This window comes from Panulirus ornatus, chromosome 57, assembly GCF_036320965.1.
Source record: "Panulirus ornatus isolate Po-2019 chromosome 57, ASM3632096v1, whole genome shotgun sequence".
In the NCBI taxonomy this organism is placed as follows: Eukaryota; Metazoa; Arthropoda; class Malacostraca; order Decapoda; family Palinuridae; genus Panulirus; species Panulirus ornatus.
The window spans coordinates 30,039,037-30,099,984 of NC_092280.1; the positions used below are offsets into that span (position 1 = coordinate 30,039,037).

Here is a 60,948-nt window from a genome sequence, read left to right on the forward strand (position 1 = left end):
GACCTGCAACACAACCAGACCCGCAACACAACCGGACCTGCAACACAGCCGGACCTGCAACACAGCCGGACCCGCAACACAGCCAGACAACGAAACGTTTTATAAATGGTTCAACTTTTTCGGGTAAAATGTTGCCGTCTCTTCATCAGGCTGCATTGAAAAAAAAAATAGATTACTTTTCAATTTCCTTTTAGCGAGGTGTTGCCTCTTGGCGACCTGACCTGACCTGACCAGTATGTGTGCACCAGGCAGGGGGTCATGTTGTCATCATACAAGGGGTCAAGATATGACAGGTCACGCTATCAGATGGATTAGCAATAACATGGCAGTGGCAGCATGACCTGTTACTGGTCTTGTGACCTGTTGCTGTCTGACCTGGTAGGTCCAGACCTGTGGTGGGGTCACACCCCCGCCTCCGTCTCACACTGTCATCACACAATAACTTCAATTCTCTTGATGTCATGTGAAATTCCTAGAAAGTCAACAATTTGTATTTTCTTCGTCATTTTTGTTTACTGGAAAGCAACGATAGTATTATGATCCACAACAACAACGACAACAACGACAACAACGAAGGAAAATAATGACGGTTAACGTAGTGTTGGTGTCCGCGTGACGTCACACATCATCTTTCCAGCTGACCCACAACATCGGCGCGTCCCTCCACTACTGACGCGCCGCGTTCCAGGTAGTCCAGCACGCCCGCGCGTCCAGCACGTCCGCACGTCCAGCACGTCCGCACGTCCAGCACGCCCACGCGTCCAGCACGCCCGCACGTCCAGCACGCCCGCACGTCCAGCACGCCCGCACGTCCAGCACGCCCACGCGTCCAGCACGCCCGCACGTCCAGCACGCCCGCACGTCCAGCACGCCCGCACGTCCAGCACGCCCGCGCGTCACTGGACAAACAGCTAATTAAAAACATGTCTGGCAGATGATCCCAGCCCCCCCCCCCCCCCCCCCCCCCGGCGGTGTAGTGAGGACATAATGATGATACAGACGACAGCGCCGGCTAACCTGCTGCTCCTCCTGCTGGCGGACCACCTGCTGCTCCTCCTGCTGGCGGACCACCTGCTGCTGTCACTTTCTCTGTAAAGAAATAATAGACATTATGTTGTAGATCAGCCATACCAGGGAAGCTACATGTGTGTGTGTGTGTGTGTATGTGTGTGATAATTTCTGTCATCAGTCTCAACACCACATCATCTTTACGCACATGCCTCTACCTGGCTACATCCAGCCCCCACAGCCACAGCAGGGTGTAGCCCCCACAGCCACAGCAGGCTGTAGCCCCCACAGCCACAGCAGGCTGTAGCCCCCACAGCCACAGCAGGCTGTAGCCCCCACAGCCACAGCAGGCTGTAGCCACCACAGCCACAGCAGGGTGTAGCCACCACAGCCACAGCAGGCTGTAGCCCCACAGCCACAGCAGGCTGTAGCCCCCACGTGTTCTGACGTGGTTCTGTTTTTAAATCAAAGACAAAAGTCTTGCCTGACTCTGAGTTAAGCCTTGACTGGTGGCGATGTTCTCCTCAGAATATATATCAATTTTGTGTTCACATTTATATTATTTTACACCAGAAACATGACAAGCTTTCACCCAGGCAGATGCCTGCCTCTCTCTCTCTCTCTCTCTCTCTCTCTCTCTCTCTCTCTCTCTCTCTCTCTCTCTCTCTCTCTCTCTCTCTCTCTCTCTCTCTCTCTCTCTCGTCTGACACTTGTGTTCAGTCTCCCACAATAGTCGCACTATCTTACCCCGGTACTCCCTTCCTGCTGCACCATGGTCGGTCAACACACAGCCTTCCTCCAGCTGTCGGTCCTTCTCAGCTTTCCATCGTCGTCTCTCAACTGTTTCACTCCATATGTTCGTTGTCAGTGGACGCACCCCCTCACTCTCCTCCTGCTGAGGATCTCACAGAGTTATCGCTCTTATTTCCCCCGTCGCTACGTGTCATATATATCTTTTTCCTCCTTTCTTCCCGGGTCATATTAAGTGTCTGGCTGGGCTGTTGACCAGCCGGAGATAAACCTCTCCTTACTGCAGACGCAGGAGCCACTCCGCCATGATGGAGGTCACAATCTTCTCTTCTGGAAGCTTTTTTTTTTGTGTGGGTCGACGCTGGAATGATGCAGGAGTCACCCCCACGACCCACCATGGGCTGGGAGGGGGTTGTGACGTGGTCTGAGTGGGTCGTGACGTATCTGGGGAGGGTTGTGACGCGCCCCCCCCCCCCCTGGTGGATAGCGACGCACACGGGGGTTTTGACGCACTGTGTGAGGGTCGTGACGCAACATGGGTCGTTGCGACGCACAAAAGGAAGGGTCGTGACGCATCGGGGGGGGAGGGTTATGGTGCCGCCGAGGTGGATCGTGACGCACCAGGGGGTCGTAACGCCCCAGCGGAGGGTCGTAACGCGAGCACTCACGGTGGAGGGTTGATGCTGCGGGCCTGGTCACACTTGCCAGCCTTCACTGTTGTACCTCAGGAGGGGAGGCAGATGCACCAGGACCCTGGCAGCCACGACCTCCCGGCCACTTCCAAATGATTCACATTTTCTTTCCATTTCTCTCATCCCATCTTCTCTTCATCAGTTGCAGCTCCTGCATGGTGAGGTGTTTGCCACACCTGTGCCTGCATGGTGAGGTGTTTGCCACACCTGTGTCTGCATGGTGAGGTGTTTGCCACACCTGTGTCTGCATGGTGAGGTGTTTGCCACACCTGTGTCTGCATGGTGAGGTGTTTGCCACACCTGTGTCTGCATGGTGAGGTGTTTGCCACACCTGTGTCTGCATGGTGAGGTGTTTGCCACACCTGTGCCTGCATGGTGAGGTGTTTGCCACACCTGTGGTCAGTGTGTTGTTATGACAACTTTATCAAGTGTTCTTATTTTGTGATGATCTGCCAGAGTAAGAGGCCACCAGCACCAGCAGCAGGAGCAGGAATGATTAAGCTGGCCAGTTGTTAGGTCATAGGTCAGGTTGGGTCACTCGAGGTCATCTGGAAAGGTTAAACTCTTCCCCAACTTTTCTATCCCATTCATTAACAACATAAGTGATTATCTCTTTATTTCTGACAATGATTCATTAAGGTCTTTCCTGGGGTAATTAAGATGGATTTTCAGATCATTTCTGAGGATTTTCCTCTCTGTAAACCTCGAAGTTGAATGTAAGAAGGAGTTTGCTGGTTATAATGGCTGCTGAGACCTTAGTTTATGTGGAGCATATCATCATGTCCCACTGACACGCTCCAGGCCCAGCCCCGGGACCCACGCTCCACCTGGGACCCGGGCGGACCTGGGGAGGGAAGGGTCTATGTGGAGGGTACCCAGCTAGCCTCTGTGCCCCCCCCCCCCCTCACCCCCCGACCCTTCAGCTTAAAAGGAGGTCTGTAACAGACACGAGCAACTATACCCAGTGACACACTAACCCTGAGGTTGTCTGTGAGGCTTACACACGTCCACACATGAACAGACGACCCACCATGCACATCTAGTGCTCTGGCTGACACACACACACACACACACACACACACACACACACACACACACACACACACACACATACACACACACATACACACACACACACACACACACACTCACAGTAACATAAGTCGTTCAGTCACTTGCCTGACTGTTCAATAGATTCCTGAAGATGTTCCATTTTGTTTGTTCATTTCTGTTCACTACGTCATTGTTCATCTGTCTCTACACGTCGCCAGGAAGACGTTCCTGTTCTCGTGAGGAACTCGTCACTACTATATGTTCATCGTCCGATATTTTGTCATTTGTTCATATGTTCAAAAAGGTCTACATCTTCTTGATAGTGTTCACCAAGGTCTATATCTTGTTCTTAATGGTGTTCACCAAGTTCTTGACGGAATATTTCGTTTATTCATGATTTCAGCTCCTGATCTATGGTCAAGACATGTTCTTATGTGTTTACACTTGTGTATTACAACCCTCACCCCCCCCCCCTCTCTCTCTCTCTCTCTCTCTCTCTCTCTCTCTCTCTCTCTCTCTCTCTCTCTCTCTCTCTCTCTCTCTCTCTCTCTCTCCCCAGATTACACTTGCTCATCCGGACGTGTAAACACTGGTGCAGATATCCGGGCCAATTACCGGATATATTCACGGTGATTAACCAAAAGTTCCCGGGAGTTTCAGACGGTCACCAAACTGGGCAGTAATGACCCAGGGATTCTCATTAGGCGGGTAATTATCAGCCTTTAATGCACTAACGAGGATAATAACATAACTTAGAGTGGTAGTTATGGCCAAGGTTAATTGTTGGCAGTGGTCGGGGGGGGGGGGGGGGGGCATAGTTTTGTGGTACAGAGCCAAGTTGTGGTCTGGTCCACAGCTGAGGTATTGTTTGGGACTGGGGGCAGGTGTGGAGGGGCAGGTGTGGGGGTGCAGGGTTGTGTAGTTGTGATGGGAGGCGTCGGTAAATGTTCCGGGTTGTGACCGGGTGACCTGTGGCTTGTGGCCAGTCACATGCCTACATAACACAGTTGTGAGGTACCGTGTGTTGCGAGGAGGAGGTTGTCATCCCAGGTTGTGTAACGATGAAAAAACTTGTGATAAAAGGTAGGGTTGTGGTTCATGTTGTGGTGAGGGGTGTTACATCCGTGTTGTGATGTGAGTCAGGGGGTAAGTCATCATTACGTAGTGGTGTGAGGTTGTGAGTTATGAGTTATAACGTAAAGATCCAACCTCATCTCTCTCTCTCTCTCTCTCTCTCTCTCTCTCCTTTCAAAAATCATACAATAGCAAGTGTGTAAGATAATTATGAGGATCCACTGTAAAAATACACCACCACCACCACCACCACCACCACAGTGGGCTCAAGCAGCTTTACAATTGAATTATGAGGTTGTCAGGTGCAGGGGCGGCTGCTGAGGCCCCGGCAGGAGCCGTCAGGCACACGCCCACCACGCCCACCCTCCACACTCTGCGGAACGGATCGAATCCCTCCCCAGCCCTCCTCCTGTGTCTGCTGCAGCACAATACCAGCTGAGGAGCAGAGTTTGTGAGGCATAACTCCTGGAACGTAAGGTGAAGACAGGAGCAACCTGGCTGTGTGGCGAGGACCCTGTCTGGGGTGTGGTGATGACCCTGTCTGGGGTGTGGTGATGACCCTGTCTGGGGTGTGGTGAGGACCCTGTCTGGGGTGTGGTGATGACCCTGTCTGGGGTGTGGTGAGGACCCTGTCTGGGGTGTGGTGATGACCCTGTCTGGGGTGTGGTGATGACCCTGTCTGGGGTGTGGTGAGGACCCTGTCTGGGGTGTGGTGATGACCCTGTCTGGGGTGTGGTGGTGGTGGTGTGTGGCTGGATGTGGAGGAGTGTAGGTAGGGGGGTGGACGGGCTGTTAATGAAGGTCTAATTATAGAGTGTCATGTAAAGCTTGGCTGTGTAGCCAGACCCACACTGTACAGTGCAACTGGTAACGAAAGAATTCCGTCCCACTGAACCATAAACCAACCTGTGCTGTAATAATCAGCTCAGTTTTCGTAATTACTTTATTAATGAAGATAAGATCGAGGTGTTGACTACGGTCAGGGAGGAGGACAGTAAAGTTCATAATCCTGAGAATTAGATCATTATACAACCGACGTTATCCTGTGTGGCTTAGCACTGTCATCATTCGAGTAACCTCACATGGACAGTGTTGTTGTGGTTGAGGGGTTGTGATGTGTCCCTGGTGGCGGGGTTGTGGCCACACAGAGAGATGACTAAATATCAGTAGAGGAAAATGAGGGAGAAAGATGACCTTCTCATCTTCTCCAACTTCATAAGTAACCACAAGAAAAATAATCATAAGTAACGACAGATATATTGTGAAGGCTCACATATTTAATGCCAACACCACACACACACACACACACACACACACACACACACACACACACACACACACACACAGGACAGTGGAGAGCCACTCAGCAGCCAACTGTCAGCTGGCTCTCAAGGCGTAAAAAAAAAAGATGGTCAGAGATCGTTGGGTTCGAGCCCGGGTGCCGTGTTTGCTGGGCCACTCGTGGTAATTGGCCAGGCGTCAGGGATGATGTGAACGTTGAGACTCCTGCACCAGCTGGTGCTGCTCCTGCCAGGTGGTGAGGAGCAGGCTAGCTGGCGGGCCCCAGGTGAGGCAGGAGGCCAGCTGGCGGGCCCCAGGTGAGGCAGGAGGCCAGCTGGCGGGCCCCAGGTGAGACAGGAGGCCAGCTAGCGGGCCGCAGGTGAGGCACGAGGCCAGCTTGCGGGCCCCAGGTGAGGCAGGAGGCCAGCTGGCGGGCCCCAGGTGAAGCAGGAGGCCAGCTGGCGGGCCCCAGGTGAGGCAGGAGGCCAGCTGGCGGGCCCCAGGTGAGACAGGAGGCCAGCTGGCGGGCCCCAGGTGAGGCACGAGGCCAGCTAGCGGGCCCCAGGTGAGGCAGGAGGCCAGCTGGCGGGCCCCAGGTGAAGCAGGAGGCCAGCTGGCGGGCCCCAGGTGAGGCAGGAGGCCAGCTGGCGGTCCCAGGTGAGGCAGGACCTGGGTCCACCTGAGCTCTGGTGACACACTCTGCTGCTCTCATGAAGTCTTCAGTGTAGTCCCCCGCCCCGCCCCGCCCCATGGTTGACCTCCCCTACCTCGCCCCATGGTTGACCTCCCCCGCCCCGCCCCATGGTTGACCTCCCCCGCCCCGCCCCATGGTTGACCTCCCCGCCCCGCCTCGCCCCGCTTTGGAAGCCACGTTCCTGAAACAAGAGAAAGTTACCACCAGTGAACAACAGCTCACCCGCCACCAGCAGCAGGAGAGAAAACTGTGTGAACACGACCCACGCCCCAGCACACACACACACACACACACACACACACACACACACACACCTGGTGTCGCCCGCCCTTCACACGACCACCACGAGCGGACAAGAGCACGTCTGTGTCCTGAGTCCCTCTGTGCCAGCTGTAGCTTTCTGTGTCCCCTCCCCTGCCACCTGAGGTCCCTCTGCACCAGCTGTGACCTTGGATCGTACACGCTTCACATGGAAATACCTTGTCCCTGCACCCATCTGGCCTCTCCCTTGCACCAGCTGTGGCCTCTGCCTTAACTGGGGGAATCTCTCTCGAGCAACCGACCATCTGAGGAGTGCCTGCACCAGCTGTGACCTCTGCCCCATTCCTTCCCTCAGTTATCCTAATTCACGACGTAACCATCTGGTTCACCACACCAACATCTCCCCCACCTGCCTGCGACAGCCTCCTCAAAATAAATGATACTAAATAAAGCCGCGCTCACTAAGATAACCATAAGGGTCATGGAAAGTAAATGCAAAAGGCTTTGGGTGAATTCAGTTCAATCCAAATGACATAAAAAAATGCTATAGGTTGTTGTTGTGTGTGTGTGTGTGTGTGTGTGTGTGTGTGTGTGTGTATGTGTGTGTCTTAACACTAGTCTGTAGCCCTCCTCGGGCACTGGGGGATATATGTCGAGCACTTCGTCAAATGTTGGATTTGTGAAGTTCTTTCACACACACACACACACACACACACACACACACGTAAATTCATTTACAGAGAGAGAGAGAGAGAGAGAGATCAGACCAGTACATCATTTCACTCAAAATAAGTACCGTACATACTTCTCTATCAGTCTACTCGTGTATGAGTCGACCCTTGATTTTTGGCCAAGAAATCATGAACTTATGATACGCCTCGTGTATAGGTCGACCCAAGTTTCTGAGGGTAATGAAACAACACATTGAGGTACTAAAGCACAATATTTTATGGCATATAAAACTCGTCTCAGAAAATCCTCAATGAAAACTGAGGTTCGCTGAGCCTCGAGTGCCGAGCGCCAAAGGGGAATTGTTTACCATTTATTATTATTGTTTACCATTTATTATTACGGCACTTTACGCTGAGACGCGGGGAGTGTCTGCAAAAATATTGTATATTTCCATTCAAGTATTTATTCAAGTCAATTAGGGTAGAATATTACAGTATAACAATTGTGTTTTAACGGAAAATCGTTCGAAAAACGATTACGTTACTATATTTTGAACAATGAAAGCGATAGTCGATTGTTTTCGTCATGATTTTATCCCATTTTCCACTGTAATACGGATGTCATGTCAGCAAGAATATTACATTTTCGTGAATATATTATATCAAGCTCAGTATGAATAGAATATCATTGTGATATAACAGTATTTCAACCGAAAACTATAAAAAACTATTACCATCTTTTGAACATGGGAAGGTTAGATAAAGTCTGTTTTCGTTATGTATTTTATCCTGTATTGCATTGACGTATAACACGTCTCAGCAAAACTACCTTTCATTTCTGAGAATGTATTTATTCAAGCACAGTTAAGGTAGAATGTACTTGTGATGTAACAGTTTTTTCACTGAAAACGATTCGAAAGACACTTACTGGCTCGCTGATATGGCAGAGCCCTGGTCGTGGAGGCTTTGCCTTTGCATCGGCCCTTCCTAAGCAGCCTTTAATATTACAGTACGTTGAAACTGTTTATACCTTTATTGTCTTGCTTCATATTTTCCAGAAATATGACCAGTTTGTATATGATACAATGTTACGTTACTTTTGATTACTAATTGGTACATATTGACGATTCTATTGTTTACTATCCGTGCGTGGTAAATATTTTTCATGTCTGAAACTAAACGTTGCCCATATCCTTACCCATCATGCAGGGATTTTAACCTAACGAAGCTATTATCCATGTATAGGTCGACCCCCTATTTTTTTGTCTAAAGATTTGGTATTAAGCATTAGAACTATACACGAGTATATATGGCAGTAATGATGTTAACGAAGATATCGTGTCCTTGTTGCAGGATGGAAACAGACTAGCATAGAGGAATAGTGTGTTCTCTGCTTATTATTGTTTCGTTATACATTCATTAGAATATCCTCGCGTTGTTCAGTAATCAACAAAACACACAACTCCAGTTGCAAACATGACACAAACATTTATTTAGCAGTTGACTGTATTTGTAAATGACAATTGTTTTTCACCTGTGACTTAATTAGGAATAATGAACGCCAGTAGCGATAATATAATCTGGGCAAATGATTAATTACACATTGAACGATCTGTTACAAACTGGTTATATCTGATGGTAGAGTGTGGCGTAACACCTGGTATATTCCTGATATATCTGGTGTACTGGTGGAGGTATCTCAGTTCCTGGTATATCCCTGGGTTGCTTGGTGTATCCCTGGGACGCCTGGTATGTTCCTGGAATACTTGGTATATCTCTGGAATGCCTGGTATATTGTTGATAAAACATTTCATACAGTGGTATAATTTTGTTTATGATTTTACAGGGAATGGTAAGGTTGTATACCCTGCTGTATCATGCTGTATATACTGATATATAAGGTGGTATATCCTACTGTACCATGTTGTATATACTGGTATATAAAGGTTAGAATGATACACCAAGCTGTATGTTGTCAGTGTCTGGTATGTACCGTGAGTGTGGTCAGTATCTGGTATGTACCGTCAGTATCTGGTATGTACCGTGAGTGTGGTCAGTATCTGGTATGTACCGTCAGTATCTGGTATGTACCGTGAGTGTGGTCAGTATCTGGTATGTACCGTGAGTGTGGTCAGTATCTAGTATGTACCGTGAGTGTGGTCAGTATCTGGTATGTACCGTCAGTATCTGGTATGTACCGTGAGTGTGGTCAGTGTCTGGTATGTACCGTGAGTGTGGTCAGTATCTGGTATGTACCGTGAGTGTGGTCAGTGTCTGGTATGTACCGTGAGTGTGGTCAGTATCTGGTATGTACCGTGAGTGTGGTCAGTGTCTGGTATGTACCGTGAGTGTGGTCAGTGTCTGGTATGTACCGTGAGTGTGGTCAGTATCTGGTATGTACCGTCAGTATCTGGTATGTACCGTGAGTGTGGTCAGTATCTGGTATGTACCGTGAGTGTGGTCAGTAAAGGTTGACTTCACTGCGATGTTTGGTGCTGCCGCTATTGCCCATCATTAACGCTTCACATGCCAGACCCTTGACTCCACGCTGGTGAAAGATGGCAATGATGTTTACATTCACTAATTGGCTAATTTCCTCGTGCTCAAGAGTCCGGACGAACCAGCCTCATTTACACGATATTACTCTTGTACCCGGAAAGTGAATGGGGAGGGGGACTGAGGGATGGGGGGTACAGACTACCTTGTCTTTGTCTGTCTGTGGGTCTGTGAGGCACAGACTAATGAAGAAACAGACGGAAGGTAGTGGATATGTTCTCAGCCTCCGGGAGAATACCGTCCTCATACTTAGTAAGGGCGAGACTACCTCACCCTCTGTCGAGTTAAGTCGTCAGTGTGGTTACTTATGATGTGTGTGTGTGTGTGTGTGTGTGTGTGTGTGTTCTGTGACAGTGACGTTAGTAAATCGAACTAGAATTCAGAATCCAATACCATGCGTGTCTGCTCACAAATCCTGTTCATGAAACACACAATGATCTCATGAAGTGTCTGCAGGAGTGACGTGCTGTAACTGATGCGTCGCTGACATTATAAACTTTTTACCTGAACTGTACAACGACATAAATGCAAACTCGTGTGTTTTATTCACGCGCGCTCAACAAGAACTTACGTTTGCCAGTATGGCTGAAGGTTGAAGGACGTGGCATTCTTACCCCCCACCAGGGCAGGGAGCGTAAAAGAACACAGACTGTCACTCACACATGTCTTTCTTTAGCAGAGAGAGAGAGAGAGAGAGAGAGAGAGAGAGAGAGAGAGAGAGAGAGAGAGAGAGAGGATGTAAGAAAGATAACGTGGGATGTGACACAGGCAGGAAGGTTGAGGGAGGCGTGGCATCAGAGTGCAAGAGAAGAAGCAACAGTTGTAAACAACCTGGCCAGACCTGAGGACGCCCACCAGAGCCCTGAGGCCAGACCTGAGGACGCCCACCAGAGCCCTGAGGCCAGACCTGAGGACGCCCACCAGAGCCCTGAGGCCAGACCTGAGGTGCTGTGTACCGCTTCAGGATTAAGGTGCTGGACTCCTGAGGTTTGCTCAAGCGCTGCCTTCATGAGTCGTGAGGTAATGATACGTTATCTTGAACCTGTGATGGTCTTCCCTGGAACATGTATGTGACGTAATTGTAGGGTTGTATTGTGACCAGTGTTGTGCCTTGTATACACACATGGTGTTGTCCCCACCTACGGAGCGCTAAACCTTTCCCATGTTTTGAGATGACGTGTGATAATGACCTCTCTTTGACCCTGTTAGTGTAACCCAGCGCGTCCGTAACCCAGTGTGTCCGTAACCCAGTGTGTCCGTAACCCAGTGTGTCCGTAACCCAGTGTGTCCGTAACCCAGTGTGTCCGTAACCCAGCGCGTCCAGTTGGGTTTCTTGAGCGTCAGACGTTTGTGTTTGTGGTGTCGGATCCGCGGCTGGCAGAGCGTCATCATCATCTGGAACGTGAGGAAATTTTCCAAGTGTTGGTGTGAAGCCACGACGTGTGGTGGTGTGCCGCCTTGACGGTGAATGTTGGTGTAAACAGATAATCAGGCTTGCTTGTGTCTGGTCAGTGGCACACGATAATCAGGAGAGCGACCAGCAGCGCCCGTCTGTATCGTATGTCATCTTAACAAAACAGTGTAAGAAAAGTTGTTTGGACAGACTTTATTATTCTGGGAATTTATAGGCAAGTGACACTTCCACTGTGAAAGGATAAGAACAGAAGAGATCCAAGTCTTAGTACGAGGAGAGTTGGATCATATGTGTACACAGCGGAGAGCAACACACCTGGGTGTTGTTGTGGGTCGTATGTGGTCACATGTGTGTAAGAGTCAAACACTGCTGTTGTGCAGGGCTCAGTGTGGGGACCACTGCTGTTCATTACTGATTACATTCTCCCTCCTGTGCACTCACCCACACCTCTCCCAGGCCCTCTCCTCTCCCAGGTCCTCACCTCTCACTGCCTCCCTCGTGACCACTACCAGACACCACCAGATACATCAACCTGGATTATAATTTACTGTCGCCATTATCCATAATTTGCATTTAGCCGAACCATAACTCAGCGCCACTAATGTAGCAGGTGCAATTATGGTGCTTAATATGTTGACGACTTGTTACTATGACGACGTCAGGGACAACCTCCACCAGGGAGAGGACACCCTCCATCATGGCCACCAGGGAGAGGACACTTTCCACCAAGGAGAGGACACCCTCCATCATGGCCAGCAGGGAGAGGACAACCTCCATCATGGCCACCAGGGAGAGGACACCCTCCATCATGGCCACCAGGGAGAGGACACTTTCCACCAAGGAGAGGACACCCTCCATCATGGCTACCAGGGAGAGGACACCTTCCATCATGGCCCAACGTTATCTCGTATCTTGCTGTCGAAGTCTCTTGATATTGTTTATATGTAAGATTAAGAAGTGAGATATTATCTGAGAAAGTTAGAACACAAAATGGCTTTACTACACTGTTATCCTGATCTGAGACGAGGCTATGGAAACTCAGTGAACCCAAGTGAAAACTGCTGAAGTTTGGCAATGAAAGGAAAGATGTAGAGACAAGATGTCATTGAAGATGAAGAGTAAAATACTGATGTTAGTGAAGATGAAGAGTAAATTAGTGATGATAATGAAGATGGAGAGTAAGATAATGATAGTGAAGATGAAGAAAGATATAGTGATGATAGTGAAGATGAAGAATAAAATAGTGATGATAATGAAGTTAGAGCTGAAGAATGGTACAAGAACATAGAGCGAGGCTGAACGCCTCCACCAGACTTGTTTGTGTTAAAGTAGAGAGTCTGGTGTTGGAGGAAGACGAGGCAGGGTTGGTGACTACACCAGCCTTACATCCGGGGGTACCCACTCTCCCCAGGATCAGGGAGGCCCCCCTACCCCCCACCCGCCCAGGGGCCAGTTCTCAGAAGGAGGCACCAAAAATGACTCATAATAAATCATTTACTTAATCCCCGCAATGAATCGTCCCAGTATCATGAGACTTTCACCTCTACGCCATCGTGTCATACGGTCGTGTTTGCATTCTCCAGTCGCTGTTAACGCTAAACTCTTGGAATGTAAACAAGACAAAAAACATCAGAATAACTTCGTACATCCTGGGAAAAAATGATTGTATTTTCCAGGATGAAGTGAGTGTCTTGAGGTGCAGGAGGCTGTAGACATTCGTTAAGATGGTCCAGAATTATACTGTTGAACCTTCGTTATTATTGGTTACTGTTGTGGAGGTGGAGATGACAGTGCTACACTAACGCAGAGGGTCTGGGGGTTGAGGGAGAGAGAAAGAGAGAGAGAGAGAGAGAGAGAGAGAGAGAGAGAGAGAGAGAGAGAGAGAGAGAGAGAGAGAGAGAGAGTGAGTGAGTGTGTGTTCGTGATTAGTGAGGGAAGACTGAAGGAAGGATCTTCTCTGACCAGTGTTGGCAGCAGCAGTCACGGTGGTTTGCTGTCCGGTGAAGCAAGTGATGACAGCCACAGCGGCGCCATGGCTGCTATGGCAGGTCATGAAGCGCCACATGACCTCCCACCACACACGACCCTGCCTCCCAGGCGGAAAATGTCGCTTCATTACTGGTTAAAGTTGAGAGTTGGCCGAGTTGAGGCTTGGCTGACCTGTGCTCCTCCAGTCACCCTCCCTGCCTCTTTCTCCTTCTTATCATTATCATGATTACTGTTATCATTATCAGTAGTCCCAGCCCACCCTTCCTGCTCTTACGTGGGTTCCTGCAGCTTCGAGCCTGCGCTCCACACAGGAGCAAGGTAAAATGTGCTCCTTTTGTGCCAGATGGCCTATTGGGTGAGGATACATCCCTTTCCCTCAGCCACCAGCGGCGATGCGTCGTTCTGCCTCCCGCCTTGCCACTCTCAAGCGGAGTTCATCAGCCGCTGGAGCGCCGGGCTACGCTCAAGCACCATCCAGGTTGGTCGTAGACTACGCTTGAGTGACAGCTTCCCTGGTAGACGTGAGGTCCTCTTCTCACAGTCATATAACCTGGACCACCCCAATGTCTTCACAAGCACCAGTAACACTGGTATATATATATATATATATATATATATATATATATATATATATATATATATATATATAGGGTAATATCTGCACGCCGAGTTGTCAACAAGGCAATTTTCGACAATAAGTTGAGGAAATTTAAAACTTTAGGGAAAGTTTGTGACAAGATAATGTTAAACTGCCGCGTGCGGCGGGACCTGAAACCTGGGATGGGACTGGCGTATCCCCTGGGACACAATCTACCGGATGTGGTAGGACGTGGGACCTGGGATGGGACTGGGAGACCACCGCTGGGATGTTTATCGCATGCATCATTCATCATCGTCCCACACTTGCTGGTGCATCACTTCTGTCACCTGGGTGTTCTCCGGGCCCACTGTGTCCTGGGACTTGGAGTCTACTTGACGTCGATGGACAAAAGACAGAACGACTTTAGCACGACCATTAAGCACGACGGTACGACCCTTGAGCACGACGGTACGATCCTTCGGTATATTGACGTGCCGTTTGACCTGATGTGACAGGATATTTCCACCTGTTGCTGACGCTTATCATAACAACCACAACACATTTTTCTGATGTTCTTATGTTCTGTCAACACGAATAAGACGAGCGCTTGTGGTCCACTCAACAGCCGGGTTGTTGGCGTAGTCAGGCGAGCAACTATCCTCTGGCAATATATATATATATATAGACCAATACATAATGCATTGTATTTCTGTTGTGATCCCTGACAGAACTCTGACATTTACTGACTGACGGAATGATTTTATATGTTATGGTCTGGGTCGCTGGAAGGACCCTGGATGGTCTGGTCAACGGGAAGTTCTGGATCGCTTTAGAGCTCTGGCGGGTCTAGTCCACAAGAAGAGCCTTGGAAAGCCTGATCCACTGGAAGGCCTGGGTCGCTGGAGGAGTCCTGGAAAGTCTAGGTCGTCTAAGAATTCTGGAAATTCAGTCCTCAGTATGAGACGTGGAAGGTCTAGTCCACAGGAAGGACTGGGTCGCTGGAAGACTCCTGGAAGGCCTGAACACTTGAAAAGACTGGGTTGCAGAAAGATTCCTGGATGATCTGGTCCCCAGGAAGAGCCGGGTCGCTGAAGAGGTCTTGGAGGTCTGGCTTGTTGGAGAAATCCTGGAAGGGTTGAGTCGCAGGAAGAGCCAATAATGTATGGAAATCATAATTTTTTTTCTTATGTTATCCAAAGTTGGAAGACAGGTCTGGTCCATACCCTGCCGCAGGTGATGGGGGTCGCTGGCTTCCAGGGAACTGGAAAACTAATTTTCCACAATTGGGTTTTGAAATTACTAGAAAAATACAAAAAATGAAATACATTTTGGGGCGACATTGTAAAGATTGTAATCCTCAGAAAAGCCTGGAATTATGTTCAGACCAGAGGGAGCAGAACCCAGGCAGACTTGACCAGTCTGTACCGTATGTACCGTCTCTGGCCTGGCCCAGGTCACTGGTGTACCGTCTCTGGCCTGGTTCAGGTGGTTGGTGTACCGTCTCTGGCTTGCTGGAAGGGTCGGTACAGCTTATCTAGAGGAAAGGTTGATGGCCTTGGGTCCTGGACTGCCGCTGGGGGGATGAGATGATGACTTGCTGGAGCCTGACAAGTTATCCGTTATCTGGAATATGAGTTTCCAGACCATCAGTAACATAGATCTACGATGCCCAGTTCATACTACCTCACCCTTACCGTCCAGTGTCATCATCCAGCCAAACAAACAGAATACAGACCTTCTGTAAGAAGTACAAACATCCGCCTGGAAAATGTCCTCACAACTCCCTTGCATCGCCCAACATTTTCTGGCTCGAAGCTTCCCGCCACCAACGACCAGCATAGCGTTCCAACACAGCCAGCTGGCCAGGCCCAGTTATAGCTAGCTACCTCAACTGTGATGACACGTACGAACGTGACTGTTAACTTGTGCTGGAGGTGTACTATGCTGGGATCAGGACTGCTGACTGGAAGTAACTGGAGGTTAAAGTTACACTGCAAAATATTTGCAGTTGCGATGCGTCTCGGTGGACCACGTAAACAAGTTTCCACAGTGTGTGTGTCATGTGTGTAGTGATGCGCGCTGTTTTGCTCCAGCGGAGAAGCCAAAGTTTTGATCAAGTCTCATAATGGACTATGACAGTGGACCCACCAAGTGGATCTGTAAGACAACACAAGGAAGAAGAAAAACTTCATTTTACAATACCTTCCGTCATGGACACGGACGAAAATATGTTCTTGAATATACACCCGCTGATATGATCCTACCTGGGTGCCAGTGGCGTCATTGCCTCCACCAGTTGTGTGTGTGTGTGTGTGTGTGTGTGTGTGTGTGTGTGTCTGTGTGTGTGTGTGTCTGTGTGTGTGTGTGTGTGTGTGTGTGTGTGTGTGTCCAGGACCGAGGCTGGTGACGTACCACACCTGAACATTAACGAGACAGCCAGTTGCTTCTGGCGAGCCCTGGGGGCCTCTGGCCTATGCTCAGTTATTTATCCTCAGTCTTGCCCCAGTACCTGTCCGCCCCCCCCCCCCAGCCTCCCTGGTCCTCCTCAAGACCCCCCGCCCCCCAACCTTCCCCAGGCCCCCCCAGAGCACACAGAGTGTGCGAGAAATCATTTGACTGTGTGATGTGTTGTGGCTGTCTGCAGTATTGAAGGTCGGGCTCGGGAATGACCTCAGTGATGACCTCAGGTCACAGAACCATTGTTTGCCACACCCACACAGATACATTGTTTGCCACTCCCACACAGAACCATTGTTTACATGCGGGTCTCAGACCGCCATGCTCCGCTAATCACTAGTTCATTATGATTTCCTCTCTGAATCAAATGGTTCAACTGAAAACTATCTAAATGTTGTTTATAGAACTTGTGTTTGTTTGTTTGTGCCCAAATTTATTTAAGCTTTTTCTTGCAGTTTTCAAGCTACGTTTGAAGCTGACAACAAAAGATAAGTGTTGCCATTGCGAGGGCCTTTCTTTTTTCTCTTTCTCTCAGAGTTTTTATTTGTATAATACTTTCCCTGCGACCGAGCCACGGACGAGGCCGACCCAACCTAGCCACGGACGAGGCCGACCCAGCCTAGCCACGGACAGTATTTCAAGTTCATGTTATTGCTGTGATAAGTAAGGTTTTCCAGTATGATACACATCGCTGGTGTTTACATTTGTTCAGGGAAGGAGTTGAAGTTTACAACTTACATGATGGTGTAGCAGGAAGTGGTAGTTGTCGTACACCATGATACGGTGAGGCTTGTGGATGGCTTGGGGGGGGGGGGGGGGGTGTATGGGGACAGTAAACAAAAGTTTATGAAGACGTTCCATAATGGTCAGGTGATGACCAGTGTAGGACTCCCTCCCGTGTGGTGGAGACAGGTCATCGCCCACACTGTAGGACGCGCCAGCAACCAAAGGCGACATCATCACCTTTCTGCCACTCGAGCCAGGAACCCTGGCAGCCACGTCAGGAGCAGCCCCTGACCTCAGCTGAGCGCCTGACCTCAGCTGAGCGCCTGACCTCAGCTGAGCCCCTGACCTTACTCATCAGTTGTGAAGGTTTGAGTGCGTGTCAGTGAGTCAGTTGGCTGCGTCAGTGGGTGAGTGTGGCGGAGTGCACTAACCACTGGAATCCCCCCCCCCCCCTTCCCGAGGACTGCAAGCTGAGGCGCACAGGTACGTAGGACGTGCCCGGGACGTGCCCGGGACGTGCCCGGGACGTGCCCGGGACGTGTCCGGGACGTGCCCAGGACGTGCCCGGGACGTGTCCGGGACGTGCCCGGGACGTGTCCGGGACGTGCCCGGGACGTGCCCGGGACGTGTCCGGGACGTGCCCGGGACGTGCCCAGGACGTGCCCTGGACGTGCCCGGGACGTGTCCGGGACGTGCCTTGGACGTGCCCTGGACGTGTCCGGGACGTGCCCGGGACGTGGTAGCGCCAGTGATCACCAGGATGTGGGAGGTGTACGAGAGGTGGAGGCTGTTGTAGTAACATGAACTGTTCCACTGCTGGCAGACTCCAAGCTGAATAATTAAGTTCCTCCTGAAATATTCTCTCAGTAGCAGAGGTTAAGGAGAGTTCCTCACTTTCCAAGGTCCTTCCCTCCGCCAAGGATGGAGGGAAGCCCCTCCCTCCACCGGGGAGGGTACCTGTGTGTCGCAAGCCTCGACACAGACGCATCAACCACCACAGTACAGGCTCTCCCCCCCCCCCCCCCCCACACCTGTGGGTACAGCCCCCAGCCACGCCACCACACGCACACCCACGCTCACTCCTCGCTCTTAATGGTCGTACCGTCGCACTGCCCTGTGGTCGTACCGTCGTGCTGGTCTGTGGTCGTACCGTCGTACTGCCCTGTGGTCGTACCGTCGTACTGCCCTGTGGTCGTACCGTCGCACTGCCCTGTGGTCGTACCGTCGTGCTGGTCTGTGGTCGTACCGTCGTACTGCCCTGTGGTCGTACCGTCGCACTGCCCTGTGGTCGTACCGTCGTGCTGGTCTGTGGTCGTACCGTCGTACTGCCCTGTGGTCGTACCGTCGTGCTGCTCTGTGGTCGTACCGTCGTACTGCCCTGTGGTCGTACCGTCGTACTGCCCTGTGGTCGTACCAGCTTCCCCGTCATTAAGAAGTAATAATTACGTCACGCTGGTCTGGGTCTGTCCTCGACATTATTAATTACTTTCTTCATTAGTACTGGACGTGGGAGTAATTGGGCGTGTCATCTCCCACATTAGGTATCATTAACCCATAAGTGCTGAGCTTATATAGTAATGGCAGGAGTTCATTAGCGTTACGTTGATTAGCTTATTAGTTATATGTGGTATGATTAAGAGAGGCCCCATCGTTACGTGCGTGACTGACGTAACCACGTCACTGTTGTTAGAGTTCTCGCATGTTACATAATGATACAAACTTATTGTAACAACTTAACCATCATGACTTACAATGTATCACTGTTAAGTTGAATATATCACTGTTACAAAGTTAGAACATATCACTGTTAAGTTAGAATGTATCACTGTTAAGTTAGAATGTATCACTGTTAAGTTAGAATATTTCGCTGTTGATTTAGACTATATCTTTTGAGAGGGAATATATCGGTTTTAAGTTAAAATACTTCGCCATTAACGTAGACTACATCACTGATAAGTTAGAATATGTCGCTTTCAAGTTAGAATATATCGTTGTCAAGTTAGAATACAGCGTTGTCAAGTTGAAATATATCGTTTTGGCTGAGAATCTATTACATTTATCAGAATATATCGCTCGTGAGATACAACCATGTTCAGTTCCATATCGACATGTAGGTGTGGTTCAGAACACATCGTTCATCAGCTGAAGTTTATGGCTAATGAAGTTGTTCAACGCTGCCTGATGTCTGGCTACATAATAAGTTATGTTACTGTAACTCAGTAATTAACATATATATTATCTTGTAGGTTGCTGTCTGCCCAGTACAGACGCCAAGTTGTTAGGTTGGAGTCATTATGATAATTATTAACCAGGATGGTTGGAGACCATCACCAACACATCCACCAACACTCTCTACCACCACCACCACTACCACCACTCTCCTCCACCACCACTACCACCACTCTCCTCCACCACCACTACCACTACTGTGGCTAAACATTTCCTGCAGAAAGTTTCCTCCTTCATATTACCGTTGACGTTGGCCTGACATGGTCTTCATGGTCGGGAGGTGACCACCTGACACACCAGCTGGCACCACCTGCTCTGCCTCTCCCGTCCCCAACAGCTGCGTCCTTCCCCCCAGATGGTGGAGTGCGCCAGCTATGTCCCAGACAACGTGTCTTCATGTAGTGCGTTGTCAGTGTAATGAGCCAGGCAGTTCTACTGATATATCCTCATACTTCAAGTGATAACATACCTCACTCTTCATGTTAAAGACTTGACTCACCAGGAAATGATGAGTTCACGATTTGACAAATTATCAATAACTATAAATCTATTATCATTATTATTATTATTATTATTATTATTATTATTATTATTATATTATTATCATTATTATTATAATTATTTCTATTATGGTGTCAATATGTATACAACAGTTAAGAAAGCATCATTATTTTCTTACTGGGTTTTCTTGTAATTTTTCCTTCCCACTCAAGATGGCCATGACTGAGGCATGACTTACCAGGACCGTGACTGAGGCATGACTTACCAGGACCGTGACTGAGGCATGACTTACCAGGACCATGACTGAGGCATGACTTACCAGGACCGTGACTGAGGCATGACTTACCAGGACTGTGACTGAGGCATGACTTACCAGGACCATGACTGAGGCATGACTTGCCAGGACCATGACTGAGGCATGACTTACCAGGACCGTGACTGAGGCATGACTTACCAGGACCATGACTGAGGCATGACTTACCAGGACCATGACTGAGGCATGACTTGCCAGGACCATGACTGAAGCATGACTTACCAGGACCATGACTGAGGCATGACTTACCAGGACCATGACTGAGGCATGACTTACCAGGACCGTGACTGAAGCATGACTTACTTCCTACGTTCGTTGGCCACAACCAAAGAAGAACACAGAGAGAATGGAGAAGGTCCAGAGGAGGACAACAAAGATGGAACCTCCATCAAGACAGCAGAGTGATAGGCCTTGACTTTGTCCACCATGGAAGAAAGAAGAGTAAGAGATGGCTTGATCACAATCTTCATGTTTCTAAACCAGTCTGACGTCAACAGTGACAAACTCTGCAACAGACGCAGAGAACATGATATGAAAATAAAACCGAAAACTTGTTAGAAAAGATGTGGAGGCGTGCTCTTATCACTGTGTGTGTAGTGGATGAATGGTATACACCGAGCAATGTAGCGAGCAAACAGTTGGTGAAAATGTTGCATGATGTTAGAAGAGATGGTGGCCTCACGCTTGTAGACCTCCCTCACAGTGATGTTAGAAGAGATGGTGGCCTCACGCTTGTAGAACTCCCTCACAGTGATGTTAGAAGAGATGGTGGCCTCACGCTTGTAGAACTCCCTCACAGTATTGTAAACATAGGTAGCTACAACCACACCATGTTTGGAAAATGATCAGAGAACCACACCATGCAGGAAACATTGATTTTATCATTATTTGATAAATTCAATAAATGATTAATTGATAACAACTGCTCCTTGCCCGCTCCAGGCTCATTGATTAATGACTTGTGTATATATATCTAGTACTGTCCTCGTGCCAGTAGATATATCTAGTACTGTCCTCGTGCCAGTAGATATATCTAGTACTGTCCTCGTGCCAGTAGTGGGAGGCAGAGCTAAGGCCTGACCTAGATTTCCTCCAGCGCTACACATGAGATACGCCTCACTCACCTCCCCCCCCTCCCTCATAAACACCGATACGGTCGGTGTTTTTGGCTTAGATAGGCGATGGTGGGAGGCGAGCGGTGTATTAGCATAAGCCTTCCTTACATCTACTCTCTGGCCTGGCCACGGACGTAGATGTCCCGGGACTGTGGATTCTATTGCCTTCAGCGTCATAACGAGGGTTAGAAAGTGCTGTGTATGTCATCTGGTGACCACAAGGACGACGGATTTATAACACGACGCCTGTGTAAAGTTTGAGGGGGACATGTCAGCTTGAGCTGAAGGTCCAGCTTGTAGATGGCTGCCTCCACGGTGGAGTGAGAGGAACGGCGCAGGAGTAAACCATTGTTATCATAACTTATCAGATGTTAACATGAAGTAAGGGAAGAAGACCCACCCTACACTACCATAACCTGGTCTGATCATTATTATCTTGTATAGGAGCTCCCGCTGCCGCCCACATCTCAGACCAGCCCAGCCTACCTGACCTCCTCCTCCTCCTCCTGCGCCGCCTTCAGTAGCCCGTCGTGCTGATGTGAGTCCGATGACCTCGGCTGGTCTGATGAGAGAGGCAGGTGGTGTAGACTGAGGGTTCTGGTAGATGGGCAGGCTGGTGGTGTGCGGCAACACACGTGTGTTCCATCTAGGTTGATACGTGGCTGAGCAGGACGTCAGAACACAAAGGTGCTTCTGCTGCAGGAGCAACAACCAAAGAACACAAAACAGGCAATCGTGGAGCCACGACGCTTTGTTGTTCCATTCTCCTCAAAGACATCAAAACCTCAGGGAAAGAACGATTCTCTGTGGTTAATGGCCTTCGTTTCCGGTTCATTGGATCAGCCAAGGACGAGAGAGAGAGAGAGAGAGAGAGAGGGGGGGGGTGGGGGGCCAGTTTTCTATCTCAGTGCCTCACCATGGCTGTCCAGCCAGGAGTGTGCACAGTGCTATCAATCATGGCGTCTCCTCGCATAGGAAGTGAGGAACTTCAGACTGAACTGTGTACCTACAGTTTAAGAAGTTTCTATCTATTTTTTGTATTTTTTTTTTTTTTTAGTTTTGAAGCGAGTTTAGGAAAAGCAAAATAATGTGATTGTGGAGAACGGAAATATTCTACATGGCCTTCGGTAAAAGGACCTCTGTAGCCTTACTACACAAGACCTTTCCAAGGTGTTGAATTAGGTGGTGGTACACTCACTCTCTCTCTCTCTCTCTCTCTCTCTCTCTCTCTCTCTCTCTCTCTCTCTCTCGTGTGTCTGTGTTTATCCTTCCGTAATTCCTCCTCATTTCCTATCACCTTGAGCCATTGTTCTTCATCCTGTGTCTCCCCATAACCTCCAGTCCGTCCCCCCCCCCCCGGGTCAGGTCATGCCAACATTAATCACAGACATAATTATGTAGACATACTTATGTAAACATAATTATGTAGACATAATTATGTAAACATAATTATGTCTACATGATTATGTAGACATAATCATGTAGACATAATTATGTAGACATACTTATGTAAACATAAGTATGTAGACATAATTATGTAAACATAATTATGTCTACATGATTATGTAGACATAATCATGTAGACATAATTATGTAGACATACTTATGTAAACATAATTATGTCTACATGATTATGTAGACATAATCATGTAGACATAATTATGGAGATAATTATTTTCTACGTAACCCGAAGGATCACCTGACTTGGGGGTGGAGGGAGGCGGACCTGGTGGACCTGGTAGGTCGATGCTCCTGGTGTATGCTGTATACCTGCCAGGTCACTGCCGGTCTGTATAGTGACCTGAGGCACACACTATCTCACACAGACACGTAGGGGTCGAACCCGTGACCACTGACCGAAGAATACTGTTACAACATGGCCACCCGTACCCATTTTCTGTTCCCTGAAATTAAAGGCAGAAGAAAGTGGGGAACGAGTGGCAGGAGTTAGCCCCGTGCACTGCAGCAGGTCAAGGTGGGCGCCATTACTGACCAGATGCTGGAAGTATACAGTGAATGTTGTCATTGTTTTGTTGATGTTGTTGGCCTTTGCCTTACACATAACCTGCTAACCCACAGGAGAATATAGCCCTTATGTGGCCGATGTCTGGCTAACATGCCTGCCAACCCTTCCTGCGTACCTCGCCAGCAGGGCTGCCAACCCTTCCCACGTGTAAGACGGGACTTGCTTACGTTTCAAAATTTTCTGGCTGGTTCCGGAAGTCTGGGGTAAATATTTACACTTTGGATTAGAGAGATGAGGTTTGTCTAGACAAAGGGGGGGGGGGGGGGGGTGGTAAGCACGTGTATGTGACCCTGAGAGGTCAGGTCAGGGGTCAGGCCGTACTGCTCAAGGGTGTTAACGCCGTGCTAAATGGCAGCAGACGACAGTTCGATAATTCAGCTCGAGTAGTGGTTCAGTCAGCCTCAATGACGAACCAACACTGTCTTGTACGTCCATATCTATCTATCTATCTATCTATCTTTCTATCTATATATATATATATATATATATATATATATATATATATATATATATATATATATATATATATATGACGTTACGTGGAGGTAAGGAGCGGCAGTAGAAGGTAACGTGGCAGAGATGCGATCAAGAACAGTGAGAGTCGTGTGTGTGTTTGTTCACAGTGATGAACAAACAGTTGGTCCGTCAGCCCAGGAGAAGCCTTACCCTGCAGACACTCACCCTGCGTCCTCCCTCCTCCTCCCATCCCATCCCAGGTGGGTGTAGTACACGCCCCGCCTCCTGTGTAGGTAGGTACACAGGTGTACGAGGTCAGGAGGGTCTCCAGGTACACATGATCCCTCTGGCAGGTGTCCTCTCCTCACGACTCCCTCAGTACTGTAACTCACGACTCCCTCAGTACTGTAACTCACGACTCCCTCAGTACTGTAACTCACGACTCCCTCAGTACTGTAACTCACGACTCCCTCAGTACTGTAACTCACGACTCCCTCAGTACTGTAACTCACGACTCCCTCAGTACTGTAACTCACGACTCCCTCAGTACTGTAACTCACGACTCCCTCAGTACTGTTGTAACTCAGGATTCCCTCAGCGCGTGACCCCTGGTCTTCCTCAGCCACCCCGACCACTGGAGGTCAGCCGTGTGTCGACAACACAAGCACTGGAGGAGTCTGTGTCCAGGTCATGAACCTTCCTCACTCAGGCGAAACTGCGGCAGTGGTACACAAACTACGGCCATCCCTGGCACACACACACACACACACACACACACACACACACACACACACACACATGGAGAGGATCTCTCTCCCTCCCCTCCACCCCACTCTCTCTCTCTCTCTCTCTCTCTCTCTCTCTCTCTCTCTCTCTCTCTCTCTCTCTCTCTCTCTCTCTCTCTCTCTCTCTCTCTGTCTACCTGCTCATCACCACCACTGGCTGGGACTCTCAGTACCTACCTGGCTACCACGTAATCACCGTCCATAAATCAATGGTTGGTCGATACAGTCTCTGTTTCTTTCCTTCCACGGCCAAGCTCTGGAAACTCCTTCACGCGCTCAAGTTATCTTCATTTTCCGGCGAGCCGTAAAGTCTGTCCTGCTGTACTGATGCACCAAGAATCATGGTACGTTATTACCATAGATATTGGTCACCAGCCATGTTGGGACCGCCTTCCTTCCCCCCAAGACAGCCCTGTGTGCGAGATGCAAGACTGTGGTTGGTCAGGCCATGGCTGGTGTCAGGGGGGTTGGTATATATACATATATTACTTTTCCTACACGTTCTCAACTCAGTTAGTGATCCATTACTGTCATGTTATCATGATAATGACATGTTTCTCCTCCCCTCAGCGTCCCTTCCTCATACCTGGTATTTACATGCCAGTACACGAGGAGGAGGAGGAGGGGAGTTAACACAGGATCTAATGTGTTATGACGAGGGTTACTGCTGCAGAAGTCTCCTCCCCTCCCACCACTATAGATGGAGACAGGATAGTACAGCAGAAGGCTCCTCCCCTCCCACCACTATAGATGGAGACAGGATAGTACAGCAGAAGGCTCCTCCCCTCCCACCACTATAGATGGAGACAGTACAGCAGAAGGCTCCTCCCCTTCCAACATTGTCTCTGGCACATAGCCATGAAGGAACACTGTGTAATATAGTTTATTTAGATACTCTGAATAACACACACAAAAAAATTGTGTTTTGGATCGTTAATTTCTAATTCATTCTCGTCGGTGAATTTTTATTTTCTGTTTTATGAATCGTGTGTCCGAGTCATTGATTTACATAACATAAAGTATTGATCACAGGAGTGTGTGTATACCTGGTTATGTTCCCAGTTTACACTGAACACTGTGTCTCATGCCACAACTTATCTCTGTCAGGCAGACACACACACACACACACACACACACACGCACACACACACACGCACACACTGTCATCTCACGGTATTGAATCATCTCCATCCCTCGCCCATACCTCACTTGTTCCTCCATCTCTCGCCCATACCTTGTGCTCTCTCTCTCTCTCTCTCTCTCTCTCTCTCTCTCTCTCTCTCTCTCTCTCTCTCTCTCTCTCTCTCTCTCTCTCTCTCTCGTGTTGTGTCCGGGCAGGAGGCAGGTCTTCCCCAGGCTGTGCTGGTCGTGCCCGTGGCTCTCCTCACACCGCGGGGCGTCGAAGCCTCGTTATCACAGATTACGTGTTGATTACGTCGTTCATCCTGGCCTACTCGGGGCAAGACAGGGTAGCACAGCCATATCCTGAAGGTCGGGTCTCCCCTTGACCAAAGCTGTCCCTCTCGCCTCTCTGATGAGAAGCAGATGGTTTAACACTGTTCCAGCAGCATCTCGCATCCCTTCCGTAACACAGACAGACACACACACACACACACACACACACACACACACACACACACACACGCACAGAGCAGATCATGGCGAACATGGATTGCCTGCATGTTATGTACGGTGAGACACAGCGATGCTGCTGTGGAACAGAGGAGAGTGTGAGCGTCTGTGTAGCTGTGTTAATGGCTATACTAGTGAACACGACCTGCTTGAGGCCTCCATATCCAGCATGCCCCCCCCCCCCCCCCCCACCAGGTCGTTACAACCCTCCGGTGTGGTCAGAAACCAGACCACCATAACCAAGTCTTCTGGTCGTACCGTCGTGCTCTGGTCGTACCGTCGTGCTCTCTGGTCGTACCGTCGTGCTGTCTGGCCAGTACGTCAGGCAGGTACGTCAGCGTGCGTTGTGAGGATCGCTTCACTGCGGTTGGCTAGGTTGGCCGACATAACGAGATTACACCAGACGTTAATGGCATTACCCACATAGCTAATTGAGTCATTAGGACTCTACTGAGGCATTCATTACAACGAGGTCGTGAAAGCTAATATAGTTGAACGTTCGTATTGAAGAGGTTGGTGTCCACCTCAGAATTAAAGGCATCGTATCACAATCTTCATCAGTCCCTATAAGTAGGTTAATTCGATATAACGAGATTGATTCTGTATAGCAGTAACGAGGCCATTCCCGATACAAGTGGACAATCGCGTCGTCAGGTCAGTAAAAGCGTGAAGTTATTGGTCGTTAAGAAGTGAAACATTAATTAGTACGGTAAATAACGGCAGAAACTTCGCCCAGATGTTGGGAGCGAAGTGGACGGCCCTGCCATCTGTTGAGTGTTTCTTGCACTACGACTGTAAATATAATCTAGTTCATCAGTCTTGCCACAAGTCGATTCCCGCCATCCATCTGTTGACGATTTCTTACAAGGGAAAACGTTATCAAACTCTTAAACCTGTCAACATCAACTTGGGCCAGAAAAGGTCCATTTATGTAGCTCATTTTTTTTCAGATAAGAATGTTATGTGTCTGTCTAGATAATGTGGTGTACTGTTCTGTCTGTCTGTCTGTCTGTTGTTCTGGTAATCAAGTTTATCTTCGTAATATACAGCGAAGTATAAACACTACCATATTTCCCAAGATATTATTATATTCTTAAATTAAAAAGATTGAGAAGAAATAGCTAGATTTTATCACTGAAACTCATGGAAGAATTTTAGCACTATTTCTGATTCGACTGAGCCAAACTGATGGATATCAAGATACAGAATACAGCAAATACAAGGCTGTAACAAGAAGTTTGAAAGGTACAGGAAGAGTGGACGCGATGCGAGAGGCGCCACATCTACAACGCCATCTGCTGGGTACAACAGTCCACTCCTGAATGATTAAGAGGACGCGACCCAGGCAACACCACCCACATATGTTAGGCATAAGCCGACCTTCCTGAATGATGAACGACGTAACCCGACGGCCTCCGGTAACTATGGTACACTCTCGAACTTCCCGAGGTATGAGGGAGGGCACACCGCTCGTCGGGGGTATGAGGGAGGGCACACCGCTCGTCGGGGGTATGAGGGAGGGCACACTGCTCGTCGGGGTATGAGGGAGGGCACACTGCTCGTCGGGGTATGAGGGAGGGCACACTGCTCGTTGCGACACCCACTCGACGGAATCCCAAAATCGCGAGCGATGTGGAGGCGGCCGGTAAGCCAGTAGGTTGAGTACGATCCAGACTTGCTGGGTGATGAGCCAGGAGGACAACAACACCATCTGTTAATCCCAGCCAGCCCAGCTAGGGTCGAGGACACCCGGGCGTGTACATCCCTACCTCGTCAGCTGCCCAGCTGAGGACAAGAAGAATGATCAACGAGAGATGATGTCAGGACCCGGGGTCATCACCGGGGATATCAGGACCCGAGGTCATCACCGGGGATATCAGGACCCGGGGTCATCACCGGGGATATCAGGACCCGGGGTCATCACCGGGGATATCAGGACCCACGGTCATCACCGGGGATATCAGGACCCGGGGTCATCACCGGGGATATCAGGACCCGCGGTCATCACCGGGGATATCAGGACCCGAGGTCATCACCGGGGATTGGAAGACCGTGAGACGACTGTGAGTGCCGGACCAACAGGGTCAGGAGACCAGGGGTAGGTTAGGTCGTGCGTCCGTGTGCTGACCTCGCCAGCATGCCGGGCCCACCTTGCCTGACCAGGGATGGGTTAGGAGGCAACAGGAAGTGCCAGAGAGACAGGAAGTGTCGGGAGGACAGAGGAAATGTCAAGGATCATAGGGAGCAGCCTGGGGCGTGGCTCAGGGACGGACTGGAACAAGTGCAAGATGATGCACTTATGAACTAGGATTGTGTAGGTGGGAGAAGTACGTCCCAGGATTGTCTAAGTGGGAGGGATATGCCCTAGGAGGGGTCTAGGTGCGAGGGGTATGTCCTAGGATGGGTCTAGGTGGGAGGGGTATGTCCTAGGACGGGTCTAGGTGGGAGGGGTATGTCCTAGGATGGGTCTAGGTGGGAGGGGTATGTCCTAGGATGGGTCTAGGTGGGAGGGGTATGTCCTAGGATGGGTCTAGATGGGAGGGGTATGTCCTAGGATGGGTCTAGGTGGGAGGGGCATGTTCTAGGATGGGTCTAGGTGGGAGGGGCATGTTCTAGGATGGGTCTAGGTGGGAGGGGCATGTCCTAGGATGGGTCTAGGTGGGAGGGGTATGTCCTAGTATAAGTGTAGGTATGACAGATATATGCTAGCGTCAACAAGGGACTTCCCTACGAAGCTGATACTCAACAGTATATCAAAAACTGTGTTGACAAAAATGTATGAGGTGGACGCATGTTTGGGAACGGACAATGTTGTCCCTTTCCAATTTTTCGAGTCCAGACTGACTCATTCACCAAACATTTCCCCACAAAATCCTTGAAATGTTTGCCAGCCAAACTGTACACACGGAAAGGATTCCCACTGAATATAAGCTTTGGACTGTACAGCCTGGAAATATAACACGAGTAATCCCTTCCATACCCAGTTTATATATATATATATATATATATATATATATATATATATATATATATATATATATATATATATATATATATATATATATATCAAACGTATCAAATTTTTGTTTTCCAATAGACTGAGAACAGTTCCTTTAACTTAAAGGAATATAATGTCCGGAATATATAGAGAGAAGGAAATTAACGACTTTGATTATGCAGATTAATTACTTCCAGAGTCATTAGGAAGAATGAGTTTGGATATAATACGTTCCATACCCAACATTATCATGAAAGAGATTAAAGGAAAGGTACGGTACTTGAAAATAGATATCTTGTTTGTAATAAAAGGCAGAGATGTATATATACATAGAACTGAATACGACAACATATTTAGGTATTAATCTTCTTTCTTATATTCTCTAATTTTCTCAGTATTAGTCTACCATTAGGTGGCTGCTCAAACACCAGTTGTCCGCAGTCCATCATTTAATACATTCAAGCTTTCGTCTTCACATAGGCATCATCAGGAATCTACAAAAAGAGAAAAATGCTGCGTCAAAAAACTTGGATAAGAAAAGTAAAACGCAAGCAAACAAGATGTAAAAAACACTCTGAAAAAGACAGCACATAACACATCGAAATCAGGGAAACAGTAAACAAATGAACAACCTCATGAAGGGCAGTACAATCTAAATACAACATATGAAAACCAGAGAAATAGAAAACTTACTTTCCAGGGAAAAGACAGAACAATATCACACAAGAAGTCCATCATTAAGTATACTAAGAAGGGCTAAGCGAGACCGTTATTGTCCTGATGTGGAACTGGGGTCAGGTTGGGCTCGTCTGATTCTCTCTCTCACACACACACACACACACACACACACACACACACACACACACACAGTGATACCTACCAATTAATACATTTAAGAGACAGTCAGTAATCACCAGGGAGTCAGTATCTATCGTGAAGTTTTCGCAATAAACAGGACTAATTGATCGTCGCAGACCCGTATCGTAACTCTGGTCCTGGCCACGTACACCACCACCATGGTATCGTAACTCTGGTTCTGGCCACGTACAACACCACCATGGCATCGTAAGTCTGGTCCTGGCCACGTACAACACCACCATGGTATCGTAAGTCTGGTCCTGGCCACGTACAACACCACCATGGTATCGTAAGTCTGGTCCTGGCCACGTACAACACCACCATGGCATCGTAAGTCTGGTCCTGGCCACGTACAACACCACCATGGCATCGTAAGTCTGGTCCTGGCCACGTACAACATCACCATGGTATCGTAAGTCTGGTCCTGGCCACGTACAACATCACCATGGTATCGTAAGTCTGGTCCTGGCCACCTACGTACATCTGTGGTCATCGTAATATGTTCTGTGTAAAGTATCGCAGCTTAGCACAGCAGGCTGGCTGGGTCGGGCGGCGCTGTACCCGGGCCTCTGGCTGCTTGGTCCGGACTTTGGGATAAATGAGTCAAAAGGTCATTAGGAAGACTAATTAGCCGTCATATAGATTCTGACCCAACATAATTAAGAAACGTGATGAACTCTAATGCAGAGCATTATTCACATGTAAATGGTAACCAATATTAATAGGTGTGTGTATACAGACTGTTTACTGATATATACTGATCACTTCGAGGGTTATTAAAGTTAATGAAAGATAGTGATTACTGCAAGGATTATGTATGTTAATGATACACACTGATTACATTATGGACATTAGATACTAAACGACTGAACTGCGTCTTTGGAATGTAATGATTGTAACGACCTTACCATCACAACATACTCCAACATTATGAAGAACATGGAAATATTTGAAATAGATTGACGAAACATTCTAAGATTATTTTTTTCCGAAGTTACATAATAATCTAAATAATTTATTGCTATAATGATTAGCGTGATTACCATAATGATTATCATCCTCTTTATAAAGAAAATGGTATCCACATTCTACAGGAAGCCACTGATTGCTACGTGTAATTAATGACTTGCGCTCTCTGACCTCAAAGGTTAATTACCAAGAGTAATTATCCACAATTCCAATTCCGGGGGTAGAGTCATTAAGGCTTATGATGAACAGTACCTATGATGGGAGTCCCCTTGGCAACACCAGGCACTGAGAGGCTCCTGACGAGTTACGAGTCCTCATTCCCCTCCCCTCCATGTGGACGGACACACACACACACACACACATGAAGGAATCAGATATATGAATTCGTTTGTTGTGTATTGAGCAGGAGGTGTGGTTAGACGCAAGACTCACTCATTATTTGACATCTTTAGTGAAATCTAGATATTGTCCCATTATGTTCTGCCTCACCATATTCTTCTGCCAGTTTGTTTCTGATGAGAGAGACAGTCATTAGGATGAGAGACATTATCAAGAGATAATGATAAAGAAACAGATATATCGTCCCTGTTCCCCACCAGAAGATGAAAAGATTTCCTCTTCCTCCCGTTGACTCTTGTTTAAAGACAGTCATATTTAATGATGGACTCCAGTTACGGAGGGAGCCCTCTGACCCAGGGAGGGTAGCCCCTGACCCAGGGGACGTATACACCAGGGAGGAGGTATTGCCCGCGGGAGAGGCTCCTACTTAGTGAACACCGGGGTCGGCCGTGGCCAGCGTGTCCGGAGCCCCTCTGGCCACACTAATTGTCCCTGAGAGCCTCATCAAGTGTCTGGACGGACGGCTCCAGGCCAGCCTCCAGGGGCTATTCCAGCCGCTGGCAGGCTCTTCCAGCGACCAACGTAGTCATTCCGGTCCCCATCCAGCCGTACCAGCAACCACCCGACCCTAGTAAGAACCTTTCAACCATTACAACCACCACTCAGCCGGCCCAGCCAGCACACATCTGTTCACCCGCAGTATAACCTATCGATCAACCTCCAAACCACTCAGCAGTGTTCCAGTACCCGTTTCGTCGTTCGAACTGGGACCCAGCTATTCTGCCTTTCTCTTGTCAGTTCAGCAACCAGTAGGCCATTCCAGCTACTGTCTAATCACCCACTACCTACCCATTTCAAACTTATCTCAACTATTGCAACTATCCATCCACATCATCAACTCCCCAACTAACTGGCCGTTATTCTACTGTTCCAGCCGCTGTCCAACTGGCCAGCATCTTTTTCAACTGTTCCACCCATAAACTCGCCCATCTAGCCTCCCACCCTGTCATTTCAACCACCATTAAACCGTTCCAGTCCTCCATCTTATCATTCCAGCCACCATTAAGCCGTTCCAGTCCTCCATCTTATCATTCCAGCCACCATTAAACCGTTCCAGTCCTCCATCTTATCATTCCAGCCACCATTAAACCATTCCAGTCCTCTGCCCCTTCATTCCATCATCAAAACGTTCCAGTCCTCCACCCTACCATTCCATCCACCATCAAACCGTATCAGTCCTCCACCCTACCATTCCATCCACCATCAAACCGTATCAGTCCTCCACCCTATCATTCCAGCCAACACAAGCAGTTCCAATCCCCAACCCTATCGTTCCTGCCACCACACAACCATTCTATCAACGGCCCAGTCTTTCCAGGCACCACCTTATCGCTCCGACCCCTCATCTGATCATTCCAGTCAGGAGCCCATCCGCCACTTCCAGGCCTCGACACCCGCAGTAATGACGGCTGGAATAACAATTTAAGAGCGTCGGTGATGGGGTGGTGGCCAGAGCCTGCGTCCTACCGCCAAGAGGGAGAGACACCGTCAGTCTGCTTCTTAAGGTTACTGCTGATGTGTTGTTCTTGCTCTTTCTCTTTATTCTTCATATTGAGTTCAATGAAATTTTCTCTATCGCTGTCAATATTCCATTTATGGAAAAATGTCTCTTTGTCATTGTCTGAGTTGCACTTGTAGATAGTAGTGTCTCGTCTTTGTTCCAATTGCATCTTTGTCACCTCCATTTCTGTTACTATCCACGATGTATTTGTTGATGTTTCTTGCTCACTGAGCAGTGTTTCAAATGTTGCGTTTATTGTTCTTGTTCTTATGCTTATTTCTTTCTATTATGTTTCCTTTCTCATCAATTTTTGGTCTAGAAGTTCGTAGTTATTGTTTCTCTGATTCTCTCTAGTCTTGTTTTTCGTTTTGATGTCAGTGTGTATCAGGTTTATTGATGGTATTTGTTTGTTCTAGTGTTTTCTATTCATAGTGGTTGATGTTTGTTTGTTGTTATTCGTTTGTTTTTGTTCATGACTGTGGCTGAAATTTGTAGCTGCTGTTCATGTTTTTTTCTTCAACATTGTCATATTTACTCTTCTTGCTACTTTCATTTGTACAATGTGTTTACTTGTTCTGTATGATACATTAACTGTTGCACATTGTTGCACATCCTGCCTGAACTGCCCAGGCTTTCCCTTCCTGCAGCAGGAGGATGTACTTATGGCTGCCTCAGTTGGGATAACTTTCACCAATTTCTGTATTTCCTTTTGTGAAAACAACCCACCTAAAGAAACATAAAGCTGCCGAGCTCTCTGTTACCACTATCTGGTGATATCCTGGTTGTCAAAGAGCTTTGACCTTGCAGGACAGGTTCCCAGTCACGACCCTATAGGCTGGTTCTCTAAGACTGTTAGTAAAAGCACCCAATCTGATGTTTAGGAAAAGGGTCCAGGAGTATGATTATCATATAGTGTTATTTCATATCCATTTATACCATCAAGTTAGTGGATCAAAATTTATCATAGATTCACCAAACAATTCTGCAACAGCTACTGATCTGTCCCCCTTAGTTTCACTCTCTTACTTTCTGTGATAAAATATTGAGTTTCTTACTTTGACTCCTCAGCTCTATAAACTTTAGAATTGGTAGGAAAAACACAGAGAAAGAAAAATGTTTTATTATACTCAATCTTTTATTTACTTCTTTGTGCTTGATTTTTTTGTAAATGACTACTTTACTTGTCTGCACACTCTTGAATCATCCAGCTCATTGTTTCTTCCCAAAATAAAACAAATTAAACCACTGATGCAAGCCAATTTCATATTCCTAATCATTCAATTCAATGTTTCACACATGTACAAAACAGCTGTCCATTGAAAGTTACTTAACATCACATATCCCCTCAAGGAGGTCCTAGTCTACGATAGTCCATCCTTTCTAACTGTACAAGTGGTTTGAGCTGGTCTGCCAGAACACGAAGATCATCAGCAACAGCCATATCCGTCTTGCTGGTTAATACACTTAGCTCCACTAAGTGTGACATTGTCATTGGTTCAAGGTTATCCTTAGACATACCAGGACCAATCTGAAAGAAATATATTGCTACTGTATTTCTTTTTCACTTTACACTATGAATCATACAAATCAATATAATTTTTCTCCTTACTAATAACAGACACTCCCAATTACATCCCAGTATCTAACACAGGGAACTGTTATATGCTATTTCCTCCTAAACCAAAGTACGCCATTGCTCTCTTTCTAAAAAAAAAGAGTCTCTTTAAATCTTTATTCTAAAATGCTGTTACAGTATCTCCATCATTATTTCAGAATCTGTTAAAGTAAACATTACAGTTATATGAAAGTATCAACTGAATTCATTAACAGTTAAACAATGTATCCTGCCATTCAGCACTACAAAGGTTAACAATATAACTATACTGACAGAATTTGCTAATAACCTTACCTTATACATTTTGAATACAGTTACTTTTATTCTTCCTTTTTTCATGATGGATCCTTTTGCCACAAATTCATGATCAAGCTGAAAGAGCAGAAAGTTATTTCTGAGGAAAACCATAAGGTAAAACATATGGCAGGATAATTCTTAGGGTGTACATCATTACAGCAGAATAGTGAGAATCCACCTAAAACCCATCAATTTGGTCCAGTAATTACATATTTCAATCTATCTTACAAAATCTATCTTTTTTGTTTCTTAACATCTCTCTCTATATCTACCAGTCTTTAATCTCTCCATTTATAAGTGTCTTTCGCTACCACTTTATATCAATACACCATTTACAAATTAATGCAAGAGAGCATATACAAAATTCCATTTATCAATATTTAGATTTGAAAGCTTGTTTGGCTCTGTTGCATACTAAAATCATCTTTAGTATTACAGTTAACTATCAATTCAAATTAGAGTGGTCTATCACCTACCCTCTCTTCCATTCTGTTTGCATAAGAAAGATATTTTACTCATCCAATCTTTGCTTTTCTCCAAGTTATCAGTTTCAATTTAACCATTCCCCATCAATACTTGGGTGATGCTTCCAAAGCTTCAAGGGATCAAAGATCTCTCCTACTAACACTAAAATTTCTTTTAAACATTTTCTTGGGTCTTCATCCTTCTATTACTTTTAAAAATAATTTCATTTACCACCAATAGAATTCTTGAGCAGAGTAGTAACCAGGTGCAACATTGATATTATTCATTCATCCCCATCAGTTCCATCTTGCTCTATAGGCTTGGCTATGTCAATCATAGCTTTAGATCACATGAGACAACAGCTGTAGGGTACAAGGCAAAACACCTAGAGACGAAGACAAAAACTTAAGTCTGTTACTACACACACATATTAATGTATACTTACTTACTACCTACTTCTTGTCCCAGGAGTACCTTCTATCTTTACGAGGCTATTGCAATGTTCAGAAAGCTAGCTGCGTCCATTAGCTGGGACTATAGGTCATACAGCGTAGTGATGTTGTGTGTACATCTCCATGAAGGGCAACTGAGTAATACATTCTATGTCATCATTGTCCTAATTGCACTGTGGGCATGAAGGATCTTGGCATATGTTGAAATGGTGTCTGTAGTGTTGTAGGGATGGGTGATATCTTGAACGTAAATGGACAGTTGCAATATAGTGACTACTACTTTGATGTATGCAAGCAATGCTCAAGCTTTTGATTGTTCAGAGACTTAAAATCCATACCATCTGTTTTCTACAAATCGTCTGAATATTTTCTCTCAAAGACTTGGTCATCTTTTCCTGAAACTACTACACTGAGATGGTAGAGGACATTCAGTATTAAAAGGTTGTAAAATTTCCTGATCACAAAGCAAACATTAGTGGGAAATAAGATATACATAAGGCAATACAAGTGGACAGTATCTTGTCACCAAAGTCAATAAGAACAAAAATGCACATAAGTAATTACCAATAATCTTTATGAGCTATAACATCATCTGTAAAAACTAACAAAATTGAAGTCAGTAACCTGTAACTCTGCTTATGAGATATGCTTATCAACTTACAAGGTTTTGTCAAATCATAAAGCAATCAGATTAATGGCATCACAAATGACACATGATGTATAGGAAAAATCAGTCATTTCTGACCATGAATCCATGTTTAGATTGACCAAATTTTCTAAATATCCAAAACGCTGTTATAGAACATTAACAAAACTCTGATGAAATAATACCCCAATTCTTGTTTAAGTTACTTATAACCATACCCTCTGCTTTATGAAATAATGGGAAGCAAATGACAGAAGATGACCGAAGGATTATTGCATGTTTCACTGACCTCAAGGCTGAGAGTTTAAAAATTTTTGCTTTTTTACCTTGTATTACTTAAAAGTATTTTTTTGGCTTGAAAATCATTTTATCCCTACCTTTGCTCCTAGTTCTTGAAGAAATTCACAAACATTGTTACTAACAGGAACATCCAAACAGTTACGTAGGAGGGCTGGATGATTCCCTGAAAAATAAAGGCATTTAAACATTCAGTTATATTCGTAATTATCTATAATGTTAATCTGTGATTAATCGCACCTAGCTTTTAAACCATTCAACCAGAAAATTTTTCAATAAGCTTTACACTGGCTTCTCTGTCCTTTATGCTTCTAAAGAACATGGAAATGTGGTCATGTACCCGATGAGTAGATAAAAGCAGTGAATGCTCCACTGTTTAATAGGGCACCATAGTAAAAATGATTGTGAAAACTACACAGGAACATGTCCTCTTGACATAATTGTCAAGATATATGGTAGGCAAATGTAGGTGAAGAAGCAAGATGAGTTTACAAGGGTATAAGGGTGAGTTGATCAGGTTTTTACAAGTAAGATAGCGTTATAAGTTCTTGAGAAAACAGAATGCATACAGCATTTATAGATTCAAAAAAATCATATCTAAATTCTTCATACTTGATTGCCATTCCCTACTTTAGTGACACAGCCAAGATAAAACTATTCAACTACATGAAAATTCATATGATACAGTTCAATAACCACTGCAGAAAGATGGTACAGAAGAAATGAAGGCTATATGCATGGAGAGTCTTGAAAACTTTGACAGAATTTACTCTAACCCCAGATCAACACTACCTTTCAAAAAACAAGGAAGGACTACAAGAAGTTATGACTTTATAGGATTCATGGAAGGTTCTGGATACTGTTTAGAACTTTATTAATAAATAAATGTAATGAAAATCTATAAGATGGTAAGAGAGAGTGATTATAAGTAAATGAAGGGATATGTCATGGATGCACAATGTCACCATAATTATTTGATGCTTTACATGAATTTGGCTCTATGTTGGATGAGTTTGAGATAGAGCTTACAGTCAAATCATGGTTATATAAAATGCAAGTTATGATATCATATGGAAATAATACTGTTCTAATTGGTGAATCAAAGGTGAAATTGGGTTGTGGATCACAATGATGATGTGATAATAGTGTTGAAACAGGATGTTGAAAGTTAATGCATGTAAGAGCTATGTACCTTCTTCGATAGGCAGGCAATTAAAGTACAACAGTCGATATGTAGATGAATATAAGTGCTTGTATGTAAATATAATTGGAAGGGGTCATCGACTAAGAAAAAAAAGACATAAAAGGGAGATAATTGGAGATACACCAACAGCTCTAGTAAGTGAGAATAATTCAGTGTAGGAGGGGATGTTTGTAGAACAGAGTGCTTGTCCCAACTCTAATGTATATATTTAAAATCTAAGAGTTCACCAGTCATGATAGATAAAAAAATAAGAATGAGAAACATACAATGACCAAGGCAATCATTATCATCAAATAGTAGTTGGTAGGCTCCCACTAACAAGGGAAGTATATTACTGGTACTACCCATCTGGATATTAGGAGGAGTAGTGACAGCTATGCATTGAGCCTGCACTTCAGTAGCACAGGCTCAGTAGCAGCACTGGAATTCACCAGTTATGGAGACTTTTGCAGCGGCCACCCCCTTGAGGGAGTTTCCCAAGGAGATGAGCATCAAAGACATAAATAAGATAGAAAATCAGTAGAGGTGCACAATTGATATCATTAGGGTATACAGCAAATGGCAAGTTGGAGTAATTTGCCTATCGTAAATATGGTTAAAGACACAAGGAGAAAGGGAATACCATAAAAACTGTAATGACAAAAGGTATGTCTTATTTTTCTTTTCTGAAACTCTTTGTAACTTTTCCTTCCCATTTGATGGCTCTGTGGTTCCACTATGTACACCAATAAATGTGACCGATATTATCATAATACCTAATATATTTAGCAAAGCCAAGATTCCCTTTAAAAATATGGGAATCTTGCTCAAATGCCAAACTTTTTTCTCTTCTGAGCAGTCTCTTTACTTACATAAATGACAGATATGTCCTTGTACAGAGCATCATTTTTCACATATGGAGCAGTACTAGCTCTGTGTATTTAAAAGATTTCAGTCAAAAATATTTTGCCTTATGAACCCTGTATCTAACCTAAAAACTCAATCCACTTTCCTTGTAACTTCCAGCTGGATTTCTTTCTTCCACAATTTTTACTTAGGTTTCTGCTTCTGACAGCTGGCTGATCGTGTTTCTCCACCATTGGCTAGACTATGTAGTATATGGAATGTCACTTTGTCACATAATCATTGTGTGATTACTGGCATTTTGAGAGTGAGCAATTGTGATTATGTCTTTCTCCTCAACCAATAAGCACTGGAAATCTATATCTTCATATATCTCTAAACTATTACAACCTGTACCACTAAAAGGCAAGATTTTCCTTATGCCTTTCTTCATTAAAGTCCTGGTCTTGATGAGAACTTCTGTCAGTGACTAGAACCTATAATGTAAAAAGTACTGATATAGTCTAGTGACATCTACTGTACCAATTTCTGGATATCCAACATATCGTAGTTGATAGGGGAGCTCTGGATGGTCCACTGCATGTCTTACTCGCAGTATGTCCCCTTGTGCCGCTGGCCCAGGATTGGATGGAGCTGTAAGAGACCATCATCAATAATTTTCATGTTCGTATTTCATGGGAAAATGTAAATGCAAATCAGTCTTGTTAAGATATGAAGAACCTAACATAAAAATCAATTTATATGAAATTCAAACAAGTGCATTGACTTTTATCTTATGTTATTGTATGAATGTAAAATGTACCTATACAAAAGTTTAATACAACTAAATTTCGAAATGAATATCTCATTAAGTGTACTAGTGCTTCCTACTTAACCATAGGAGGAACCAATAGATTAAAAAATATTCATAAAAATTGGGCAAATATAATAATTATCTGATTAAAAAATAGAGCGCATATCACAATATAAAATGCATAAGATTAACAAAATAAAATGAAAGAATAAAAAATAAACTACTTATAAGTGAGGATCAAGAAAATTTTGAAAATGAGGTGAAGTGTCTAGACCAAAAAGTTGCAATTAAGCATAATAGGCTGATAGCCCTTAAGAAAAAGAAGATTGTGTAGGTAAATCAAAAAGAAATATGAGAAGGTAAACATAAGTATAGAACTTATTCTGGAATGCTTTAGTTTTCTCTAGTAAACAGCAAAAACAGTTTCTCAGGCTTTTACTGTTTTCCCTTTAACTTACATATTTCTCTAAGTCTTCTGAATTGTAAACCAGTGCCTACCATCTTGTTCACAACTGCAGAAGAAACTCATACTATCTTCTTACACTCTTATTTTTTCCAGCAATGAGAAAATAAATCTTTCACCTCTAGGTAAAAGCAGTGTGTAGAATTCTTCAGGAAATGTTTTGAGTGTACATTTTGGTAGAAAACTCAGTTGCATAAAAATGATCAGTAGTAGATAACTCTCCACAAAACTTCAGCAGTAAACTAAAAATTGGTCATACAAAGTCCCTCGTACCATTAAAGTCTTTCAGAACATAAACCACTTCATGGTCGTGAAAGGTTTCTGGAGGTATATCTGCATTGTCACACAACCCACGAAGGCGGTCAATGACTACTCCTAGTGATGTATCCAACACTGAACCTAGGAAGAAAAAATACTATTAGATCTATAAAAAAAAAAAATCATATCAAATTGAAGGAAATGTTAGAAGAAAAGGAGAGTCAATTTTCCATGAATAACAGATGATGGGGCAGTTGGGTTCGGTTTCTATTCTTTTGACAACTGATGCATACTCTAAGCATAATCAACTTCTCTAATGTCAAAATTTCTACAGGATTTATGTAATTGAAGTTATAGTCTCAGCACTGATACCTTCAAAAACAAGTATGGGAGATAAATGCAAAGGAAAATATGAGGGGGGTCTCCTCTCTGTGTTTCTAACATTCCTAGATTTCTTAATTTCTCATAAAGGTAAAACCTAGACAAGCCAGATCTTGACTGCCCCAGGCATACAGACCAGTTACCTGTTTAGAGCTGAAGGAACTGAAGATAAACCCTCCAATGTAGGTTAAACTCAAACAGCCTCAAGTTCAGCAATAGAGCACTGTGATTGCTCTGCTACACCTCCATAATTGTGTCTATATGATGTCTGGTAATATTATAAATTTGCTGTAATAAAAAGAAAGGGCCCATGTGCAACAGTGGTACTATGAACAGAAAACAAAATATTATTCAACAGGATAATTTAAGATTAAACTTACCCTGAAGTAAAAATTCTTGGTCTGGAACGATATGGTTCTTGTGTGTTGCATCTATTGTTTCGTTAGTAAGTGGAACATTTACAGATACAGGTATTGCCATTTTTAGAAGAAAATCTGAAATGTAGAATATGCAGTGAAATATATATATACCAGTATAAGGTACAAGATATTCTGTCATAAAAAAGGCAGAGTATGATCTATTAATTTTTTTTCTTACATTTATAGGAATCAAAACATTTCATGAAACAATACAAAGCCAAAATACATTATCTTTGTGTGTCACTTTGTGTGTTATCACTTTATCATTCAAATAATCCTTGCAAATGACATGTATATAGAACCAATCTGATTGGTTATAAATGCACCACACATTCCATTTCTCTTTCTGTTAGCAATTTCCCTGTTATATAATGAAAGGCTATATATCCCAAGCAGTTAAATGTCTAGAAAATCTTACCATGTTGCAGTAAAAGGAAAGAAACTACATTTCTTCTGACCTACTAATCCAACTGTTTTCTTGTAATGACTTTTTTTATCTACCTTCCTCTGCCATAAAGTATTCATGATTAGTAGAACTGGCGACAAAATTTAATACAGAATGTTACTGTTTACAATTGTTAATATAACTTTCAGCAACATTCTCTAAATATAAGCAGGATGCAAAGGGCCTACAGGCCCACTGGATGCAGTGTGAACAATCTAGAGATACCTTTATGTAGGTAAGGCATGGACAAAGCAGAGAACGTAAGTTAAAACAATAAATGAGGAAAGATGAAAAATCAATGTTTGAATTGCTATCTAACTAAAATACTGTTTAGCTGGTTCTATACTCCATGTTGCTGTAGCTTTGCAACACAGGGTAGTGCTCCACATCAAATGACTTGTTCTAATTTGAAAAACCATTGTAAATATGAAAGTTTTGGTTTCACGTTTACTTTTCCATAGGCAAGTAAATGAATTGAAATGTCTCTTTAAACAAAATGTTTCCTACGAATCATCATTCTACAGTACGAGAATTATAAAGCTGCAGAAGAAAAGCACCTCAAAATTAACTATAGAATATTACTGACCTGGTTCTGCATGACAGTGTAGTGTATGGAAAATACAATGAGATCAGCACTGCGTGATTTGGGTTACTTTATCTCTACAATAACAAATATGTTACTAGAGAGGAGGGCTATGAAAATCAGGGGAAAATGTTAGGTAAATTACCGTAAAAGTAGGTGAGATATATATCAACTTCTATAAATGAACAGGAACTATGAAAATGTCACATAATTTTGCCGAGGGCCAAGATTTCCCTTAATGTTCACTGCTGTAGTCAAAATATACAAAAACTATTATTTGCTGTATTCCAACACATGGTGAAGGATGTGCACTAAACCTGTTAGTTAGCTGGAAGGCATCTATATGTACTTGACCTCACAAACTTTCCACAATGCATTTTTCAAATAAAAAAGATAACGAGAAAGTCAGTTGTTGGGGGAGATGAAGTAAAGCTTTCATAAATTCTGTTGAGTCCCAGAAGGATAACAATTATTTAGTGATCTTCATAGCTCTCCCCACCATCAACTTAGAAAATAAAAAAATAAGACCCAATAACAGCATGCCTGTCTTCCAGTAGTTTCTGTACAGTGCACTATCACTGAACGAGAAATTCTAAGATATTCCAAAGTTAGGCAATTATTAAGTTTAAAGACACTGCCTCAATCACTTAGGCAATTCACTGCCTTAATTTTTCAAAGACAGTACGGTTATTCAAAATATCACGAGACCAAGGAGTGTGATTTTGGGCTTTTTTTTACAAGAAATATAAAGCAATAGTGGCAAAGGCCATGATAATCATAAAAAATTGGGGTTGGATCACTGAAAAATAGATGAAACCAATAAATTTTACTTTGACAGCCAAAAAATACCTTATTTCTATGCCCTTTGGATAATCATGATTAGTTTACATCCATTTGCCAGCTTTCATTTTCACTTGTAATGAACACTCATGAAACTGGAAGCAACCACGCAGTAACACATCTGGATCATGTGACACACTCATCTGTGACAAATAATGTTGATGTTGCACTTTAATCAGAACATTAAAATCTAAGGTACACCTCAACTGCAAGGGAAAGTAGAATGAGGCTTATGTAGGTTCTTTTGATTTTTATAAGCATTTCATACAGGTTTATGTTCATCAAGCACACAGTTTTTCTGAATATGTGGAAGTTTTCCCCACTATCATTTTATTTATGATAAATAAAAAGTAATAAATGAACATTGTTCTGTGAAATACAACCTGGATTTCTTTCTGGAAACATTGAAGCTTAAGCTAGGTTAAGTTTGGTTGTTTTATTAGTCTACAGAACAGTCTAACTGCACTATGCAAACAGTTTTATTGACTTGTGCCATGTAAAGTACAAAGGGGAATATCTAATGAAAAAATTAAAAAAGTCATTCATGCTCCCAAGTCTCAATTAACTGTACATACAGTACTATAAATTATCACTGCAAGATGAAATTATTGACAAGTGATTCAGGTGATGTTCATGAACATCATGGTTACACAAGGTCAGTTATGTGTTACCCATAAGCCAGTGCTTTACTAGACTGATTAATATAAGCGTCTTCAACCTCTCTAGCACGGCGGTCCGACACTTGGGCATGATACACTGGTGTAAGACTTCCTATCATCTTTTCCCTTTACCATATATCCTCTTTATATATACATACCTCTTAACCTAGACTGCTCCTAGGATGGTTTATCAAATCTTCGTTTACCTTAGTCAACTACTGGTATGTTCAGGTGACCAGCAGGACACAGCAGTCTTCAGTTGGCCTGCTGGAGGCTGGACCGTCCCGAGTGTAATGTTTGTAAACAAATAAAATTCAAAAATGAGAAAAAATTATATGTATATATATATATATATATATATATATATATATATATATATATATATATATATATATATATATCAAAATAAGGAAATTAGGTTTGGATGGGTTGGTGGGATTATAATGGTTAGTATCAGGTCTGATTAGGTATGCTAATTTACTGTGAAAGACTAAGGGACCCAATATATCCTCATCTCATCCACCTTATGTCGCATGGAAAAGTGAAATTCCATTTATAGAACTTTAGAAAAAGAAATCCTCTACACAGATGGTATTATTATCGACATGTTTATGAACGGTATCGTAAAGTGTTTTCCATACTTTTGTAGACACACACACACACACACACACACACATATATATATATATATATATATATATATATATATATATATATATATATATATATATATATATATATATATATATATATATATATATATGGTATAGGACGAGATATGTGAATGCTAAACCGAGGTTAAAAGTAGACATGTTGAACGTGAAAGTGTGAAACTTAACTACCAAGAGAAGCTGACTGAGAAACTTAGAGAAAAATGAACAGAAATTTGACTGAAATGTAACAAACTACACTAGAGATATGTATGAGGAACAAGAGTGCATTAGGTGAGTGTGGGATAATACTCGTGGCAAAGTGTGAAGTTTGTGACACGGAATGTTGGGTCAGTGGTGGAGGCTATGACATCAGATCTGCTGCCACCTGCCAACCCGCAGGTGTCACACTTGTTAACATGTCAGTCAGTGACCCACATATCCAGGAGGTCGTCAGGCAAAATATATGCAGAAAACTTGATCCATCTTTATTAAATATATATATATTTAGAAAAGCTCTTGTCCAGCCAATGGACTTACGCTGTCAATATAACAAATAACAAAGTCAACAACCGAGGAAATATCACACAAATATTACAAAAATAATTCCACATTTGGTAAATTTCTGAGGGAATGTTTGTCTTCAGAGCAGTGTAGGGTAGAGTCGGCTGGGTCATGGCATCTGTCCGGAGAGAAGAAAAGACAATATGATATACCAGGAGAACTGGACGATTGTGTGTTGCTCTACATCTGAACAAACTCTTCACCAACACATTTATATCTGTAGCAGATAACTTAGGAAAGGTTAAGTAATGATATATGGAATTAATAATTACCTGATGATTAAGTGCCATTCGCAGCTACTGTAGACCGACGCGTAGCTCTACCACAATCTCTCTGTATATAATTCATAATTTAACTAATTATTGATTTTTTTTCCATCCCAAAACAACATAAATGTTTTCGTATCTTGTCAGCGACAGTCTATACATCACTAAATTCACTGTGGCTGACGTGAGAGTGTTACTTGTGGTATTAAAACAGGTCAGAGCTGAAGTGTTGGTGGCGGGAGCGGCGGCTGCTGCCGAAGGCGTGGCAGGAACCTTCCGAGTCAGTAGAGGAATCCCTTACATTCCTCTCCTGCCAGGAGGGCCCTGTCTCCCTGCCCCTCCTCTGGCTCTCGCTAAACATATCGGGCGAGTCTCGTAGCCTGGAAGACATGAAGGAGCGGCAACTACGACCCTGGGATTCCCTGGACGACTCGCGCACGTTCCTATCCTTCCAGCCGCGTCCCATCTCACCACCATCCAGCCTAGCCTGGCGTTCGTTGGAGAGTTCCCTTCCTCTCGTGGCTCCAGGTCTGGAGTATCTTCTGAGTTTGGGCACGACGATCACGAGGACGCCGTCGGAGGCCATGACGGCGCTGATGGTTTCCAGGTCGGCCCGGTCTGGCAGAGGAAAACGTCGCACGAAACTCAGTGTGGTGAGTGAGGTTCCCTCCTTCCTCTTGGCTCGTCCCTCCACTACCAGCTCCTTCCCCTCCACTACCCTCACCGTCACCTCCCCTCCAAGAAAGTCGTACACGTCAAGCACGATCTGAGGACGCAGGAAAACAGACCATCAGTCACAGCATAGAATTAAATGGTACGAAACTTATGCAAGGAAGACCTATCTAACCAGTAGCTACAAACTGGACTTTAGACTTTACTAGCATTACCCTTAACCATACCATACAATATCATTACGTCATCATTACCACAAGATGTTGACGCTTACCGTCTGATAACTCAGGTCGTCATCGACGTGGACGGCTTGGTTCTCGAGTTTAAGATCCCGTCGACGCAGACTGCGATAGGCGGCGACCTCGTCGTCTGAGGAGGGTGTCTCCTGTGCCTTCTGCAGTACCTCCTTAATGGCAGTCTTGAAGTTCAGGCGGCAGTCCCGGAAGAAGGTGTCGTCGGAGAAGAGTCCTCTGGTCTTGATGGGTAGTGACCTGTTCTTGTATTTCTCGTCGAATTCGTAATGTTCACTCACGTCGCCGGCGTCGGTAGCCCAGGCGTCACTGGTGGCGGCCTCACCGCCACGTTTACTGCTCTGCTGATCGCTGGCAAGACGCCGGTGGACGGCATCGGACTCGTTCTCGTCAGCAAACGTCGAAGTCTTGGATCCAGTTGACTCCCTGCTGACGTCATCTTCCTCATAATCTATTTTGATTTTGCAGGAAATGTTCTTCTTATGCTGTGTGTTTTCAGAGTCCAGGTTCCAGCTATCTGTCTTCTGCTCACCAAATCCTCCAGTCTGAACCTCCTCTTGTACGTGTCCTCTTTCATAGCCCATCTGGGGAATAGATTAGGGGACGACATAAGATAAAACCAGTCGAGTTGGCCACTTTAAGTGTCTGCAAGTATTGATGATGATATAACACAAGGAACCTGACCATGCTAACACTTACCACGTCTGATGAAGTCTTGATGTTGTCACTTGATGACACAGATGAACTGTGTCGACACGAAGAGCCATCACGTCGCAAAGATTCATCGAGAGCTGATGAAGATGTTGAGACGCTGCTCATGGAGGAACCAAGAGAAGCGTCAGTCTTGCCTCTGACTGACGGGTGTGCGTCCGCCTCGGTGCCCGTCTTCACACTCTGCTCCTCTGTGATCTGGCTGACCTTCTCTCTCCTTTCCTGAGATCTGTTGACACTCACAGCCACATCATCCGCCTCTCCTTGAAGGCTCGACGGCTGCAAAACAATGAAAATGTATTTCAAAATCTTTTATACATAGAAGCTGGTTATGGCCATTATATTTGTCCCGATAATTCCCTTACACTTCTCATTACATACCAAGAACCACGACATCAAGATGGTTTACCTTCTTCGGTGCCATGATGGTCAAGACACCGTCTGAGGACATGACGGAGGACACAGACTCCATCTGAGCGGCATTGGGTACCTACGAAACGACGCAGGAATCGTTTTGTGGACCTGGAGCCGCCCTCTTCCCTCTCGACGCGTCCCTCTACCACCAGTTCCCTCTCGTCCACTGCCTTGACGGTTACGTCTCCGTCCTTAACGAAGTCTTGCACGTCTACAACAAACTGGAGAAGCAGACATGTGTGTGAGAGGAACCCCAAGTTGTTAAGCCCTATCGCTCAAGATTCTGTCCATATCAACACTTGTGTTCCTTAGAAAATCTTACCTTATAGTTGCGTTCGTCCTCTGAGGCCTTGACAGCCTGATTCTCCTCCGTCATGTCACGAGTTCGTAACTTCCTGTAGCAGGTCATGTCGTCGGCAGTGGACTGACCGCCCCACTTTACTACCACGTCCCTCACGGCGTCCTGGTAGTCCTTCCAGGTATCTTCGAAGAACATATCGTTGAAGAAGAGTCCTCTGGTCTTGATGGGTAGAGTGATGCCCTTGCTGGACTCAGAATGTTTCTCTTCGTTCATCTTAGAGGAAGACGTAAAGCTGGTTTGCGTTGATATGTCTGAAACATTCTGCTTCTGTTCGCTCTGTTTTTCTATCTCTTCGTTTGCTCTGTTGTTCACAGTGTTTGCTTGTGCTGAACTTGTTGAACCTTCCTGTGTTGCTCGTGATGTAAAATGTTCACTTGATTTCTGAGATCCATCTGTGTGTGAGAGAGTTTCGCTGTTTGCATCAGCCACATCAATCTTTACTAAGGTTGACTTTTCCCCTTTTTGTTCAGACGAGTAAGTAACATTTTGTCCAGATTCATTTTTCTGATTTTCTGTCTCTTGTTTATGTACCATGGTAGAGTCCTTGGTACGAGTAGAGTTGTCTGTTGTGGCCTGGCAGGTGGAGGAAGTCTGAAACTGTCCTTTTGCTTGGTTCTTAACTGTTCCACTAACTTTGATGGGAATTGTAAAGTCTTCATCTTTAGCTTGATTTACCTGTGGACGTAACGTATATCATTATATGTCATAGAGCTGAGTCTTACTAAGTCTTAGAACTACATTCGAAACACTTCATTGTGGCATCAAACTGACTTGAGAACAAGATTATAAAGATACTTACAATCTTGGGAGCAGTGATGGTCAGTATGCCGTCTGAGGACATGACAGATGTGATGGCGTCCATGTTGGTGAGATCTGGCAGGGAGAAGCGACGTTCGAACCTCTGGGAAGCGAGAGACGTCACGTCTGTATTGTTGGAGTTGCCCATCTGACCCTCCACCACCAGCTCCCTCTCCCCCACCAGCTTCACTTTCACGTCGCCGTTCATGAAGTCGTGGACGTCCAGTACGATCTGAAATGTTTGTATTTCATTACATGAACACGTCATTTGGAGGGATGTCTTCTCTCATACATAACCGACACATGTAATTCATATGTGGAAGACATACATAATGTGACCGACGTGTGATGAGGGAGGGACTGACCTTGTGGCAGGTGTTATCGTCCGTGACGGTGACAGCCTGGTTGTCCTCCTTCAGGTTGTGAGCTCGCAGCTTCCTGTAGCGGTTGAGGTTGTTGGAGTGACGGAGGTTTGTGTCATCCCAAGTGTCGCCTAGAAGGTCCGTCTCTCCCCACTCCCTCAATATATCATTCACTGCTTTATGGAAATCTGTTCTCGTATCGTCGAAGAATGAATCGTCGAAGAAATGTCCTTTCCTTTTGATTGGCAATGAGTCGCGGATGGAGAAGGGAATGTCGCCGAATTCTCTTTTGGTTGACGTGGATTTTTGAGAGTGAGCTTTCGTGTGTGTGCTTCCCTGCATCCCTGTCGAGTGCTGGGTGTCTGAACCAACGTTAGTGCTGGTGGACACGTTCTCCCTGTGATCGCTGCCTTGGTTCATCTTGTGACTGTCGTCCATCGTGGTGTTCGAATACGTACTTTTAACTTCCTTCTTGATGGTACTTTCTGCAGTAACGTTAGATCCCTGCTTGGCCTCCGTGTTTCTGTCCACAGAGTCACAGGTATGTGAAGGTTCTCTCGTCTGTGAGGTTTGGTGATTCTCTGTCAGGGTCGCGTTGATCTTGATTGGAACCTTATGTGTTCTTTGTTGCTTGTTGGTCGTTGTTTGTGCACCATATCTTTGCGAACATACTTCACAGTCGCACTCTCCCTGTGCCTCCGCCACCCTGGAGGTGTCTGAAGACGCATTAGAGTGTGAGGTGGACGAGTAGTTTTCTGTTACATTGGACTTCATGTTTCCCGTCACATTGATGGGAACTGTCGAATCTCCATCTCTGGAGCGATTAACCTGATGAAGAAACATCATATAAATTATCACTGTCTGTTATGTGTCAATCTTTAAAACGTACTTGTATCTGATTATCATATAGCATCTGTTTTATTATGATTCGTCAAGTACTTACAATCTTGGGAGCAGTGATGGTCAGTATGCCGTCTGAGGACATGACAGATGTGATGGCGTCCATGTTGGTGAGATCTGGCAGGGAGAAGCGACGTTTGAACCTCTGGGAAGCGAGAGACGTCGCGTCTGTATTGTTGGAGTTGCCCATCTGACCCTCCACCACCAGCTCCCTCTCCCCCACCAGCTTCACCTTCACGTCGCCGTTCATGAAGTCGTGGACGTCCAACATGATCTGAAATAGATTTATCACTGTATTGTTGTTGTTGACAGTGACGGACGGTTGGTCTTGAATGTTTCAATAAAGTAGCACAAAACATGTACGTAATTCATGAAACACAGATGGTCACTCGCCATCAATGTTAACCCGGACGCTGAGGTTCGTGTACATGTTGTCTTGCATTTGACTGCGGTAGGAACTGACCTTGTGGCAGGTGTCGTCGTCGGTGATGGTGACGGCCTGGTTGTCCTCCTTCAGGTTGTCTGCTCTCATCTTCCTGTAGCGGTTGAGGATGTTGGAGGAGCGGAGGCTGTCGTCCTCCCAGGTGTCACCGAGTAGGTCACCCTCGCCCCATCTCTTCAGTACGTTCCTGACGGCGGCGTCGAACTCGTCACGCTCGTGCTCGAAGGAGGAGTCTTGGAAGAAGCGGCCCTTACGTCTGATGGGCAGATCAAAGTCCCAGAAATCCTGGTCGGACTTCCTGCCTCGGGAACTGTTGTTGCCTGACGTAGAACTGAAGGTCTTGGTAGTGTGGGAACTTTCCTTGTGAACAGATGTCATGATGATCTTGTCTTGGTTAACACTACAGCTAAGGACACCTTGAGATCCCTCCTTATCCTGACACAATGTAGTGGCGTACTATGGGAGGAGGGCGTGCCCGGGGCATTTATACTACAGAAACGCCTACACTTATGACGTGCTCGAGGCGTCACCTGGTTATATTAAGAGCTCAGAGTTGGTGCCAAAGAAACGGTTGCTTCACGAACTTACTCACACATTCTTACTGAGTCGCGAACATAACATTCTTTGCTGTGGTTTTCTATACATGAAAAAAATCAGAAGATTCCCCATTTTTGTCTTGGATTCCTTATAAAGACACTATATCTATAGACGTGACGATGCGTCACTCACGTCTATAATCCTGGTGTTTACTGATCTCTTTTAGGAATTTAATATAAACTGAGGACAGGCCTAGTTATCCTTGTCTCACTCCAAGTTCTCTGTAACTTGTCTCATCAAATGTTCCAGAAGAAATTGTTTTTTTGTTGTTGTTGGCATCGTTGAAAGACGAGAGTTGATATCTTAGATCATAAGATTACTCAGAAATGTCACAACAATACCTGGAACACCTGCTCGAAATCCAGAAAAATATCGTGTGTGTACATAATAGCATAGTGAATCATAGACACACACTTAGCCATGTCCTCATATATATATATATATATATATATATATATATATATATATATATATATATATATATATATATATATATATATATATATATATATATATATATATATGTATATATATATATATATATATAATCATTGTGTGTGTGTGTGTTGTGCAACGCTCTCAGGTGCACATCATGCACTGTCGTTCTCCACATTCTTCACTCCTCGCTCCACACAACACCAGGGTTCTCACACTCATCATGTGGTCTGCCGTGCTGTCATGCGTCCTCCACACACCTCGTACCCAGACTGCGGTGGCAGGCAGCTCCTCCTAAGCCTGTGGCTGCTCTGTACGACCTGATGCTTTCTCTCTTCACTTCATATTTCATGATCTTCAAACCTACAACATCACTTAATGTCCATTTCACATAACCTCATAGTTTGTTCAGGAAGTCAGCCGTCCACACATGTCTCCACTGGACATTTTACAGTGACTACCGTAACTTAAGGATGCAGTATGTGACGACTGTAACATAAAGGTACAGTTTGTGACGACTGTAACAATTCCATCACGGCTGCTACATGACCTATGGCCCTCAAATCTCGTAACGCCAGCGTCACGCCCATCAACCTGTACATCATCTATGCTTTATCTTTACCTTACTGTTGATGTCCTTCGTCCTGCTGATCCTGCTGTGTTAGTCTACTGTCTCATCCACACCTACATCATGATGTTGTCTCTCATCCACACCTACATCATGATGTTGTCTCTCATCCACACCTACATCATGATGTCTGTCCTTCTGGCCACCACTTACCAAGGTAGCTCAGTGTTCGCCATACTGGAATGGTAATGTCTGCTGCTTCTTTGCTCGTACTGTTCTGGGACGACCTGCCAGACATACATACATACATCCCGTCCTTATCATCATCTCTCTAGTCTCCTAACTCTCCGTATATGCCATGTGTTCTGGTCAGGCTTTGCCTGGTACGCGAGACAGTCTACCTACCCCTCTCCCGCCCACAGAGATCTTAAGATCGCACTCATATACCCAACGTCTCTGCTCTCCACCCTTACTCAGATCCTCTGCTCAACTCTCAGTATGGAGATCAAGGCAGATTCAATGACCTCTGTGGATTGGTATGTGTATTATGCTTGAGGTAACTGATGGTTCTTGCGTGATGCCTCTGTCTCAGCTTAGTGTGTATGAGGTTATTTCTGTGGGTCAGATACATACAAGGTTTCATCCACCCACTTCCTCTACATCATGTTCATGGTTGGGTCACTCTCATCCTGAGTCCACAACCGTCAGGAAACTTCACTTGACTCACATACAATGATTGTCGAGTCTTATTAGTGAGATGTGACCCGCCTCTGCAGGAGAGCAGTCTACACACACTGACTCACCCATTATGTATCAAACCTTCGATCCTTTACCAAGATTTCCTGTAACAACCTCGACACACAGCCATCTTTCCTGCCTTACATCTGTCGTGATAACAAAGTCAGCTGTCTGTCTGTTACTGCTACAACCACAGTTATGTCTTGTACTGCTACAACCACAGTTATGTCTTGTACTGCTACAACCACAGTTATGTCTTGTACTGCTACAACCACAGTTATGTCTTGTACTGCTACAACCACAGTTATGTCTTGTACTGCTACAACCACAGTTATGTCTTGTACTGCTACAACCACAGTTATGTCTTGTACTGCTACAACCACAGTTATGTCTTGTACTGCTACAACCACAGTTATGTCTTGTACTGCTACAACCACAGTTATGTCTTGTACTGCTACAACCACAGTTATGTCTTGTACTGCTACAACCACAGTTATGTCTTGTACTGCTACAACCACAGTTGTTTCCTCCTGCCAGCACCATAGTTCCCTCTTCCTCCTAACAACATCATCACTGTCTTCCCAGCTGGTTAAGACGATCCTAGTAGTGGTCACCCTCACGGACCATTCCCACATTTCTTTTCCCAAAAATTTACTTCTCACACTTTCCCCGGAATGCACAGACACACACACACACACACACACACACACCACTAGGGCCACGTCTCCCTCAAGAGAGTGCCAGGTGCTCACACGTTTCAAGGCTCCTGCCACAACTATTAATAATCTTAGTTATGTGTTGTTGTTGATGATGAGTCTTACCTACGATGGGTAATATTAACATTAGTAATATCTGAGTTGATCATGTTAATCATGACAGTGAAGAACATAGTGTTACTTTCATTCGTCAACCGTAGAACATATGGCGAGAAATATATTATGGCATTCGATGGGTCGTAGCGCTAGTCGGTACGCCTCTCTTCCCGTGATGTTTACAAAAAAAATGATGTGTTTGCACATATCCTGCGACCACCAGTGTCGTTGTACGTCACATGTAGTAGTACATGGTGAAGCGTATATAATGCAGTTAGTTGGTCAGTGGATGTGTGTGTACGTATGTGTTTATCATGTGTTTACATTATCTTGTATAAAGGAGTTCTTCACTGAAGTGTGTGTGTGTGTGTGTGTGTGTGTGTGTGTGTGGAGGGGATGGCTTGTGGTGTTGCTGGTGTGGACACTTGTAACTTGTAGTGATATTGGTGGGGGCAGGAGTGGGTGTAGGAGGTGTTGGTGGGGGCAGGAGTGGGTGTAGGAGGTGTTGCTGGGGGCAGGTGTGTGTGTGTGTGTGTGTGTGTCGGGTCTTCCTGTGTGCAGGTCGGTGGTGGGAGGAACTTCTTGTTCAGTTATTGTTGTTGTTGTTAGGGAAGGAGACGCTACAACCGATCTGGTATGTGGTTGTTGATGTGGGCATCAGGGACTTGTGGTGTGGGGATATTAATGTTTGGTTGTTGGTATGGGACTGATTGTTGTGGGGTTAATGTGGCTTGTTGAATGGTTGTTGGTCAGGGGTTTGGGTTTTAAGTCGGGCATATTGTTGTAGTTATTAGCGTGGGGTCTGTTGTGAGGGAGCTAACTGTTAGTGAGGATTATTACCTGTGGTTGTTGACAGGGGCTTTATGTGGTGTGTGGAGGATCTCTTGGTGTTGAACTGGTCTTGATATAGGGATGGAGTCTTGATCTGTGGTTGATGTGGCATTTGTGTGGTCCTTGATGTGGGCGTGAAGGTTATCTTATCACTACAGGAGCAGAGTTTGTGGTTAGTTGTTGGTGTGGGTGTGAGGATGTCCTTGCTGTGGAAGGGAGGTTTGCTGTCTGGTGCTTGACGGGGTCGTATCATGTGGTGGCAGGTGTGGGTGTAGAGAGCTTGCTGTGGGACTCTGGTGTTGATGTGGGGGATCATGGTGGGTGATTACTGATCTGAGGGGTGGGTGGGTGGGTGGCGCGTGGGTGTGGGTGCACCCTCTCGACCCCCGCGGCTCGTGAGTCAGGTATATTCTGGTGTGGGAGGATCACCAGCCAGGCGCCGCCCACACCTGTTACATAGTGGCACAATATAGTGGTGGGGCCAGCCAGGCTCACGCTCCCGCCAACACTGACGAGCTGAAGTCTTACGTGACTCCACTTTTCTGAACATATGAGTAGAAAGAAGGTGGTGTGCGGGCGTTCCAATGTTACTGACATGACGTCTTCATGCACTAAACCCTTCTGATCATATGATCAGGAATTTTATGTTTTCTCTTCCTCTCCACCATCACAAGATGGTGGAGAAAACTGTTCTTTTTAGATAGTGAACAAAAGTCATGATTCGGTCAGAAGGAATTCGGTGTTCCATGTGAACATCTCGAACATTCATGATATGACGTCATTCTGAACAAAGCCTTTCTGAGTGATTAAGAGAACAGTGGACACTGCCTGGTCAGTCAGTGTGTCACAATGACTGGACACTGCCTGGTCAGTCAGTGTGTCACAATGACTGGACACTGCCTGGTCAGTCAGTGTGTCACAATGACTGGACACTGCCTGGTCAGTCAGTGTGTCACAATGACAGTCACTTCTCCTCACACACTTCAGTTCAGACCTCACAACATAATTTATTTCAAAAGTGATAACATAAAGCTTTATCATGCAACAGTTATAATAATAAATTTCCTACAGCTGCAGAATTGAAATACAACTTTAGACACAAATTAATGACTTTGTCAACGTCTCTGTCCCAGAAGGAAACGTATTTAAGGAAATGATTGCTAACAACATGATCCACCACGCCAGCACTACCTACCTTGCCTCATCATAACACATGCTACAGCGAGCTACGTGTTAACAATATAACACATACTACAGCAAGCTACGTGTTAACAATATAACACATACTACAGCAAGCTACGTGTTAACACTACAACACAACACATTGGACTTTGCTTGTGGAGTGCCTACAGTTCCTGGAAATGTGTGATGGAATCAGGAAATGAATAATTATGATGACTCGTCCTTGTGGATTTCATGGATAAGTTTTGCTTTTGTTTCCCAGGAAACCAGTTGTCAGAGCAGCTGTTTCGATATCTCACTTAATACGAAATTATTAACTCAGAAGTTTTGTGGAGGCTCCAGGGAGACTTCGTAGTCATCCTACCTTAGATGATATGACTTTGTTGATCAGTGGACGAAACTGTGTCATTTGTCTTCATGTGAGACGATTTGTTGGTGAGCCAGACCTGAAGTAAAGCGGTCACCCTGCTCTTCATTCTCTTGTTCCCCGATCCGTCTATGTGTGTGTGTGTGTGTGTGTGGAAGGGGGGTTAACCATTTGGCTCTTTCATCAGTTTCAAACTTTTGACATAACGTGCGAGATTGTGGCACAAAACATCCCTAAAACCTTACGAGTTTTAGAAAGTCAAAGTCAAATAACTGAATGATTTAGATAGAGGCTTCCTTTCAAATATTTTTAACCAGAAGTCAATAAGCAGCAGATGTTCACATATTTATTGAACACTGTTGTACTGTGTAACCTTCCTGGCCACAGGACCTGCTCCGCTAGATCTAAATGTTCTCGTTGAGGACAATTTTTACAAGTTATATAAAGCTGGCAAACTTCACAGCATTTCCAGGTTACATAAAGAAATTGTAAAAAGTTGGTACATCGTCCTGGTGTCACAAGTTGTACAGTGTACGGATATTAAGCACCACTAACCAGCTGTACAATGCTAGTAGCTTTTGCACATTTCTCTTTAGGGCAACAAAGAATGATAGTAACAGTCCAGCAGTACTGTATGGTACTCTATGATCTGTACACTGTAACTTTGACGTTCAATTTTCATGAGCTGTTCAAATGCTTCCGCGATGTGGAGTGTACTTACTGTGGTCACATGATGGAAGTTGTTGATATGTTTTGCAGAAGTTCTGATCGTACAAGATTTGCAGAAAATTACTATAATATACAGTCTTCATATAGTTTGCAACACATACAAGGTATAATTGTCATCAGTTCACTCACATACCATACAAGGTATGTGTTTACTGTATTCTAAGACAAAGTGTACATAATTGTTACCATGTTTACGTCCCAGTAAGTGTACAAGTTTGTTTTTTGACTTCCATTACGTGAGCATTTTGTTTTGTGTTCACAAATAAAACAATTTTTGTAACACTGTCAAACAGTGCAAAGTTAATATAGTTATTTTGACATGAAAATTAATGGGTTCTAAAATATATTTTCCCTAACATGGCCTTTATATTATATTCTTTTCATTTTGAATAAGAGTCTGTGGTCCTAATATAGCTTTACGACCATCAAGGATAGTAATTAAGCTTTGAGATAGATACGTCGTTAATTTCTTTCAAAATAGAGAACAAGAATATAGAGAAATATAAACAACCACAAACCTAACGAGGCTGTTTGTGATAGTCAAAGACATCAGGAACTCGTAGATTGCAAAAGAAAGATATACAGATGTTTCAAACATATAAACAAATTTCTTTTTGATATGAAATAACATTTATTGCTAGTCGTGGATTTAAAACGAAATATTTATCAAGTTTATTCTTAAACGTACTGTTTTCAACCACTGCGATTGGTATTTATGCCATATATTATCAATATTGTTTAAGAAAAAGTAGGTCCTGCAAATGATATAATGACCATTTTCTTTTATGATGAAGTTTTTAAACAAAGAAAATGTATTTCTACTATTGATGGATAACGATGATATTATTCAAAAGTAATGGAATACTAACCAGAAAACAATATTCTTTAAATTTTCCTCATCATTCTATCCATGATGATACATGAAGATGTAAACTCTTCTCAGAAAAATACCTTGTCCCATTCATATGTTTGTTTTTTGTGCGTATATATGTATGTATCTGGAAGGGATGAGGAAGATTGTTCACAAACCTTGTAATGTGTGTGTGTGTATTGGCTCTTGTGAATAACAAGTCTGCTCTGGGGTGTGCCATTAGTGATGCAGGTCGGGTGTGTGTGTGCCCAGGGTGCCATTACTGGTACTAAGCTACTCGTGTATAATTATAGCTTAGTGTGCCTTGTATGAAGTGTGAGTTAACTTGAATTATATTGTAATTTAAGATAATGAGATGGTCGACCATACGGTCGGTACACCAAGCAACATTATTGTACTCTTCCATGCCCCGGAGAGTAATCACAGTTGCAATGTTCTTACTTATTTACGGAACAACATCACTTTCCAGTTTGTAATATTATCTATCAACGTTTAGACAATTAAAAGTTTTAATCGCTCTTCATCCCAACTAAAGTCCCGTGATTAGTATATCAGGATTATCTCAATATTAGATTTGATTGAGCCTCATGGCGATCGGGACATTCTTCCTTTACTTAATCTCGACTCACCTAACCTAACATTATCCAACATTAACTAACCTAACTTACCTCATCTAAGCTAGCCGGACCTAACCTAGAACAATCACAGAAGAAAATCCCGATGGCGCTCAATTGAACAATCCCATTTTGTTTAGTTTGCCCTTCACACTAACATCATGGCTTTCTTTCTTGTGTTTGAGATGAATTTTTTGTATTTAGAGATTTTGGATGATAGAATTATTCAAACATTTATAGTTAAGTATTATTTCGGCAAAACAAATACTACTTTCTTAAACAAAAAGAATTCCCATGAATGATGAATACAATATAACCTTCACAATATTCAAAACGATATTTTTGTTTCCATTGTTTGCACATTAGTGAAAATAGATATCATGATTTTTAGAAATTATTATATCTGCTGTGTGCAGTACTTTAATCAAATATGCATTCTTTTTTATTACCATTCTATAAGTAATATCAACGTTTTAAAAATGATAAATCCTCGTCTTCAGTATATTGAAAAAACTGTCAGTTTACTTTTGATTGACATGGCAAAAAAATTTGTCAGCCTCTCTAGTTGACTGAGGCAAATCTAAAGCTGAACATGGGTAGCCCAATGGTTGTTGCTAATAGTCATGGAAATAAAAGAAATTAGTGAATTTGGAGTTGGGTAACATCAGGTTATGACCAACAATCCACAAAACCGTAAACAGACTCGGTGTGTGGCTGGGATTCCAGTGAGGCAGGTGGAGGTGGGTGGGACACTTGGTTAGTGTGTCTTGTGTGCTCCTTTGAGTGTTATTGTATGACGTCACACCCTAGCTACACCAGCCAATCTAGTCATCATGTTCAGGCTACACTAAGGTGTACATAATGTTAGAGTGACGTATATGACCAGTAATAGTCCCATTTAGGGATTAATTAGTATAGTACACTTGAGATAGTGTTACTACAGCAAAATTGCGATAGATATGGAAATTGAATTCTCTCATTACGGGTTCGCTGGTCTCGTTATTGAAACAGATGGCGCGCACGTCAGCAAGACTGGAGACTTCTTTGGGTCGCCTACTGACAAGTGAGTCATGGTGTTCAGGACACGAGTCTATTTTTCTTCTATAAATGATTCATGATCAGCAGCGTTAACCGCTACACTACGGAGGTTCATGTTACTGAACAGAATATACATTTGAGATGTATAATAGAAAGTCATAAACACATGTTTGTTGCTGGACTGAATGGCTATCAACATAGAGATTGTTATTTAATCATAATACGTACGTTATTTAAAGGATCAGATAATTTTGTTGGATATCAGTAGATCCTCAGGTTTGCAAGTAAACTAACATATTGTATTAGTTTCCACATACTGACAAATACTGTTGCTTGTTTCAAATCATATTATCATGTTATATGTACATTTTGTTATAGTAAAACCCAGTATTTTCTACCTGGGAGTTACATTACAGATAGCTATATTTTCTGCTTTGTTGTCAAATGTGGTATATTTTAGTGTATCATCCTTTTGAAAAAAAAAAAGTCAATAAGCTGCTCAACAAATTTTTTTGTTCTCAAAAATCACTCACTACCTTGAGTATGCCATGGACGATACGTTCATGTGCTATTCAAAGTTATACACTTTGAAAAAGTCCATATTTTTCAGTTCTGTTTTCGTCAATCTATACAATATAGTTGATTCTTTTCACATATACATAGGGAGACATATATATATATATATATATATATATATATATATATATATATATATATATATATATATATATATATATATACCTACGTGCCACCTTCTTTGTGAATTTTGCATTCTTATTCCTACACACTGGCTCAGGGAAGGTCTTGCTACTTAAGTTTTAATGAAATACTTTTATTCTGTATTCCTATAACTGGTCGACATGATCTCGTGTATTATTCCTTCATTCCATGTTAGGTCATCATTGATATATGTCAACTTATTGTCAGAAACTAACATGGTGTAACATTAATATTAACCTGTTGCTATAAAGTTTAACACGACTCGTATTACGTTGTCTTCAAAAATTATTTTATGAGCAATTATTTGTAATATTAAAATTATTGAACATAAAATGTTCACAAAAATTCTCTTAACCTTATTTTATTTACCAAATTATTAGTATTTCCAAATAATTTATTATTCACTTTTTCAATTAGTATCTTAATATTCAATTGTTTTATGTGATGAGCATTTAATCATCAAGATTTGAGAATTTATTTTCATATGTCATATAAGTTTTAACATATAAAAATATTTTGATAAAGAAATAATAAGATACAATATTGATATGTTGACATACTGAGAATATTGTTGACTATTTTCTGGATCGTAATAGTGTCCCATCTGGAGCTACTGATATTTTGGCATCCAACGTTGTCTTTCAGAGGTGGTAAACCTTCCTAGTCTTATCACGATGAAGGAGACAAACCTTGACCTGTGCCCAGTAATGACAACTCGAGGACACATAACAGCAGCAGACCTGTCGTTGATACACGCACACGGTTAATGGTATCATGAGCATCACATGTCACTAGACATCATATTCATCAGGGTTATTAAAGCTGTCAAGGACAAACTATATCGACCAAACGAAGAATCCTTATCACGTTGTGTTGGTAGAGATAATTCTGACATCATATGTACATTGTTCCGTGTGTCTGTGTAAAGATGAGTCAAGCCAGGAGGTTGCTTGACACGGGCTCTTGTTAATGACGGATCCTTCCGGGTGTGCCGTAATTGGCATAAGTCAGATGTGTGTGTGTCTGTGTGTGTGTCTGTGTGTGTTTGTGTGTGTGTGTGTGTGTGTGTGTGGTGTCAGCGACACGGGCGGCCCCTGTGTAACTTTGAGGTAGTCAAGTCATCTAGGTGGATGTTTGTGTGTTGTGTAAAATGAGATGGTTTGTCTTATCTCGAATAAATCATCAAATTCTGGATTAATTTATGTGTGTAAACGTTCGTCAAGACAAAGCTTGGCACAGGGTCTTTCCCGGGGTAGCCCGTTACACAATGTAGTCTACAAAGTTAAGTGGATGTTTATGTGTTGTGTAAAAATGATCAACTGCCTTATTTCACATAAATTCGTTTATGATGAAGTATATTTTGAAATATGCATATCAAGTGAATAGATTTAAAGGATTTCATAATTG

General features: G+C 44.3%; 2 protein-coding genes across 4 annotated transcripts; both read right to left on the reverse strand.

The window, feature by feature from the left end:
• Positions 1 to 34,093: 34,093 nt before the first annotated feature.
• Positions 34,094 to 43,947, reverse strand: MED18 (mediator complex subunit 18). Of its 3 annotated transcripts, XM_071694962.1 has the most exons (8): positions 43,807 to 43,920; positions 42,999 to 43,132; positions 41,083 to 41,196; positions 40,337 to 40,462; positions 39,330 to 39,440; positions 36,841 to 36,926; positions 34,898 to 34,975; positions 34,094 to 34,516 (listed from the first exon to the last, which is right to left on the reverse strand). In XM_071694962.1, exons 3-8 carry the CDS (start codon positions 41,180 to 41,182, stop codon positions 34,334 to 34,336), a joined length of 684 nt encoding a protein of 227 aa, XP_071551063.1. In that variant the 5' UTR covers positions 41,183 to 41,196; positions 42,999 to 43,132; positions 43,807 to 43,920; the 3' UTR covers positions 34,094 to 34,333. The 3 variants fall into 3 exon arrangements, with proteins under 3 accessions (XP_071551063.1, XP_071551062.1, XP_071551061.1); XM_071694961.1 differs by lacking the exon at positions 42,999 to 43,132 and having other exon boundaries at positions 43,855 to 43,947; XM_071694960.1 differs by lacking the exon at positions 42,999 to 43,132 and having other exon boundaries at positions 43,807 to 43,941.
• Positions 43,948 to 44,772: 825 nt separating this feature from the next.
• LOC139766390 (uncharacterized) lies at positions 44,773 to 50,504 on the reverse strand. The gene is given in 11 exon segments (XM_071694963.1): positions 44,773 to 44,980; positions 45,135 to 45,894; positions 46,075 to 46,635; positions 46,751 to 47,041; positions 47,172 to 47,252; positions 47,254 to 47,397; positions 47,499 to 48,212; positions 48,337 to 48,567; positions 48,701 to 49,525; positions 49,641 to 49,871; positions 50,061 to 50,504. Coding segments are annotated over 10 exon segments (3,996 nt in total). The 5' UTR covers positions 50,418 to 50,504; the 3' UTR covers positions 44,773 to 44,980; positions 45,135 to 45,333.
• Between the last annotated feature and the right edge of the window lie 10,444 nt (positions 50,505 to 60,948).

Coding starts and splice junctions, on each gene's coding strand:
- MED18 (XM_071694961.1), bottom strand. CDS start 41,182: ATGGCAATACCTGTATCTGTAAATGTTCCACTTACTAACGAAACAATA. Junction 34,976..36,840: donor TTCAAGAACTAGGAGCAAAG/GTAGGGATAAAA, acceptor CTGCTCTTTCAG/CTTGATCATGAATTTGTGGC. Junction 34,517..34,897: donor CTGTATTCAAAATGTATAAG/GTAAGGTTATTA, acceptor TATTTCTTTCAG/ATTGGTCCTGGTATGTCTAA.